At 43.8% G+C, this 72,089-nt stretch overlaps 1 protein-coding gene across 1 annotated transcript; it reads right to left on the reverse strand.

Annotated features, from left to right (window-relative positions):
- Positions 1–30,026: 30,026 nt before the first annotated feature.
- On the reverse strand, positions 30,027–31,085 carry LOC147698744 (syncytin-1-like). The gene has a single exon (XM_086936270.1). The coding sequence runs from the start codon at positions 31,083–31,085 to the stop codon at positions 30,027–30,029; it is 1,059 nt and encodes a 352-aa protein (XP_086792396.1).
- Between the last annotated feature and the right edge of the window lie 41,004 nt (positions 31,086–72,089).

Here is a 72,089-nt window from a genome sequence, read left to right on the forward strand (position 1 = left end):
ACCTAGCGCCAGGATGCTCCTTTCGGAGTGGCAGTTAGCGCTTTACAAAAACCTTCATTATATTACATTATAAGGTCTCACCAAGTTACTAATTTATTCCTGAAAAAGTTCTCTGAGGAGAACGAAACGCATTGGTTGAGCTGAAACTTGTCATGTCTTTCTGAATTTATTTGAAATAAATTCTTTGCATAATACAAGACTGCCTTGGACTTCTTTTGCCTGGTGCTCGCCCACTCGTTATCACATTTTCAGGATCTGGGACACATAGACACCACGTAACGGCTGGTGCATGGCTCTTAGGGCACCGGACTTCTAAACTGATGAAACAGGCATGAGGTGCAGAACCTACAGTCCGCCGTTAAAAACTTGTCTCTTGCCTATACATTTTTTTAAACTAGACACACAGGGGAATACAGGATTGGGTGACTTGTGTGGCTCTCATCAGGTTCTCTTACCCAGAATCCCATGTAAACCTCAAATTTTGTAAAAGAAAACTCATTTTTATCACATTTCTGTGATGGAAAGTTCTGGCATCTGCGTGGATCCACAACATTCCACCGACCCCCGCATTCCCTGAAGTCTTCCAATAAAAATGATACCTTTTGACTTTCGATGCATTTCTGCCTTCCAAATGTAAGACAATGTGTAAAAAAGAAATCACTGTGAAAAATGTCTTATAATTCACACGCCAGTATGTGTATCCACAATTTTAGAGATGTGCAAATAGCTACTCTTTCTAAACTCTAACGGCCACATGCATCAACGTGTTTAGGAAGTGCAAACGGTGCGAATCAGTAAATTCGGCCGTTTGCACTTCCTAAATATGTTTTTGGGATGCAGCAAGCATTTTTGAGTAATTCGGTATTTTTACCGAATTCCAAAAATGCGATTGCTTTTAAGGAATTGCAAATTTGCGATTCCTTAAAAGCAATGCATCATTTTTAAAAAAAATTGCGATATTTGAAACTGGAAGTGCAAATTACCACGAGGTTGAACCTCGTGGTAATTTGCGAAATGGTTTAAATATGCTTAAAATTGCTTTTTTTAAACTGTTCAATTACAGACACACATGTCCTAAGGACATGTGTGTATGTAACTTGAACTGAAAAGTACATTTCATGGGTGCAGGGGGGGTCATTGGACCCCCCTCTCCACCCTTGAAATGCATTCATGAATTGCGATTTTTCAATTGCAAATTCGCAATTCCCATTGATTCCTATGGGCCTTTTAGCCCATAGGAATGAATGGCAATTGCGAATTCGCAATTGAAAAATCGCAAATTTGATGCGAATCGGTAAAAATTTCGATTTTTACCGAATCGCATAAAATTTGCAAGAAAAATGATGCATAGGCTTTTGCGAATTCTTATTTGCGCTTCGCTATTTTTCGCAAATAAGAATTCGCAAATGCCGATATTGATGCATGTGGGTGTATATGTTGTTCCCATTTCAGAAATACATAGGTGTCTTTCATACCGATTTTTCACTCTTCATATTTTCCCAAATTAATTGCTATATACCCGGTACACAATAAAAAATCATTGCAAGACGCTGCTCAGTTGTTGGCTCTGGGTTTTTCAGGTTCTTAGTGAGCCTACAAGTCCTATATATCCCCACAACCAGAAGGGTCCAGCAGATGTGACGGTATATTTGCTTTAAAAAAATCTGTAATACGTAGAAGAAGTTATAGGTGAAAACGTTGGCACAAATGGCTGTTTTTTTCAACTCTTTTTACATTTTTCCTATATTTATCTGTCAGGTTCTATAAAAAAAACTTTGAAGGATCTTCACAAAAAAACCCTTGCTGAATTCAGAGTGTGTCTACCTTTTTGAAATGTATAACTTTCCAGGATCCATTATTGTTTCCATACCCATTTCTACCATTAACTGGAAGGAGATTGAAAGCACAAAACATAGCAAAAATTAGCTATGTCCCAGTAAAATGCCAAAGCTGTGTAAAAGGTTTTGATTTTCTGAGAAAAAGTCAGTCTGTCCCTGAAAGCTGGTAAAATTGTGATTTCAGCACCGTAAACCCTTTGTTGATACCATTTGCAGGGAAAAAAACAGACACTTTCATCTTCAGCACTTTTTTCCAATTTTCCCCCCCAAAAACAAAATTTGGCTAAATCTTGGCTAATTTCTGCGTCCCCCTCAAAGTGAATAAACAAATCCAGGGTACTTTTTAAATCCCCATGATGTTGGATGAAAAAGACGCAAATTTGACATGGATACCTTTTGTGGTAAAAAAGCTACAGGGGTCTAAACGTGAACTACCCCAAAAAGCAAAAAAAGGCTTAGCATGGGGGAAAGGCCTAGCAGCGAATGGGTTAAAAGCTGAGGCGTGGATTCACAGTAAACCTAAATGAAACTGGGAACAACACACCTGTGAGTGAAAAACCTTTGCTGGGGGATAATATTGTTGTCATCTGATATAAACCCAAAGCTATGCAATAAGTGTGGCATAATGCTCAGGTCCGGGTTTACTCATTCAATTCCGGTACATATACTGCAGCTTTTTTAATGAGATGAACAAGGATAAGGAGGCTGCAGATCAGGGACAAGCGTATAGATATTACCAAGGCTGTGGATAGAAGGGGACACATTTTAAAATAGATTTGGTCATAAGGTAAAAATGCTAAACAGTTTTGATTTTGGAGATTCTTTTGAATGAGTACCAATTAGAAATCCGAGGTTTCTAAACAGTTTGATTTTCACCTAGATTAATGTCTCGGAGGTCACTGGCTCCTGTGAAAAATAAATTGAGAGCCCTGCCTCTGAGCTCGAGGAAGATCTTGCTACTAGTCAGAGTTGCAGTGACAGAGCAGCCTTGGCTCCAGGTGTGGGACCACAGATGTGATGACAAAGTGGTCTCTGAAGGAAAGGAAGATTGTTAGTCCCCTGGGAGATGTGTTCCTAAAGGAAGCAAGATGAAGGCGTAGAGGAAGGATTTACCTCCAGTTGGAGACGTAGCAATAAACAGTTTATGACCTTAGCTTGCAGATGTTTTTGCACTAATCAGAAATGTAGTGGTTGAGTAGTCTGAGCTTCAGGCCTGGTGAAGGTTTTCGCTTCAGTTGGACAGGTGTTCATACAGCCATCGAGTTTGAGGTCGGAGAGGTTGGTCCCCTCAGGGCAGGTATTTTCATACAGCAATCTAGGATCTATATCTGCGGTTATACTTAATAAGCAACTACCTACATCAGTATCATATGAAATCTCTTTATTGATGTCACAACTACACTTTCACACTTTCCTTGTTAACATTCTTGCCTACTCATATTTGCTTGACAATGCACCATTTTCCAAACCTTTCTCAGGGGGAGAACCCCCCCCCCCGCACCAAACTCCCCTTATGACAGTCAGGCTCGCTCCCTAAGCTCTCAGCAGGTCCCTCATCAATAATGTTTATGCCCCCACCACTTTCCAGCCGCCACTGTGTCTGTTGCCATATTGTTTTCCTTTTTACACTTCTTTGTCTCCAGTCTGATCAAATGCTGGGTGCCACAAGCCACTGGAAGTGCTGGGTTTGTCAGCCTGATAGCCAGGGCTGCAGGTTGTGACTGCTTTGCCTCCTCTGATATTCACAACTTCCTGCTTCCTGGTCAGCATCCCTATTTGCTGTGCTGATTGTGCTGATTGTGGGCCTGTGTACATTGTTGCCTGTAAACAAATCCATGTATATCTTCATCTGCTTTATCATTTATTGGTTTTGTCAATGCTTATTTTTCTAATGCTCATCTATCCAGATCCTTCCACTATTAGGACTTGCTACATCAGGGACAAAGACAGAGCTGTGTTTTATGTCTTTCTGACATTGTATAATTAGGAAAACCAACTGATCGTCAAGAATTACATTAAAAAGACAATTAAGGAAAGTGCTACCTAATCATCACAAAAGGAAAGGGGGCTTGATTAGCCCTGAAAACGAGAAGAGTACTTTGAGAAACATATTCTTTTGTCCTGAGCCATTACAGCTCTAACACCATCTTTATGAGAGGGCTTCTAGCCGTGCTAAGAGCCTCTCCTGTGCCTCAGTGAGAAAGCGTGTATTAAATAGTACTTAGACTACAAGATAATCTAATGAGGTCTGCTTTGCTAACATCCCACCCATCAGACCGTGCACATCTGAAAACCTTGTATTTTTAATAAATGTGCTAGTATTTCTTTTAAGACAATCTTTTCATTCCTCAAGCAGTACTTTACAAAAGACCCGACTCTGAGGTGACCATAAATGCTCACATTCACAACATGACCTACTTAGTTAATAATTTAATATACTCCATAATTGAATATTTCTGTTCTCGAACTAGGCTGAGTTAGAAGCCTGGGCAATTCCAGCGTGTCTTTGTGGGCTCTCTTCAGCAATACTTTCCTAAATTAATGGATTACTAGGAGTTAAAATTATTCAGCTTCCATGTACCTAGCCTGCTCCGGTGAAATTGTATGGTTTTAGTAAGGGAATTTATATATATATGTGCCATTATTTTGCATTCTGCCCAAAAAAGGTACCAGTTGTGGGATTCTACTCATGCATGAAGTGCAAGGCTTGTAAGAATTCGCACAAAGTCAAAGACTATCAAATACCAGGAAAAGCAGGCAAAACCGTGATATCAAAATTTCGGTACTGCAATTCGGAGTTCACTGTGTATTGCCTGGTGTGCCCATGTGGGAAAAAATATGTGGGAAGTACCACAAAACAAACTAAACTAAGAATTTTGGAGCACATGAGAGCAATTACCACAAAGGACCAAAGCTACCCCGTTGCGCGACATTTCGAGGAAATGCACAAAAGCAACAGTAATTTACTTACCTTCTTTGTCCTAGATCAGATGGTAAAAACAGAACGAGGGGGTGACTAGGTGAAAAAACTTCGAACTCTGGAATCCAGGTTCATCATAATGCTCCAGACAAAGACTCCAGGAGGTCTTAATAATGAAGAAGAGATGTGGGCACACATAGGATAGAGCCAACTTAATGTGAAGGGTAAAAACAAAAGGATCAACAATACCTCATTACCTATGTCCCCTTTCTGTCATCCCCTAAAGCTGAACTCCCTCACTCGAGTCCGATAAATACAATGCTGCGCTCCACCCAGAATAGCAACCAATATAGGCCCATCCAGGGCAATATTTTTTGGGCAGAACGCAAAATAATGGCACAACAAACTAGGCCAACCAGATATAATGACATACTAAATTAGAATTGTGAAATTGCATTCAAGCGAATAAAACCATGATGTAGTTATGTTATGTTATGTTACATAAATTTGTAATGCGCACTGCTGCCCCAGCTAAGGGGCGTCCAGGCGCACGGCAGGTAAAAATGCAACACCACAAGAAACAGAACAGAAGGGAGAAAAGTGAATTTATTAAAATAAAACGGTTTTCAAGGCTTTACGAAAGACTAGCAGATCATCTAACAGCCGCAACTCTACAGGAAGGGAGTTCCAGAGCTCGGCTGCTCTGACCCGGTAGTGAAATGTAGTCCTACTATAATCAAGGACGTAAATGTGTTGATTAATAATTGAATGTAGATGAATATAGCAACATTTACAAAGTACTTTTTGATCATTGAAAGATGGCCTCCACAATGAATGAAGTGTATAGATTTTGCAGTTTTTCATATCCTTTCTTTTGATGCACGTTTCTTAATGTCACAACAAACTTTATTTAAATGCACACACAATGTGATTGAGGTTTACACTGACGAAGGCGGCATCCACCCGAAACGCGTCAGTCCGCTGCGCTGTTAAACTTGGTTGAATACATTCCTTTTGCCTTATCTTTGGGATTCGTTTTGGTCTCTGTTCGCCGGAGTTGGAAGTTCAGGACTAATTGTTTGAATTTATATATATATATATATATTCACTGAAAAACCATAGGTTATAGAACATATATAGTTAGGAATTAGCATTTACAAAACCTTGAAAATTCACTGAAAAAACCATAGGTTATAGACCATATATAGTTAGGAATTAGCATTTACAAAACCTTATTTTACTCACACAAAACCATTGAAATTCGCATATATAGTTAGTTGCACTAACTATATATCGCGCACCCGCAATCCACTGCTGATCATGTCACATATTACATCATTCATGACATGGCCAGTGACATCACTGATTACATCACTGATGACATCTCAAATGACATCACTGATGACATCACTGATGACAACATCCAGTGACTGTATGTTTCTGTAAAGTTAAAATATGTCTTACATATTGAAGAATGAGTGGATGTATAAGTGTCTGGATGAAGGATTTAGTAGGTGCATGACTGACTGTATGAGTGAGTGATTAAATGTGTCTCACTGAGTGCATGGGTTAGTGACTAAACTGTCTTAATTTGTGCATCATTATGTCTGTTGTTCTGTAAACTGCTGCATGTGTTGATCAGTAGCTATATGAGTAACTATATGGGTATTGATTGGTTGCCCAAGTATTTGTATGGGAGACTGAGTGTGTGTGGGGGTGGCTGGGAGGTGTATGACTCTGTGCATAGATGTGTGAGCAGTTGATTCACTAGATGTATGGGTTCAAAAGTGCATGTGGAAACAGCTGTATGGGCGGTTGACTGTGTGCATTAGTGTATTGGTGAGTGAATGGATATCTCAGTGCTACATGTCAAAGTAAGTACATATGTAAAACACAGTACATGTGAGAGTTGACATATATAAATAACTGTGCATAAGAGCCAGTGAATGTGTGAGTGGCTGTATGGATCATTGTGAACTTGTATCAGGGATTGTATAAGAGAGTAAATATGTGTTAGTATATGTTTGAATAAGTAAGGTGTGTATAACTGTATAGTTGAGGAAATGGAGGTGTGATTGATTCTTTGCATGACTGACTAGGTGTGTAAGTAACTCCATGGATAAGTGACAGTCTGTGAGTGTCTGTTTACACTGAGTGTATCTAAGGTTATATTAGAGTCTGAAGAGGTTCATCGTATTATCACATGAATTATGTCATCAGTGATGTCATCAGTGATGTCATTTGAGATGTCATTTGAGATGTCATCAGTGATGTCATCAGTGATGTCATTTGAGATGTCATCAGTGATGTCATCAGTGATGTCACTGACCATGTCATGAATGATGTAATATGTGACATGATAAGCAGTGGATTGCGGGTGCGCGATATATAGTTAGTGCAACTAACTATATATGCGAATTTCAATGGTTTTGTGTGAGTAAAATAAGGTTTTGTAAATGCTAATTCCTAACTATATATGGTCTATAACCTATGTTTTTTTTCAGTGAATATATATATATATATATATATATATATATAACATTTCTATGGCAAAATAAAACCCCTCATTTTGTTCCTTAGCAAATTAAATGTTTTAAGTGTTAACACTTTATTCCAATCAAGATGACTTCAGGTGTGCCATACTTTTGTCATAAGTAAGACTGTTAGCGCTCTAGTTGTTCTTTAGAACACTCTGGGACATTCTGTCACTGGGCTATAGTTGGGCTACATCTGGCTGATATTTGGGCTACATTTGTTTTTTTTGTCTCTGGTGGCCATCTTTGGGCTACATTGGGCTACATTGGGCTACATTTGGGCTCTAACATATATATAGACCAATGTAGCCCAATATATATTTTTCAAAGTTAATTTTCGTAAAAACCACTGGAGCATATATCTTGAGACATAGCAAAGGCACATCGGGCTACCAGTCCCTACAATTTTGACAGGTTTTGTGGAAATCCATTCAGCCGTTCGAGCTAAAAGTGAGTCCAACCGCCCTATAGAATACTCAATGTTAAAAACACGTTTTGGGACCCCCCTTTTTTCTCGGCCCCCGCTTGATGAAACCCCCCCCCCAAACTTTAAGGGGACGCTCAGAAACAATATGTGCCATTTTCCTGAAAATTTCAGCCAATTCCGTCCATCAACGTCAAAGTTATTCAACATAGAATTTTCAGAAATCCCTATTCAAAAAAATCCTAACTATATATACCTACTGGCGACTGCCAGCAGGTAATATATATATATATATATATATATATATATATATATATATATATGCTCAAACAGTTCCGGTAAACTTGCCTAACAATAAGAAAAACCTGTCCCCGGCACTCAGACAGGCAATAGAAGATTAAAAAAATTATACTGATATTGTAATCTGTAATGCAGACAAAGGGGGAAACATAGTGGTGCTCGCCAAAGAGAAATATCTGCTAGAGGGTAATAGACAATTAGGAGACACCACCTGTTATCAAATCTGTACCCCTGGAGATATAAAATCATAAAAAATTGCTTTTGACAATCTGCTCTACGATTACAGAGAGAAAGGGCTTTTGGAATGGGAGGAATATAAATATCTAAAATGTGATCATTCCAAGACCCCTATCCTTTATCTCTTACCTAAACTCCACAAAAATGCAATAGACCCCCACGGGAGACCCATTGTCTCATCAATGGAATCTCTGCTGGAACATACTTCACAGTATATTGATCACTATTTATGACCTTTTGTGATCGCCCTTCCAGCCTACCTAAAAGATACAACCCACTTCCTAAAAATAATTGAAGGGATTCACTGGGAACTTTCTTACACACTAGCTACTCTGGATGTGAGTAGCTTATACACTTGTATACGACATGACCTAGGAATTACAGCAGTTGAGCACTTTTTGAAAATGAGATCGATCTCCTTTTCAAACCATTCCAAAATGTTGTCAGAATTAATTTTTTTCTGCCTAACCAACAATTTTTTTATTTTTGATGACACAATGTACCGACAGTCACAGGGCACAGCGATGGGCACCTGCTTTGCCCCCAGTTATGCCAACCTATTGATGGGCTGGTGGGAGGAGCAGGTGTCCACGCATTACATAGAATTCAACAACGAAGTGGTCCTGTGGCTTAGGTACATCAATGACATTTTTATGATTTGGAATGGTACCATCGAGACAGCTAAAAAGTTTGTGCAGCTCCTCAATAATAACAAACTGAACATAGTACTAACAGAACACATACAACAGACACGTATTGAGTTTCTGGATGTACTAGTGGAAATCCAAGGAGAGACTATAAATACCAGTCTTTTTCGCAAGAAGACGGCTGGTAATAGCCTCCTAAGTGCAAGGAGTGCCCACCCCCGGAATTTAGTGGACAGTATACCCTATGGAGAACTACTCCGGGCTAAAAGAAACTGTAACACCAATGCTGGATAGGAACTTGAAAGGGAGAGAATGTGCAACCACTTCAAGGAACGTGGTTATAAGAAAAAAACCATTAGGCAGGCATGTGATAGGGCGGACGCCACTGTCAGAAATGAATTGCTTAATCCCAATCGAATTGCCAGCGAGGAAGAGAAAGTAAGATTCATCACGACTTTCTTAGGACAAGCCCATGAAATCAAAAAGATTTTTAACAAACACTGGCATGTCCTCCTTACTGATAATCACCTCAAAGTACATCTGAACACAAATCCCCAGATTACATTTCGTAAATGTAAATCTCTAAAAGATGAAATAAGCCACAACTCTGTTACCAGCAAAAGTCCTACAAAGGGGAAGCCAGGCTTTAGATGCTGCAAGAAATGCAAGGCATGTAGGAATAGTGTGGATTGTGTAAATCTAACGATCCCGACATCAGGCAGAGAATTTGCCATTCGCAAACCGCTCTCATGTAACACTATGTATTGTGTCTATGTACTCATCTGCCCGTGTGACAGGTGGTACGTAGGCAGCACAATACACACAGCTAAAAAGAGAGTAATGGAACACCTCAGGGCGATCAAAAACCACAATGAACAGTACCCAGTGGCACGCCATTTCTATGAACATCATTTTCAGAATGTTAACAAATTGAGAATGGCTGTAATAGTCATTGTGGATATGGGGATTCGTGGAGGTGACAGAAAGCTGGCTCTACGCAAACTGGAGTCGAGATACATAATAGACTTCGAATGCATGACCCCGAATGGGTTAAACTCAAATGAGGAATTAGCAGTTCACCTTGCATAATACAATCTTATGAATGAATTGAAAAGTATCTGTAAAATGTCTTCCAGGTGTCTGATTTTATACTTTTAATGTTTTATAGGCTCTCTGATGGAATGGTTGGACCATTACTGTGAAACACACTCTAGAACCTTACATGGATCATGAATATTGAAAAAACTGTGCAAAGACTTTGTTCTAACAATACTATTTGCCCACTGGGGTGGGACCTCAGAAACATTCATGTCTGTGAATATTGTGTTATGTGCCCACTTGGGCGAGACTTTGCAATGTCGGATGCGTTATGCGTCATGTGAATTGTTGAAGTAAATTGACAACATGATGGTACATGCCCACTAGGGCGGGACCTCTTGTTACAATACAATAACGCAAATTTGGTTAATTGGTAATATAAACATTGACAGTTTGACATTTTCGCCGTAACATTGAGACGCCCTAAAACGTAAACTGAACGATATAATCATTCACGACAGTGATTGGAAATGGGCTTTGCAATATGATCATAAATGCAATAAGGTACACCAATGTTTTATTTGTGCAATAATACAAATGACATGTTTACATCTTTTCGCTATATGTAATGCAAGCCTTGTTGTATCGCCTATAATAGTCAGTAATGGCCGCCATAAATTTGCACTGTTTGATTGTCACAATGGGGATTAGTCCTATTTTCATGTTCAATTGTGAAGTAAAAGGACATACTTGGGTATACACGGCTGAAACGTGATCAAGCCGAAAGGTGAAACGCGTTGTTTCCTGCCATTAAAATTCTACGTGCACCGGCAATCTTGGAGTGTCGAGTACGTTCCTTTCTGTACAATGGGAATTTGGATTGTATATATATAAATTCTGCTCCGTGGGGTTGTCCAAAAAGCGGGTAGCACTCGAGCCTGCGTGCGCCTTCCCCAAGGCGTTAGTTGGTATGGGCAGTTGCGTGCTTGTAATAGGCCCGACGCGTTTCGGAAATTATTTTCCTCATCAGGGGCCAGCAGTAAAGTGCACGACGTCTACCATCTCCCTTTATTAAACCAAGCAAGTGCGGAATGTATTAGCGGCGGTCCTGCCGCTGGGTAGCATCACCCCGAAGAAACGGGGGCCACGAGACCCTCTATCCAAGGAGTCTCACATGTGGAGCTGCGCGATGGATGAGGACAGGAGTGATGTTTGGGGGCTCATGTTAGAGCCTTTGGAACGAGCAGTAATTTGAAAGTGCATCCATCCAGGATAATATGGACTACATCTCCCACAAGCACTTGCTTGGTTTAATAAAGGGAAATGGAAGACGTCGTGCACTTTACTGCTGGCCCCTGATGAGGAAAATACATTTACGAAACGCGTCGGGCCTATTACAAGCACGCAACTGCCCATACCAACTAATGCCTTGGGGAAGGCGCACGCAGGCTCGAGTGCTACCCGCTTTTTGGACAACCCCACGGAGCGGAATATATATATATATATATATATATGACACGAACTCCGTTATGCCCTGAAAACAGCTCCAGAACACCAACGAAACCGGGCCCAAATGGATAGTTTGCAAAAATTATTTATTTCATCCTTTGTGCAGAAAAACACGCCGCCATGACGCGTTTCGGGACCTCAGCCCCTTGATCACATGACATGGTCCGGCATTACACCCATCTTTTTAAAGTGCAAGTACATCATCAGCTGACCCCTCAGCCTGTGGACATAAAAAACAGACTTCAGCCTGGTCCAGGAATGAATACATCACATATCAAATGTAAAATTACAATTGATTATACATGGTCCATGTAAATTTAAAATACAACATGTACACGTAAGAGAAAAACGTTTCAAGGAAATTATTGCTCCTTTTCACAAACGTAAACTCACTGTCCTCCTATCCCTTTCATGTTTGTTTCCATTAATTGAATTGATTAAAGTATACAATCAATTAAAAGAATAAAATGAGTCTGTATATTTCATGTTAAAATCATGACTTGAAAATATACAATTCATATATTCTGTGCAAATTCGCTCTATTGTGTGCAAATTACGCAAATGTAAACAAAACATCCTTGTCCTTCAGAGGAACTCATGTTTGAGGACCACGTTTCAAAATTGAGCCCAAGTGGGCATACCAACTCCTGGAACCACTGCGTCCACACTGCTGTACACTGGTAGAAAGCTAGTACACTTCAAACAGCTTTAACTAAATCATTGTTTAAATAAACAAAAAACCCTTACCTAGTGGTTAAAATAACGCTATACCCATCACCATCAAATTGAGTTAAAAAAGCCATCTTCATGTTCGACTTAGTTTCATTGATTAACAATTCACTTAGGCTCCCCTACAGTATTAAATTTATTAGCTGCTTTGAAAAACCTCCTGATATTATTTAATATCCTCAATACAAACATGAGTGTAAGTCTTCAGTTTGATTCAGACCGTGGGGGTTTTAGAATTGAGCTCTAAGATGTAACGAGTCTCCAATACTCGCAGCCGGGCCTCTCTGTCACCCCCTCTGCGAAGGGGCGGGACCATATCTATAGCGTAATACTGTAGACACCCTGCATCACCCCCATGGCATGAATTCACGTGTCTGGCCACAGGGTAAGTTTCATCCCTGTTGCTTATTGCCCTTAGATGCTGCAAAATGCGCTTGTGAACCTGCAACTTCGTGCTGCCCAAGTATCGCAGGCCACAAGCGCATTCCAACACGTACACCACAAAGTCTGATCTACAGGTGATTTTCTTTTTGATTGCTATCACCTCACTACTAAAGGGCGTTGTGTAGGAAGTACGACTCCTCCCTATCCTACACGCCTTACAGATAGCACATTTGATAAAGCCCTTGCTCTTTCCAAGCCAGTTGTCATCAGCCACTTCAGGACTACTACTCACCAACAGATCGCTCATAGATCTGGCCCGACTGTATGTTATAGCTGGTCTGTCAGCTATGGTCCCCCCAATAACCGGATCTCCCTTGATGACCTGCCAGTTCTTGCGAATTATGTTGTGTATTTGTTTGTGCTGTCGGCTATAAGCTGTTATCAATCTAGGTTGACCAGACTCCTTATCATCTCGTGTTGGTACCGCACCCATTATCAATTCATGCCCAGAGGTTTTATTGGCACGCCTCATGGCACCCTCCACCATTTCTCTAGAATACCCCCTCTCAATGAACCTTTCCCTGCTTATATATGCACATCCACGTACTTTACCAGTACCACGCACTCCGCACAGGAAATGATTAGTACTCTGTCTGTATCGTCATATTAGGTTTTATTCATAAACCATAAGCCAAAAAGAAACCCTACGCGTTTCGGCGGGTAACCGCTTGCTCACGGGTAACTGCCTTGCTCACGGGGAACCGTGAGCAAGGCGGTTACCCGCCGAAATGTGTAGAGTTTCTTTTTGGCTTATGGTTTATGAATAAAACCTAATATGACGATACAGACGGAGTACTAATCATCATTTCCTGTGCGGAGTGCGTGGTACTGGTAAAGTACGTGGATGTGCATGAGTATCGGGAGCCTCCAGCCCGAGTCGCACCGCTGGCGAAGTGTCCCGGTCTTCTTGGAGGAAAGGGGAATTTGCAATATATATATATATATACAAATATTCCCTGAAAGAAACAAAGGTAATAGGGGTGTTATAGTTAGGAATTAGCATTAAAAAAACAGGCGAATCGCAATTTTCGGCCGTTTGCGAATGCAATTGACTAATTTGGAATGTATCATGCATTTCGCAATTTTAGGAATCACAACCATGTTGCGATTTCTAAAATTGCGATTGCATTTAAGAAATCGCAATTTCAGATTTCTTAAATGCAATGCATGATCATTTTGTAATTGCGAATTCGCAATTTGGAAGTGGTAAATTAGCATGAAGTTGAACTTCATGCTAATGTACCAAAAACTTTCAAATATGCACAAATTGCATTTTTGAAACTTTTAATTTACACACACACATGACATTTCATTGCCAGTAGAGTTGTCTCCATGGAGAACTGGCTTGCCATATCACAGTAGCAGGAGCAAAAATAGAGTGCACGAAGTTTGGAAATATTCCTGGGACTGCTTCGAAAGGTGCTAACAGTCCAGAAAATACTGTCTTAAATACATGTACAATACCACTCGTATCAGACATGTTTAAGATACGACTTAACATTTCTGAGAAATGTACAGGGCAGTTTGTAGTTAACAGGGCATGTATCTCGGCAGAAGTCTTTGTAACTTGCAGATCATAGGTTTCTTTGGCCGAGGTCAGGGTCACAGTTTTTTGCAAAAGAATGGCTTTCATTCTGCTTAAAGTATGCATTTGTATAGAAGAGATGTTCAGTGAAGGCCATAACAGCGACTTCCTGTCTGTCTTGGTCTTTGGAAACAATACTTGAATACAGCAAGTGACCCTGGCTGAGACAGTTACTAAATATGGTAAACCTGGCAACATGCCACAGCAGCTGTGATCGTTCAACATGAGGTAACTTCCATTGGAAAGTTGTACAAAAATTGTATCAATCACCGCAGCTGGTGAACCATGCAGGTAAATTAATATCCTGACAAAGGAGAGAACCACTTAGTGCGTTTTCACAATTTTACCACTAAGAAACACTTCTCTTCCCCCACTCCAACATCTGTGTGTGTATGGTAATTCCCAGGATGTCTTGATGTATTCTTTACCCAACCTTTCATATGTGCCTGCTGGTATATGTTTTAGGCAATACTGAAAATGGAAATTTGTAACAGGCAGAGGGATTGTTCCATGTATAGTCCATTCAGTGGCTGGCTTTTCAGTGACTGTAAATGGCAATCTTTCCAGTTTTTCAATGCTCAGCACCGTATAGTCTGCTCCCCTTTGCGCCAATTTGATCTGTTTATCAGTGAGATTAAATTTGACGTAGTAGTGATTAAAGGCCAAGGCATATAGCCTGAACGTAGGTTTTGCAACATCCATCCCAATAGCATGATAGAACGTAATTGGGACTGACCATGTTGCAACATTATCAAGTCCTGTTCCATGATGTCTATGTCAGAAGACACTATGCTATCCAAAGAATATATCCTGGATGACAGAGTTGTTAACCCATTGTCAACCACAGAGAGAGTTTTCTCTAAATTAATACGCTCAATTTCTTGTATTCTTTCTGCAGTCTCTGCTTGCGTAATCTTCCATGCTTCATTATAAGCAGCATAGATACCGGTGTTAGGGTGCCAGCTGCGTTATTAGAGGGTCAGATCCTTAATGCATGTACAGTGTCTTCCTCAGCTTACTGAGGTGGTCCCTAACTCTATTAAAAGACTGTTTTGCTCCGAGTCGCGGCACCGCCATCTTGGGTGGAGTCGGTGAGCGGGCTAGTCGTTCAGGCAGGGGGATAAAAGTGGGGAGGTCATGAGTGGGCTTTCCATAGCCTACAGTCCTCCTGAGGCGTGAGCAGGGAGAGACCACTCGTAAGACTAGAAACTTATACATTTTAACTTTGGATGTTTGAACTTTTAGCAATTTGCTAATTGCACCTACTTGAAGTGTTGCTGGAGGCGACGCCTTGGAGGGGTTCTCCTGTCCCGGGGTCCGCTCCGAGTCGCGGCACCGCCATCTTGGGTGGAGTCAGGTGAGTGGGCTAGTCGTTCAAGCAGGGGGAAAAAGGTGGGGAGGTCATGAGCGGGCTTTCCATAGCCTACAGTCCTCCTGAGGCGTGAGCCGGGAGAGACCACTCGTAAGACCAGAAACTTCTAAATTTGAACTTTGGATGTTTGAAACTTTTTAACAATTTGCCAATTGGACTTACTTGAAGCGAAGCTTGAGGCGACGCCTTGGAGGGGTTCTCCTGTCCCGGGGCCTGCTCCGAGTCGTGGCACCGCCATCTTGGGTGGAGTCGGGTGAGCGGGCCGGTCGTTTAGGCAGGGGGATAAAGGTGGGGAGGTCATGAGCGGGCTTTCAATAGCCTACAGTCCTCCTGAAGCGTGAGCCGTAAGACTAGAAACTTATACATTTTAACTTTGGATGTTTGAAACTTTTAGCAATTTGCCAATTGCACTTACTTGAAGCGAAGCTTGAGGCGACGCCTTGGAGGGGTTCTCCTGTCCCGGGGTCCGCTAAGAGTCACGGCACCGCCATCTTGGGTGGAGTTGGGTGAGCAGGCTAATCGTTCAGGCAGGGGGATAAAAGTGGGGAGGTCATGAGCGGGCATTCCATAGCCTACAGTCTTCCTGAGACGTGAGCCGGGAGAGACCACTCGTAAGACTAGAAACTTATCAATTTTAACTTTGGATGTTTGAAACGTTTTAACAATTTGCCAATTGAACTTACTTGAAGCGAAGCTTGAGGCGACGCTTTGGAGGGGTTCTCCTGTCCCGTGGTCCGCTCCGAGTCGCGGCACCGCCATCTTGGGTGGAGTCAGGTGAGCGGGCTAGTTGTTCAGGCAGGGAGATAAAGGTGAGAAGGTCATGAGCGGGCATTCCATAGCCTACAGTTCTCCTGAGGCGTGAGCCGGGAGAGATCACTCGTAAGACGCCATCTTGGGTGGAGTCAGGTGAGTGGGCTAGTCGTTCAGGCAAAGGGCTAAAAATGGGGATAGCGCCGCGGGCACGCTGAAGGCGCGCCTAAGGCAGGCCCGTCTGCGCCTGTCTGTGCCGGATCCGCGCCTAGCGCCCAAACCCCATGTCATTTTTAACAACTGCCCAGAACGCGATAACCTATACACGAGAGGAATTGCTTACGTTGAAGCAAAAGTCGAAAATTTGCTGCCATGCAGGTCCTGATTTAAGGAAAGAACCTAAGACTTGTGAAAAATGCAACACACTTTTTAGATATGAGATACCGAGGAATCTAAGTTCTCATGTTAAAAACACTAAGATGGCTACTAACATTGACACCGGGGTCAAAGCAGTACTAATCAACGCACGTTAGTTAGTGAAGCATGCTGTTGAATTAGCGGAGTTGATAGAGAGTCATCAGATAGATATCGCCTTCATAACGGAGACCTGGGCAGATACAGCATCGAACCCGGATCTGTATTTTGCACTTCCTACCCACTACAGCATGATAAGAGCTGTTAGAAAGAACAAGCGGGGAAGGGGGCTTGCAATTATCGCCAGAGAAGGCTTGAGAATAACAGGAGGTATGAGCAATGGCTCACCTGACTGTGAAACTCTGCCTTTCCAGATAAAAATCAATAATAACTATACTTTTAAAGGGCTTCTTTTATATCGCCCACTAATAGCCCATCTGTGTTGATGGAAAATATTTGTCCATTTTTGGAAGACAGCATAAATAGCTCAGACTACACAGTCTTAGGAGATTTTAACTATCACCTGGAAAAGGGAGATGACAACAACATTACTACATTCATAGATGGAATGGCTAGCTTCACCCTGAGACAGATGGTTAAACAAGGGACACATAAGGCAGGACATACATTGGATGGAATATTCACTTCTAATAATAGGATAGAAGTGTCGGAAGTCATCCAGGTGACTTGGTCAGATCACCAAGCCATTATATTTATAATACGGGACACCCTGCAACTAATGACATCATCAACAACTCCGGGCACAGTTGTATATCAGGATTGGAGTAAAATCAATTCTTCAAACTTTCAGACTCAACTAATAACAACAAAACCAATTCTTGAATTAGGTGTCAACAATATGGTCAATAAAGTACATTCCTGGATCAAGACAGCAGTAGACTCAGCTGTCCCCAAAAAGAGGCTATGATCGAAAAGGAAAAGGCCATCTGAGCCTTGGTTCACCGATAAACTTAGAGACCAGAAAAAAGTATGTAGGAGATTTGAAAGGGTATGGAGAATTGACTACACTGAGGCAAGGAAAAGAGAATATGCAACTACTTTATCAGACTACAAAAAAATGATTGTCGAGGAGAAAAGTAAATATTTTACTCAAAAAATCCTGGAATCTAAAAACTCCAGGAAGGAACTATTCAATACAGTGAAAAAATTAGCTGAGCTCCCGGGGAACCTACAGAAGATAGAGAACCCAGATTTCTGTGACATTCTTGGAGAATTTTTCAATAACAAAGTGGAGGCAGTGTATAACACCTTTAGAGATAGCATAAATAGACCTGTGGAGATAAAAACACCAGGGACTTATTTTCCAACCACTGATACAACTTTCTCTATTCTCCCACCAACGGAGGATCAGATCGTCCAAGTTGTAAAGATAACAAAGGCGGGAGCTCCGTCAGACCCTTGCTCTCCAAAAATCTTTCATCTGTGTCCAGAGCTGATTAGTGAGCGACTTAGATTAATTTTCCTAGAAATAATTCAGTCAGGCATCTTTCAGGATCATGGAAAATGGCGTCGGTTCGGCCTTTGTTAAAGAAAGCCAATATGGACCCGACAGAACCTAAAAGCTATAGGCCAACATCTAGGATTCCCTTCCACGTCAATGTGTTGGAAAAGCTGATTAATAGGCAGATCATGTCCTTTATTGCAGAAGGAGAACTACTAGATCATTCTCAGTAGGGTTTTAGAGAAGGCCATGGAACCGAGACCGCCTTAGTGATGGCAGCAGAAGAATTTAGAAAAACTCTGGATGAAGGAAAGAAGGCTGCCTTGATTTTGTTAGATCTATCGGCGGCCTTCGACACGGTCAACCACGAAATCTTGATTGGTAGACTTGAGGAACTGGGTTTTCAAGACAGTGACACCAAATTACTGACATCATTTTTAACAAATAGAATATTTTGGGTAGAAATGGATGGTAGGGTTTCCAAACCATTCGAGCTGCCATGTGGGGTGCCTCAGGGCTCATCCTTGAGCCCCACCCTTTTTAACATTTATGTGGCCCCGCTGGCAGCAATCATTAGACAATGCGGTTTCTCTGTCATATCATATGCCGATGATACACAGGTGGTGATCTCAGTATCAAATAATATTGAGGAAACGGCTGATCGTTTTAATATCTGCATGCTACAGATCAACACATGGATGCAGAAGAATGGCCTCAAATTGAACGGCGATAAGACAGATGTCTTGCTACTAGGCCCCAACACCTCCTTCAGGTCCCCAAAGTGGTGGCCTGCTGATTTGGGTGATTGCCCTGTACCAGTCTCAAAGGTTAGAAACCTGGGGGTAATATTTGACCAAAGACTGACATTTGAAGGTCAAATTAACAAACTTACCTCCACCTTCTACGCATCCTAAAAACTATTAGGAAGATCCATCCGTTTATCCCTATAGATACTTTAAAAATGGTGGTCACTGCATTGGCTATATCGCGTTTGGACTACGAAAATGCTTTATACGCAGGACTTCAGGCACAGCTCCTACTCAGACTCCAACGGATGCAGAATGAAGCGGCAAGATTAATCTTAGATATCCCTAAACATGAACCAGTAACTAATCAATTGAAGGATCTCCACTGGCTGCCCGTGGGGAAGAGAATTATTTTCAAGGCTCAGTGTCTTGCACTTAAGGCATTACAGGGTAAAGGGCCTCTTTATCTGAGAACACATCTCAGGAAAAACTCCCCTTCCAGAAACCTAAGATCAGCACAGGCACACTTATTGGTAGTCCCAAGGTACAAGCAATTATGCTGGGGGGGGGGGGAGTTTTATCGTCGGCACGGCTAAGGTATGGAACTCCCTTCCTTTAGAGATTAAAAATAGTAACTCCCTTATGTTGTTCAGAAGTCGGCTGAAAACCTGGCTGTTCAAAGACTAATAAGTTCATATAAAATAAAATGAGTTGGTATTCTAGATCCTAGGCTGTTTTAGCGCCATGACGCCCTTGGGCATACGCTGCGCTTTATAAAATGTATCATCAAATCAAATCATTCTTTGTCCCCTAGAGTCGGCTAGCGCCCACGCTATTCCTTGCACCTTCCCTTTGTTTTCAGGCGCGCATCACTACTCCGCTCCTGTTCGCAATAGGAGCCGGCCAGTGCGCCACGCCACTTCTCCTCTCCTTGCTCTGGCGTAGGCAATGCTGCTCCGCTCCCTTCCCATATTAGGAGCCGGACAGCTTGCTTCGTCTTGTCGTGAGAGTCGCAGCTCTGCTCTTTGGTTTGCCACAGAGCCGGTCTGCATCCACTATATATTTTTTTATTTTTATGAGTGTTGGCCGCTACTCCGCGTTTGTGATTGTCGGAGTCAGTCTGCGGAATACATGGCATTCTGTTACCCTTTCCTGTAATTTAGAATCACCCGGTGGCTTTGCCTCTTTCCCCTTCGAAGTCAGCCAGCACCACCTCTTTCTTTCATGTGCAAAACACTGTTCTCTTTATTAGTTATTGAGAGACACATCTTTTCGTATCCCTGAGTAACCAGAGTCTGTGTGGATAAATCTATAGTCCTTAACCCCTTCGCTGCTGATGACGAGCTCAACTTGTCATCAGCCACAGTGGTCGTGTGCGGATGACGAGCTGAGCTCGTCATGTAACGCGGCTTTTAGAAAAAAGCCGCACAGCGCAAAAATAACTGCCGCACGCATGTGGTTAAGGTATCCTTGCACTCCATAAGTCACCTTTTTGACATTTCTCTTACTTGGGATATTCCAGACTTTACTGGGACAAGATAGCTGGTAAGTGAACTATATTGTTAGCCCTGACATGCATTATTGCTCTGAACCAGTTTGTTGTTCTTGCTTTGCCCAACCAGTGTATATCTTTATGTTTTAGCACTACCTCCACCCAGTTCCACAGTGCCAGTGTTGCCTGCTGTACCATCTGGGGAAGAGTGGCGGTCACTTTATGATTTATTCCCCTCACTTTTTGACTACTATTTCTTGCGAGTGAGTTCTAGATCTTCTCCTAGAGTAGTTTTTGAATAGTGTTGGGACTAGCTTCTTTGCTCCTGTGAAATCACGCTTGGATCCAGACCTTGACCTGACAGAAAGCCAAGCCCAAGAATTATTTCCACCGGAGCAAAGATGAATCAGGAAGGGGCTAGCGCCCTTCTAGATCCCTCCCTACACCATACCTTACAGAGTCCCTTGGTAGAGGAACTTGCAGTAGCCTTAGTAGATTTGCAGTCAGAGGTAGGGATGTTAAGGTCCGAAAATCAGAGACTAAATGCAAAATTAATGCAACAAAAGACAGAAGACCCCAGTACCATTCCGAAGAGCCGAAAGAGTTATATTCTGCCCGCTCACTTTACCGTTCACGAGAAGAAAGTAACTTGCCTCCTGTTCATTTAACTGTACATACTCCCAGTCCAGTCCCTTTGGCCATGCCAGAGAGATTCAAAGGAGATAGTTAGAAATTTAGCGTCTTCATGAATCAATGTCACTGACTGTTCCTATGTAAGGCAGCAGCATTTCCTGACGACGCAGCTAAAGTGGCTTTTGTTATATCTTATTTAGCAGGCAATGCAGCTGATTGGGCGGTCCCGCTGGTTGAAAACAATGATCCATTATTGTATGATTTCACATTGTTTCAGGAAAAGATGAAGAGTCTTTTTTCCAAACATACATTTATGCAGGCCAGTAATAATGCTCTTCTCAATCTTAGGCAAGGATCTAAAGACTTACTTACTTATATTACATGTTTTAATAGGCTTGTAACAGAGACACATTGGCCTGAAGAAAAAAGAACCTCTTTGTTTTATCGGGGGTTATGTGATGAACTCAAGGATTTATTATCACAAATAGTGACCCCACACGAAGATTGTCCTTCCTTCATTGATTTAACGGTTAAGGTGGATTAAAGACTACATGAAAGGAAGGGAGAAAAGACCTGTTCTAATCCTTCCAGGTATTTAATGTTACGAACAGAAAAGAAAGATTCAAAAGATGTCAACGATACGTCAGAGTCTATGCAGATAGGAGGGGTCAGAAGTCCTTAATCGGCAGAAGAAAAAGACAAGAGGAGAAAGAACAATCTTTGTTTATATTGTGGGAAAGGAGGGCATTATGCTCAAGAATGTCCAGTAAGACCTCGCTCCCCTGCAAAGAATATAGCAAGTAGTCAGCTCTCCACCCATGAGGAGGAAAACTAGAGAGCTTGAAGAAAGAAGAACTAATTCTTCAAGTGTTATTCTCTCTAACGTCTCAACTACCAAGAAAAGTGTTCCCTTGGTACCAAAGCATTTTTCCTTGCCCGTTACCTTGATTATAACACCTCAATGCCGGAAGAACATGTCTATTGTATTGGATTCAGGAGCTACAGGGAATTTTCTTGACATCAGAGTGGCCCGAGAAGCAGGAATTCTTTTTTTATTGAAACTACATCCAGAACTGGTGAGAGCGGTGGATTAATCGGAACTATCTTCTGGACTTATCAAACTCCATAGATTGTGATGGTGTGTGATAATGGGTATTCTGAATCCATCGCATTTGATCTCATTAACACCCCTAATTTTGGTGCTATACTAGGGGTCCCTAGGTTGCAAGTGTACAATCCCCGGATCGTTTGGGTGGCTTGAACTGTAACTTTAAATTCTCATTACTGTCTATTACAATGTTATCAAGAAGCCAGTGACTGGAACAGTTCTCTTTGTTGTGCAGTACATATGACAGCAGCGACTTCTTGTCTTCCGGCAATCTATGAAAAGTATCAGTCTGTTTTGATGAAGTTAAAGCCACTGCACTACCCCCACACCGAAGCTACGATTGCCGTATTGACTTGATTCCTGGAGCCGAATTACCAGTTAGTCACATTTATGCGCTAACCACCCCTGAAACAGAATATTTACAGAAATACATCGAAGAGATGTTGGAAACGGGTTTTATCAGGCACTCTACTTCGCCAGTATCATCACCCCTTTTTTTCATTCCAAAGCGAGAAGGAGGTCTCTGTGCCTGTTTGGATTACCGCGCACTCAACAAAGTCACCATAAAGAATAAATATCCCCTTCCGCTTATTTCTGTTCTTTTGGATCAGATACGCGTAGCTAAAGATCTTTACCGAGATAGATCTTAGAGGAGCTTATCACCACATTCGCATAAAACGGAGATGAATGGAAGACTGCGTTTCGTACCAAGTTTGGACTATTTGAGTATTGTGAAATGCCTTTTGGCCTCTGTAATGCCCCTGCTGCATTCCTGTTCTTTGTCAATGACATTTTGAGGGAATATCTTGATATTTTTGTGATTGTCTACATCGTCGATATCTTGATTTACTCGCAAACAGAACAGGAACACATCATCCATGTAAAGAAAATTTTAGAGAAACTTCAGGATAATCAATTGTTCGCTAAACTAGACAAGAGCACATTCCAAACCAACAAAGTGGAATTCCTTGGATTTGTGATATCTGCAGAAGGAGTACACATAGATCGAAAGAAGATTGAGGCTTTGATTAAATGACCCAGCCCCTGCTCAGTAAAAGAAGTACAATCCTTTGTAGGGTCCTCTAATTTTTATCGAAGGTTCATTGATCATTTTTCTGAACTGCTGATTCCCATAACTCGACTTTTACGAAAAGGTGTTCCATTTGAATGGTCTAAAGGAAAGATTTACCACTGCTCCAGTCATTAAGCATGCAGATAATACACAGCCCTATTATGTAAAGGCAGATGCATCCCAATATGCAGTTGAAGGAGTTCTCTCTCAGCGTGATAAAAACACAGGTCGGTTGCATCCTGTTGCATATTTTTCTAAAACCTTGTTGCCTGCTGAGCAGAATTACACAATTGGGGAGAGAGAGTTACTAGCTATCAAACTCGCCTTCCAAGAGTGGAGACACTATCTGCTGGGATCTCCTCATGTGGTGACCATCTATTCAGACCATAGAAATTTACAATTCTTCAGATCAGCCAGAGCACTCACCCCTCGACAGATGAGGTGGGTTTTTTTTTTAGTGAATACGATTTCGTCATCACTTAAGGTCCTGGGCCTCAACATGGCAAGGCTGATGCATTATCCCGGATAGGTCAGGAGAAATTTGTTTCACAAGATATTTATCCCCCTATCATTCCTGACAACAAAATTAAAGGGGTAGAAAGTCATGGAGATACCCCTTCTCTGGAATTTATAGATCAATTGAAAGAAATTTATTCCACCATTTCCAGAGAGGACTAGAACAAAGACCCTGATTCTTTAGTTGGATTTTATGGTGAGGAGAGTCCTCATCCCATCCTACATGATTTTTATATAATGCATGAGCTTGGGCTACTGCCGATTTCCTGACATAAGTATATTTTAAAAGAATTGGAATGTGATTGGAGAAGGCTGTAATAATGATGTCTTCGCCATGTGGTTACTCCCTGACAAATGTAGGTGGCCAGTCTTGTTCAGCTAGAAGAATGTCATAACCCTTAGAGAGTCGCTCCCAAAAGAGTGTTCTTATCTTTCTTGGTACGTCTCCCTCCATCCGGAGTATTCTTTCATATAACTTATGTGGAGAACTAACCCTGGTATCTGCAGTTTCAACTTGAATGAATTCATTCAAGTCCACTGTCTCCAGATAATCCTTCAAGTTCTTGCGAGCTGTGGTGACTTCTGTTGTGCTGTCCAACATTGTCTGACCCCCTTCTCCATTCTTGAGTTGTGTCCTCAAGATCCTCGGCATGTCTGATTTTTAGACCTGCTACCTTCTTTTTGGTGAATTGAGTTTTCTTGTTTTTCTGAATGTGTTCGTTGTCTTTGGACTTCACGCGTTCTTCCTTGTGTTCTGACCGTCCTCTTCTTTCGGATTTCTGTGACGAAGTCTGGAAGGTACAGTATCTTGATATCTATCAGGTTTTCTCAAATTGTCCCTATACCTGAGGTTATACCTCCTTTCAGAGGGCTCCTTTTGAGGAGACCTACCTCTGGAATGAGAACGCTTCTCTTTAGAAGTTTGTTTAGTGTTTTCCCACTTCTTTTTAGAAGGAATAGGAGTGTTTTTAGTAAAGACCTTTTTAGGACTGTCAGACAGTTGGGGTATAACAGGTTTCCCACCCAGACTGTCTCTACCTAGGACCTTTCAATAATTTTTGCTGGTTCATTTTGGTTGCTCAGTTACATCGCCTTAAACCGTATTGTGTCTTACCTGTTGTGCCAGTAATTTGTATGTTTTGCCCGCATTGTTTGTTGTGCCAGTAAATTGTATTCTTGTGTTCTCGCCAACTGTTGTGCCCCTCCACCCCGCTCCCCGCTCCCTGCCGCTGCTCCCCCGCGGCCCCACCCCCGTTCCCTCCAGCATCACCGATCAGCTCCCCTCCAGACTCGCCACCCCGATCCCGCCTCCCAGCTGCTCCTCCCTCCCACTGGAAACATAGGGTTGTGTCCACGAGGCAGGGAGCTGTGACCTGACCTGGTCAGAGCCGGTCGCTCCACCCGCCGCGTGGCCCATCCTTGGTGTGCCCGGTCTCCGCTTGCCGCCGCCGCTGCCCGTTGTGCCTCTGTTGTGCCCCTGATCTCGCCTTAAACCGTATTGTATCTGCCCTTTGTGCCAGTAATTTGTATGTTTTGCCCGCATTGTATGTTGTGCCAGTAAATTGTATTCTTGTGTTCTCGCCAACTGTTGTGCCCCTCCACCTCGCTCCCCGCTCCCTGCTGCTGCTCCCCCAAGGCCGCACCCCCATTGCCACCCCGCTCCCGCCTCCCAGCTGCTCCTCCCTCGCTCCGCCACCCCACTCTCCATTCATTGCAGAGTTTGCACGTACGCGCATCATCCACGCGCAGCGGGCGCACCGATTGTGCGCCGAAGGCGCGCCAAAGGCAAGCCCGGCTGCGCCCGTCCGCGCCTGGCCCGTGCCCAGCGCCAGACCGTCTGTCCCCCGCAGATGCCATCCCACCCGCCAGACGTACGACGCCGCCATCCTCAACGCACTCAACACCGGCCGGATCCCCGGCTGCCACCGAGCCACCCCAGGACGCACCCACGGACCCTTCACCTGCCAATCCTGCAAGTTCTCCTGCAACCGGACCGGCACCGCACCCGCACCCGCCAAGCCGAGCACCAACAGCAACCACCTGAAGTGCATCCTGCTCAACACCCGCTCCGTCCACAGACACGCCGTGGAACTATGGAACCTGCTCGACACCACATCTCCAGACGTCGCCTTCCTCACGAAAACCTGGATGAACGCCTCCTCAGCGCCCGACATCGCCATCCCGGACGGATACAAGATCACCCGGAGGGACCGCGTCAACCAGACAGTAGGAGGCATCGCCATCGTCCACAAGAACACCATTCACATCCCAAACAACTCAGACGACACCCTCACAGCCGCCGAACATCTTCACTTCCAGATACACACCGACCCCAAGACCACACTCAGAGGCACCCTCATCTCCAGACCCCCAGGACCCCGCACACAATTCAGCGAAGACATAGCAGACTTCATCAGCCCACACACCCTCCCCTCCGCTGACTAGATCCTCCTAGGGGACCTCACTTTCACCTGGAGAACAACAACGACAACAACACCACCCCCCTGCTGGACAACCTCACCAACCTCGGACTCAAGCAACTGGTGAACACACCCACCCACTACGCCGGACACACGCTTGACCCAGTCTTCTCCTCCAGCAAGTACATCTCCTTCAGCCACTCCACCGGACTCCACTGGACAGACCACAGCTGCATCCACTTCAGCTTCAGAAAGACCACGACTCACCTCCTCCCGCACCAGGTTCCCCGCAGGAGCTGGAATAAGATCACCACCGACCAGCTCACCACATCACTGAACCAGAACCCTCCAGCCAGATCAACGAGCCAACAACCTCACACAGTGGATCACCAACTGCGCTGACGACCTCACACCCCTGAAAAACCATCCCAGCAGGCCCGGAAGCAAGAAAACTTCCTGGTTCAATGACGACGACCTCAAGAACTCCAAGAAGAACTGCCGTACCCTCGAGAAAGCCTGGCGAAAAAACTATTTTCTCATGCTTCTCCCATAGAGGTTTGGAAGGTGCTCCAGAAGCTGAAATGAGAGCATATTTCTGTAAATTCACATTATCTTTCTCAGTCATGTGAGAATGAAGTCAGACATTCTCAGTAAAACATATACATCCAACAAGGGCAGAGACTGTCAGTTGATTCCTTGGTGTTCTACTGCAGCTTCCCAGAGTGTTCTAAAGAACAAATAGTGCGCTAACAGTCTTATTATGACAAAAGTATGGCACATCTGAAGCCATCTTGATTAGAATAAACTGGTAACACTTAAAACATTTAATTTAAAAAGGAACAACATGAGGGGGTACATTGTGCCACAGAAATAATGATTAGTGCTGCAGAAAGAAAAATTAGTGCACATTTTGAGTGACTTCTCAAATCCTCTTCTATTTCATTAAAAAGTTCTGACGTGAAGACTGAAACATGCAGCAGACTTCCAGTTAACTCCATGGTGAGCAGTAGCTTTACTACAGTGTTCTAATGGGCAACAAGATTGCTAACATTCTGAATTAATGGCAAGTGCTTTTCATATCTGAATGCCTTCTTGCTGGAGTCGAAGTAAAAAGTTGAAAGCAGTTCCTACTGAGGAGACTGCAGTAAATGAGAACCTTAGGAAACGTCATAACAAAAATGTGTCCCAGGATGGCCACCAGAGAAAAAAGAGTGCAAATGTGACACAAATATTAACCAGATGTAGCCCACGTATATCTCAGTGACAGAAGTGTGCAAAACACTTTTTATTTTATGTTTTTTGCAGTTTGCCTATCAAGCACAGAATATTCTTTAAATCTCTCTGTATTGTCTATAAGGCACTACAAAAAAGGACCAATACCCCTCCAAAACACATTAAAAAAATACACTCCTGGCAGAAACTTACGATCCACTACAGGCAATTATGTCCAAGAACTGAGATTTAAAAAACTCAGACAAGGAGGACGTACCTTTACTGTCAACGCAGCCCACATATGGAACAAACTACTAGCTCCCTTACAATTTCATTCTTATTCAGGAAAGCACTGAAAACCTGGGTATTTCCTCACTAGCGATTCCCTTCTCAGACTTTCGATTTGCTGTCTCAGTGCACTTTATAAATAATTTTTACATTACATTACACAGACACAGACACGCTGTAGCACTCGTATAACACACACATTGTATGTACTCAAACTAACCATGTTCTAAACCAGGGGTCTCCAAACCGGTCCTGGAGGGCCGGATCCATGCCAGATTTTCAAAATAACTACATGTATCTCAATGGGGATATCCAAAAAATCTTGCATGGATCCGGCCCTCTAGGACTGGTTTGGAAACCCCTGTTCTAAACCTTTAGTGGTACTTAACATAAGTGTTAGTAATGCATGGCAGTGTGAGAAGGCCTTGGGTATGCAGAAAGATGGTTGAGTTGGAAATGTCAACCTACACAAATATCGAGTTGAAAATATTGTGACGGAGCACTATTGACGGCAAGAATATCGTGGTCAAGAATATCAACTTTAAGGTAAGAAATATTGTTAAAAAAAATATTGAAGTCATTAATATCGTTTGCAAAAATATAGTTGTTTAAAATATCGATTTTTTAATTAGTGATAAATTTTAGTATGTATTTTCAAATGTATGTGATTTTTTTGTATAAGTATCGTTTTTGTTTTCTTATAATCTGTAAAATTTTGAGTAGTTATCAGTTTTATTTTAATTAAATCTAGCATTTTTTAGTTCAGTAGCGTTTTGTGGGTTTTTTAGGGGAATAGGGTGGGAAGTAATTAATAATTAATTAATGATTATTTTTTATTTAGTAATGTTGATTTAATTTCGATTTTATAGCGTTAATTGTAGGAGTAATTTATTATTAATACATTTTTAATTGGTGGTTAATTAATATTAATTAATTAATTGGTAATTAATTATGGTAATCATGCAATTTTTTTAGGTTTTAGGGTGGGTTGTGAGGTTTATAGGTGTAAAGGCTGGGAAGTAATTTAATTATCATAAATTGATTTTTTAAAATTTATAAATATTTATTTAATTTATATTTTATAGTGCTAATTGTAGTAATTTATTTATTATTAAGTAATTATTACTTTTTTGTTTATTATCAATTCATTGATAATTAATTATGTTAATAGTATCATTTTTTAAGGAGTGGGTTGTGGGATTTATAGGGGTAAAGGGTGGGAAGTAATTCATTTTTAATTATTAATAAATGTTTGTTAATTAATGCTAATTAATTATTTAAAATTTAAATATGACAATTGTGTAATTCATTTTAGATGTGAGTTGTGGGGTTTATAGTGGTAAAGGGTGGGAAGTCATTTATTTTTAATTCGTTATTAAGTAGTTGTTAATTGATAATTTATTATTTTAAAATGAATTATGGAAATTGTGTAATGATTTTTAGGTGTGGGTTGTAATGTGGGGTTTATAGAGGGAGAGGGTTGTGGATTTGAGGGTCTTTTGGGGGACCACACAAAGGTGCAGGGTCACCCTATTGTCCATGGGTCCGGAATACAAACTGAGACCAACACTGGAGCCGGAGAGAAAGGATATTTATTACAATCTCATGAGAGGGAAAGCATCAACAACAGACACCCATAGCTGTCTGAGGAGACAGTCTGCTGAGTGCTTTGGTTCTGCACCTTATATACCCTTCATCCCCACCCTGTGTGTTCTAGGTGAACAATAACAAACACCAGTAATTTACAGACAATCAATGGTCAGTTTTGATAAAATCAACAGGTGGTGGCTGTTTGGCCCCTGAAGGGCATAGGTAAAAAAGGCATGATTATATGTCAAACAACGGGTAATCTGATAAGTCCACAGATGGTAGAGGTGAGGCCTCTGCCGGGGGTAGGCGAAAAGCATGTTTATATGACAAGAAGAGTTCAATCTGATAAGTCCGCAGATGGTAGTTGTTGGACCCCTGCAAGGCGCAAGCAAGAGGAATGATTACACAGCAGGCAGAGGTCAATCTTATAGGCCTGCAGATGGTAGCTGTTGGACGCCTGCAGGGCATAGTGTGAGGACGATAAACATCTGGGAAACTCCCTGTCAGACTGGTTGAGCATGGGCTGGTCAGTTTGTGGCAGGCCAAAGCACGAACAGGGTGTGAGCGTCCGTGCATTAATGTGGCAGGTCAAAGTGGAGCTCGAGAGTGTTCGTGCTACAGAGAGAAGGTCAGTCATGAAGGGTGAATGGCAAGATAACAGACCTACTTTTCCACAGTCCCTCCTTTTGCCATTGTGAAACCATTTTGTTAAAGTCAATTACAATGTTCATCAATAGCTGTCTCTATCATACAGTCCTTACTTTATCGTTCTTGACCTGTGCATTTACGGGGACTGACTTGATAGCATTTGCGCAGAGGCCACAGAGTGGGGGACCACATTGAAGGCAAAGACAACAAAAGAAAACCAGGGCAAGAGGTATCAGGATGATCATAGGAACCTTCCATCCCCATGTCAACAGAAGTTGCCATATCCAAGAACCAAGGGACCATGAGTCTGTATCTTGAAGGAGGTCAGAGGCTATTTGATGGAGTGCGGAAATAGCCTCGTAGACAGACGATGAATGATCCGGCACATTCATACAACAGCTGGTGCCGATGATGCGGCATGCTCTTCCAAGGTCAGCCAGGATGACATCAAGGACCATGCGATTTTGTAGAGTGACGAGGCGTACCTCTTGGAGCTCTGCAGTGTTGTTGGCCAAAATACCAGCTGTGATGTTGACAGTGGCTTCCATGACTCTGGTGATGTGGCGAATGGCTCCACTGTTTGGCATTGGTCCCCAGAAGGGAAGGATGCCATTCATGACATCCAGGAGTTGTTGAGAGGTTGTGTCTGTTTGTTCACCCACATCGTTGCTGCGCTCGGGCGCGATGATGAAGAGGACAAGCAATGTAGAAAGGGGAAGGAGGAAAGCTATGTAACATGTGCCTCCCCAGTTCTCGTGAAGCCAAGTGTATGCCTTTGTTCCATACATGAAGTAGGTGTTTGGGGAAGCAATAAGGGGCGGTGGAGATGTCGTATTCAGAGTTGTTGTCACGGCACAAGAGCTGTCCATAACGTACTCAATACGCAAGCCTCTGATACACATTAGTCCAGAAATGTGAACAACAGCTAGCGGTGGGATCCTCTTGGCGGGTGTCCTTGCTTTGACGCTGGAGAAGCGTATTCTACTGGTAGAGTTGAATACCAGCATTTCCTCCTTCTCATCCTCAGACATGCGTGTAAAATAGTTCTTTGGACAAACAGCATTTCCCATTTTGTTCTGCCAGAACTCATCTTGCAATTGTTGGAGAGTGATGTTGGCAATGCCGCTGGACCAATGGGCGCCCATGATGAGCGACATCCAGGCCGCGCAAGAGGCGTGTATAGAGTAGGAGTAAACTAGGAAGGGTATGTTATTCTCCGTGGAGTGAGGAAGGAGACCACAGAGCCAACAGTTCATTTTATTCAATACCTCATCATGTTGATTCAACATTTGGATGAAGGTGTTGTTCCAAAACGCTTGTCGTCTATTTTGGAGATAAGGGGACAAGGAGACATGGGAGTGCTCAGGAGGCGTGGCATCAGTGGGCAATATGGTATCCTTGGCTGGTGCCCCTTCTATAATCCACAAGAGGATGGCGAAGATAATAGTGAGGCTATTGACATGTTATTATGCAGTTTGTTACATAGTGCTATCTTCTTGTTGGAAAGTTCCATTGTTTTTCCGTTGGTCATGATCAGTCTTCTTTTGGACTCTACAGCTGTTGGAAAGAAAAGGTGAGCCCTACGCGTCGCCGGTAGCTGGTGGTTGCTTCTCCTGGCTAGGCATCTCAATACCCCGCTACCTGGAGTACCAATCCACCCTTCCAGATAATACTACCACCCTGCAACTTTTGGCTAACCTCCCCTGTCCGGTCGCAGGAGCTCCAGAGGCTGTGCGTGGGCAAAGGTTGTATTTTTCTTTAGTTGGCACGGTGTTATCTTTGAACAATTCCAGCTTGGGTTCTTGGAGGCCATACACAGGGGGATCGCACGTTAATATTTCTTTGTAGGTCGACAAGGTGGGGTCAGTTTGAGTGATGCTGGGGACCCTCCGGCAATGTACGGCATGTATCTAGGATTTCTTGTCCTCCACTCGTAAAGCCGTTCTAGTGGTGGGAAGGACTAGCAGGGGCCCTCTCCACCGGGGTTTCAACATCTTCTTGCAGGCAAAGTTTTTGATTAGAACATAATCCCTGGGTAGGATGGTGTGTCCCGGCCCGGTGGATCGATCAGGCAATGCTTCCTGGACCTGCTGATGAATGGAAGACAAGGTATGTGTAAGTACAGACAAATAATCACTCAACAATTCACAAGGGGAATCAAACAATCTGGTAGCGGGGGTGTGACCCAAATGTTCATTGGGCATCCAAAGACCACCTCGTATGGAGTCAATGAGGTGTGGGAATGCGGGACATATCTTATTGATAGAAGGGCCAGTGGTAGCGCATCTGGCCATTTTAGCCCCGTAGTTCCTACTATTTTGGCAAGTTTGGATTTGATTGTGGCATTGTATATTTCCACTAGGCCTGCTGATTGGGGTGGAAGATGGCATAAAATTTGTGTTGAATCCCTAATCCTGATAATATATGCTTGCCTATTTCCCCAATGAAGTGACTCCCAGTGTCACTTCATAGGACTCGGCAAGGGCCGTAGCAGGGAAAGAATTCCTTAAGCAATATCTTGGCGGTGGTTAGGGCAGTGTTGTCTATGACCGGGTAAACCTCCACCCTTCTGCTGAATGCACAAACAACCACCAAAACACATTTAAGGTTGTTGCATCGTTCCATTTGGATATAATCCATTTGCAGGACTTCGAAGGGTGATGTAGGGATGGCATATCCTGCTCGTGGTACCCGGGTCCCTTCACCTACATTGTAGTGGAGACAAGCCAAACACTGTTGGACCAGCCTGGAGGTAGTAGACCGGAGTTGGTTGTTATCCCACACTTCCTGTAATATTTTAGACATGGTGGCAGCATTGGTGTGTGCTGGCAAATGAGTCATATTCAACAATGGGAGGAGATAAGCATTTGGTAATTTCCAAAGTTTTGCATCTTTGGATCTCTAACAATTTTCTTCATCAAGCATTCCACCCTTCTCCCAATTTTGAAGTTCTTCAGAGGTGGCAGCGCACTGGATGTCCAGATCTGTTGTCTAACGTCATGCCACTTCTCTGCCTGAGATTTTGCTACGTACATTGGGGTGTGTGTTCTCTCCTGTGCGGTAGCCCGGGCTGTTTCGTCAGCGAAAGGATTTCCTAGTCCTATTTCGTCTGTGACTTTCTTATCTGCGTTGCATTTAACAATGTTTGGGGCAGTGTCAAGGCTTGTAGTAATACAGTGACTAGGTCACCATGCTGAATTGGCTTACAATGTGATGTCAAGAATTCTCTCTCCTTCCATAGGATACCGAAACTATGGGCTACTCCAAATGCGTACTGGCTATCGATATAGATGGTGACAGCCTGGCTAAGGATACAAGAGCTGGGGGAGAGCTATAAGTTCTGCGGCCTGGGCCGATTTCTGAGGTACGTGTGCAGTCTCAACAATGGTATTGGTAGTGGTGACGGCATAGGCAGCAGATGTGGTACAGTTTGATAGTTTAATACAAGACCCGTCCACCCACAATTGCCCATCCTGTTCTGTGAGAGTGTGTCTTTTAAGTCTACCCGTCCCTTAGTCTGTTCTTCAGTTCGAAAGAGGCAGTCATGTGGAAGGTCTGGGATGTTAGGATCTGGTGTGGGCAGGAGTGTGGCAGTATTCAAGGTCGCACATCTCTTAAGGGTGATATGGGGTGCTAACAGCATAAGTTTGTATCCTGTTAGTCGTGCACTATTGAGGTGTTGTGTCTTTGTCTGATTCAGTAATATGTCGACTGCGTGGGGAACTAATACTGTCAATCCAGATCCCAACACAATCCCTTCACTCTGTTGGATAGAGATGGCCGCTGCTGCAACCGCTCTAAGGCAAGAGGGCAGACCTCGGGCCACAGGACTTAGGGTGGCCGAAAAGTAAGTGCATGGGCGTTGTTTGGTGCCATGAATTCGGGTCAGGATCGAGAGAGCACATCCTGAGCACTCATGGGTGTAGAGGCAGAAGGGTTTAGAGTAATCAGTTGTTCCCAACACTGGTGCACAGCAAAGAGCGTGGCATAAGTTTTGAAAGGCTTGGTCGTGTTCATGTGTCCAAGGAAGAGGTGTGGGTGTGTCTTTTGTAAGCTAAGCACGGAGTGGCTTAACTATGAGGGGAAAATTCGGTATCCATTGGCGACAAAAGGAAGTGAGACCAATTAGTGCACAAACATCTCTTTGGGTGGTGGGAAAGGAAAGGTGTAGTATTGTTTGGATGCGGTCAGGTGTGAGAGTACATCCCTCCTTAAACAGTAGATGGCCGATGTAGGTCACCTGCTGTCTACAATACTGTAGCTTATTCTTGGACACCTTATGGCCCTGTGATCCCAAAAAGAGTAGTGTAGTAATAGAGGCAGTGCGAGTCAGGGCCGGAGTGTCTTCAGCCAACAGAATTTCATTGATATTTTGGATTTGAACAGCACTGGGTGGTAACTGTATCTGGTCGAGCTATTGTTTAAGGACCTGGCTGTAGATGCTAGGACTATCGGTATACCCTTGAGGAGCCCGGCAGAATCTGTACAATCTATTTTTTATGGTGAAACCAAAAAGATAGCGTGAATCAGGATGTATTGGTATGGAGAAAAAGGCATTTTTGAGATCTATTACTGTGAAGGTGGTAGCAGTTGAGGGGATCATAGTCAATATAGTTGTTATATCAGAGACCACTGGATATTGTGGGACCACTATTTTGTTAATTGCGCTGAGGTCAATGACAAAACTGTATTTTTTCTCAGAAGTGGACGTACGCTTCAAAACTGGAAGGATGGGGCTTTTGCAAATGTTAGACTGAACTTCCTCAACCACTCCAGCTGCAATCATATCCTGTACTATAGTCATGAGAGCCTTTTCACAGTCTGCAGGAATTTAATACTGAGGGAGGCGAGGAAGAGGTGCATTTTGTTTTACTGTTATGTGGACAGTATCCATCACAATCTTCCCCACGTTGGCGTCCGTGTTAGCCTACAGGGTTTCCGGTAACAGGGACAAATCCTGCTGTTCGGAATCAGTGAGACAATAAAGGAGGGATTCAAAACCAAGGGAGCAATCATTATCAAACTCTATTACTCGGACATTCTGAGGAGTACAGCGAATGGTGGCTCTGAAATGCTTTCAGAGATCAATGCCTATCAAATTGTCTGGGCAGTTTGGGGAAAGCAGAAAAGAGACCATCACTACATTCCCCTGTATGTCCAGGGGCACCTCAGTATAAAGGGGGTTGGTGGAGGCCGTGCCCTCAAATCTTACAGATGTGACCGATAAGCCAGACAGGGGCGCCCTAGGAATCAGCTTATGTGAGAGGGTACTTCTAGAGGCCCCTGTGTCGACCAAGAATTTGCCCTGAGTTCCAACCACTGAAGCTGTGAAATAGGGGCCTGACTGATCAACTGGAAGTTCCACTGGTTCCTTTCCCTGTCCCTGGCTGTCTCATGCAAATTCATTGTCGGGGAAGCGGTCAACTGAAATATTGTGTGCAAAAGCCTGTCTATTGTTATCGAAGACATCGGGGTGTTGTCTGTTGGAGGGTGGGACTCTTCCTCTACCTCTACTCAGTCCCCTTCCCCGGTCCATTGTATTTCGCTGTAAAAGAGGATAATCTGCGCGCCAGTGGCCAGTTTCCTTATAATACGCACATTGGTCCTGGGATAGTTGACGTGGGGGTGTTCCAGCAGTCACAGGCGTAAAATTATACTGTGGACCTCTACCGTTTCCTCCTTATCTAATGCTTATTTGAGAAAGCATTACTTTTTCTTTGAGTTCTTTTCTTATCTTTTTCTTCCTCTATCTTATTCTGCAGATGTTCATAATATTGGGCCATAGTCAAGATCTGTGTTGGTGTTGCAGCAGGCCATGTGCTTTCGCTACTCTTTAACTTTGTGGAGATGGGTGGCAACAATCCTTTAACAAAAGTCTGAACTAGTAAGTGTCGACCTGTCTCAGTCGTCGAGTCCTGTCCACTATAGTCAATAAACACCTGGCTGAGGCGGGAGAAGTAGTCAGATGTAGTTTCCTCAGATTTTTGTTTACAAGCAGTGATGGCTGTCCAATCTACTTTTCTAGCTGGCATTGTGGCCTTCAATTATTTTACTATGTTATCTGGCAGTTCCAAAATAGCTTCTGCAGGCCTTTCACCTGGTTTTCTGTCCCTATCAATTGTCGTCAAATCCTCCCACTTATGTTTGAACAAGGCCTCATCGTCAACTTTCCTTATGGGCCTCCAAATATCTGGGGGCAAAATTAACCCAAAGAACTGAGCTATGTCAGTCAGTGTCATTGTATAAGTGGTAATAACCGTGTTCAGCCCTTCGTAGAATCCCGTAGGATTCTTCAGGGGGTCAGGCAATTCCGTTTTGAAACCTAAGATGTCAGCTCGAAGCCATGGAGTGTACAACCCAATTATATAACGTCTTACTTTGTCCACCCGCCATCCCCTCGTACAGAGGGACCGCCCGCCATAAGGCCGGGGGTCCCGTGCCTGCCATTAGGGTGCGCCTGCCACAGTGGCGGGTGCATCCTGCATTCCTAACATTGTGGCGGGCGATGCACCGCCCACCACAATGTTAGGGAGGCATGTTGTGCACTTCCATGCACAACATGGCAAGCACTGCGCGGTGCCCGCCATGTTGTGCATGGAACTGCAGGGGGTACTAAGGTACCCCCCATGTGCACCCCCCACCCCCCGGAGTCCGTGGGGGCCCGCAACGGGCCCCCTAGCAGACTTCGCATGCCTTTCCGTGGCGGCATTACCGCCACAGAAAGGCATTTCTGAAAGCACATTGTAATATGGCTGTAGGTGTCAGAAAGACACCACCATCATATTGCAGCCTTTTCCACCCACGTCGCAAGTCGACCGGGGCGGGAATGCGGCGGACGGTCTTTCCATCCGCTGCAGACCCCCCAGCCATTCTAATATGGCGGGGGGTCATTTGTGCACGGATGGCGGGCGGTTCGGCCCCACCGGCCCGGCCAGGGCAATCCGCCCGCCATCCTAATGGGGCCCAAAATATTAACAGCAAAAATATTTAAAAACAAAACAAATAAAAACATTTATAAATATATAAAAATTTTAAATACAAATATATTTAACACCACACATTTTAAAAAATACCCTACTATAATGTTAAATGCATATGTCAAATACCTACAAGTATTTTATCAAAGAAAATACAATATAATTTTTAAATATGATACATATTTGTAATTAGAAATTATTTAGAGTCAAAAACATTAATTATTACATAAATAAACTTCTTTTATTTCCTAATCTATAACACCACACAATTCACACCCCACATCTCAATTTTTTTTTAAAAAGTACTTAAACATTTAACATAATTAATTACCAATTAAAAAATATTATTACATTTAAAAAAAATACTCATAAAAATTAATAAACTTCTCACACTTTACCTCTATAATACCCACGAACCACTGGTAAATTTAAACTAACAAAATAAATTACAAAAAGAAAACGTATTTTCAATTAGAAAACTAATAACATAGAAAAACTAATTATAAAGTAAGTAAAATTAATTTCCTCCCCACCCTTTACCCCTAAAAAAGTAAAGCACACACAATTAATTAACATTAATGATCAACCAATTATTAATTAATTAAAAATAAATCACTTACCACCCTTTACCCCATAAAACTCACAACCTACACCTAAAAGTAATCACACAATTACCATAATTAATTATCAATTAAATACTTAATATGAATTAACAACAAATTATTAAACATAAATCACTTCCCACCTTTTACCCCACAAACCCCACAAACCACCCCTAAAAAAATCACACAATTCCCATAATTAATTATCGATTAATTAGTTAATATAAATTAACAACGAATTAATAATTAATTAAACATAAATTACTTACCATCATTTACCCCTAAAACTTCACAACCCACACCTAAAATTATTTACAGAATTGGTGGTGCCTGCTAAATGGTGCATGAAAATGTAGACTACCAGGAGAAAGTGCCCGGGCCAAAGGGGGGCCAGCTACGGGACCCCAAGTTCCCTTTCCGCCAACTTGTTCATGGCGGGTTAACCGCCATGAAAATGCTGGTGGAAAGGGATATCATTAGACTAGATTAGACTTTTCTCCTGAGGCGGAAACCGGGAGTGTTTTAGGCAATCATTATTTTTAAAAATAGATATTTTTAAGACCGCACTAATAATTTTGAAGTTTACTGTATGTACCTGCTGTACTATCTAGCGCTTTGCACGCTGGCGCGACGATTCTCCTGCCGATGGTGAAGGCGGAGGGGTTCTCACGCGCTGCGTGGTGGCCATCTTGGGGGTGACAGCGCGGTTAGAGTTTGAGTGGCTGACACAGGTAGCAGGTAAAAAATGAATGTACACACGGAAGTGCAGCGGACGAGCGCAGCGGGCACACCGATGGCGCACCGAAGGCGCGCCAAAGGCAAGCCCGTCTGCGCCCGTCCGTGCCATTACGCGCCCAGTGGCCAGGAATGATGCCTCGGGCACGACGGCTCCCCGACCTTTACATCCTTTAAGCTACTCGGCAGGCACTCTTCTGGGAATTCAAGCACTTGTAATGAAGGAGCGGCAGGGAAGCTGTAGGCAGAAGTTTGCATATGCGCTGGAGGGACCAGTAAGCTGCAGGTTCTGTCAGCGTCAAATGACTGCTCCACCTGAGAGTACAACAAGACAGGAGGAATTACTTGAATTGCCTACTAGGAAACAGAACCTTCAGAGGTTTCTGATGTGCAACGTCAGATCCCTCGTGAAACATCCCTATGAGATATGGGACATGCTTTACACATGGGACCCAGACTTGTGCTTCTTCATGGAGACATGGCTAAATCCGGCAAATCAACCAGCAACAACTCTGGCCATACCTGAGAAGTACAAGTTTATTCATCTTGACAGAGAAACAAAAATAGGAGGGAGATTGCCATAGCTTTCAAAAAGCATTTGGGTGTGAATTCTATATCCACAATTAGCAATGACTGTCTGGAACTGGGGATTTTTAAGGTTATTGAGTCAGCATCGGATTGTTGGTATGGCGCCTTAATCTACTGGCCTCCGGGCCCAAAAGCTTAATTTACCGACCTTCTGACGGAACGCATTGCTATGTATGTGCTGGCAACACACAGATTTATCCTGTTGGGAGATTTTAATTTTCATGGGGAAAATCAGACAGATCCGGAGGTGAATAAACTCCTATCCTCTCTAGAACAGATGGGATTAACGTTAAAAACAGAAGGTGCTAACTAAAACTGACGGATAACCCTACTTGTTGGAATTGTAATTTACACACAGGGGATCTAGCTCATATGCTATTCCATTGTACCTCACTGGGAAGCTATTGGGGAAAAGTATTTGACTGTACAGACCATATTCTTGGGATCAAGGCACCAAGGGAGTTTGTTTATATTATCCTGGGTGCTCTGGACCCAAAATTAAAAAATGACAACGATCGTCAATTATTGGACTTGTTACTAACTTTGGCATGTAAGGTAGTATTATGTAAATGGAAGAATGCCTCTGAAGTGTCCGTCACTATATGGAAGGATTGGGTATCATGCATTAGAGGAGCGGTTAATCCTGCCTTACATTCCTCCCCTTGGAGGTCCTCGAACAAAAGATTATGGAAATCCCTGGATGCCTCTTCCTTCTCATTCGATCCTCCGTAAGGCCTATAAAGGGCACTAAAAGGTAATCAATGGTAACATGTTACCTGCATGATACGATGACAATGCTATATCCATAGTACTTTCTCTAAGGCAATAACAGAAATATGACCATTAATTTTATCACAGGATGGGCACTAATTTTGTACCATGTATTTTGTATTTGGTATTTTGTATTTGTATTATGTGTTTTGTTTTGGGTCTGCACACTGTGTTAAGGAGCATGCATCTCGCATTACATATGTAAATTGTACACATTTTGTTGCAGGGGACCAGCTATGCGTCCATACGATTTAATATATGTGTCCATCCCTGCGATTAATATTCCTCTAGTGACCATCTTTTTGACAACATTATCAGACAATGCATCTTGTATTTTTGTATTTTTGTATTTGTGTATTTTCTATTTGCATTCTTTATTATTTTCCCTTTGTTTTCCTAATAAAAACGATTTGAAATCAAAAAAACTGAAGGTGCTACTCATATTGCTGGTCACCAATTAGACCTGGTCTTCTCTAACATGGACCAGCTTATGTGCAAGACTCCTGAACCTCACCCTTGGTCGGATCACTCTCTGATTGAGATTAGTGTGCAACGCCCAGACCCATACACAGTTAACCGCTCTGTCTTAACATGTTCTAAGCAGGGTAGGAAATGGCATAAACTTACAGCAGCATCCTTCGATGAGGTCTTTGCCCCGGGTCCCATTACACATGTCTATGAGGCTGGTGCTAAATTGGAAGCTGTTAAGGGCACCTTGGAAAAAGCATTTGACACGACTATTCCCATGCAGAAACAGAGTGGTATGACTAGACGGGCATCGGCCCCTTGGTACACGAGCAAATAAAAAAAAGAAAGAGCTTTTTGCAGAGGCCTTGAAAGAAGCTGGCGCGTAAATAAGACAAATGAAAATAAAGTGCCTTATTGACAGGCATTAGCTAAATACCACCTGAACCTAAAGGGGGCCAGACGGCAGTACATAACAACCCAGATTGAGAGTGCCAGCAACTCCGCTAAAGCACTGTTTGGGATAGTAAAAGAGTTTGTGTCTCCTAAAGTATGTAGTCAAGCCCCGATGGTGTCACAGGAACTATGAGACTCTTTAGCACACTTTTTTCATAATAAAATCGCTAAAATCTATGAGAACTTTCCCCTATTAACCCTGCATAATGAGGGGGTACGTAGTATGCTAGAGGAACAGGATGGAATTGCAGCATGCTCCCCGAGCAGCTTTACATTAATTTCGACAGAGGAGGTTCTGAAAGGCCTGACTACTGCCAAGTCTGTGTCTCTACTGGATATCTGCCCTCCTAGGATTTCGACACTCCTAGCAACTAGCTGCATTCAGTCGATCACAGACATCTTCAATCAGTCAATACTTACCAGCTCGATTCCATCATCATGGAAGGAAGCTTTTGTTCGCCCTTTTTTTGAAAAAGCCTGTGGCGGACCCTTCTATACTGGGAAATTATAGACCTATTTCCCTCTTACCACTCTTGAGTAAAATCTTGGAAGGGATTATTAACCGCCAACTCAGGACTTACCTTGAAGAAGACCAACTCCTGGATCCCTCGCAATCAGGTTTCAGGCCGGGGTTTAGTACTGAGACAGCAATTCTGGAAGTAACAGCCACCCTTAGACTAACCGTTGATGCAGGGGGCTCAGCAATCCTAATCTTAATCGATCTCTCTGCCGTCTTTGACACCATTTCACACTCTAGGCTGGCGGAGTGACTCGTGGCCGCAGGAATAAAAGGGGTGGCACTTAAATGGCTGATCGACTTCATGTCAGAGCGATTTCAAACAGTTATTTTAGTGCCTTATACATAAAAAAAGGCTCCTGGGCAGAGGCGTCCCGCAGGGCTTCTGCTTGAGCCCTTCTCTTTTTAACATTTATATGGCCCCATTGGCCAGGGTTGTAGAGCAATTGGGCTTTGTTATTGTCTCTTACGCAGACGATACACAGCTGATCTTTAACATCGGATCGAACCACACCCTCGATAAAGCTCGCTTTGCCGAAGGCATGACCATCATTGCGAACTGGATGACAGCAAATTGTCTCCAGTTGAATCCGAACAAGACGGAGCTGATGTTGTTCGGAAAAGCAACAGACGTCTGGTCAGAGGACTGGTGGCCACAGGAGCTAGGCGCATCCCCTTCCCCTAAAGGATCAGTAAAGAGACTAGGCTTAAAGCTGGATCAAGCTCTAAATATGAAAGCTCAAATCTCCTCTATGAAAAACTCATGCTACTACGTACTCCAACTAGTGAGGAAAATATTTCCCTACATTCCCGTCTCCTATCGGAGATCCCTGGTACAAGCAATGGTCACCTCCCGCTTGGACTATGGAAACGCCATGTTGGCTGAAGTCGGAGAGACTTTCCTGGCCAAACTACAGGTGGTGCAGAACACCGCCGTAGAATGATTCTTAACCAACTGGCAGGTTCACCCTCAGCTCCGCTCCTGAAGAAGCTACATTGGCTAACAGTAAAAAAAAGGTCATGCTTTAAGATCTGTTGCTTAACGTATAAGACAGTTAACGATACTGGCCTAGTGTACCTACGGAATAAATTATGTAAATATATTTCAAGCAGGAACCTTAGATCGAGGGCTCAGGACCTGCTCCAGACCCCCCGTATTTGGTTGGTCCGGGCGGGAGTTAAATCATTCTCGTTCTTGGCACCCAAGTACTGGAACCAACTCCTGCTGGAATTACGGAAAATAACAAGCTACAATGCTTTTAGGAGAGAGTTGAAGGCACACCTGTTTTTATCCGGGCCAGTCCTATCTGCTCTCCTATCTACCTCTAGGCTATATGTCTTTCTGGATAGCGCTGCGGTGCCCCAGGGTGATGTGAGCGCTCTATAAACCTTTAACATAACATAACATAACATAATACCAATGGCTGTGCCAGGCAGGCACCACCGCAATGCTGCCAAATGTTGCTGCTCTGACAAGCAGTCGGAAAAGGACCGCTTGTCGGAACCATGGCGGTTGATCTTTCTGACCGCCACCCTTCACCAATGCTTCCCCCACCATCATCATTCGGCGGGCGGAAAAGCGATGTGCGATGACTGAGGGCCGCCATTGTAATCAGGCCCTAAGTAACCGAGTCCCATAATGGCTGCCTGCAACGTTTTTCCTCAGTATTGCTCTTGTTGCAGCAAGATGGCCCAAGGGTAAAAAAAAACCCTGAACCAATCAGAAGGCTCTCTATTTTTTAATTGGGTTCGAGGGACTCTTGTGTGTACAGATTTACAAATACGTTTGTGCTGTAATATCTCATCCCTACTGAAGAGATTTACGCCAAGTCACAAAAAGCATGCTTTCTGGACCAAAATCTCACTTCCTTCTGAATTTGGTGTAATTCCGTTTAGCATGTGCTGTGCTATCACTTTCCCAAAAAGTCCATGGAAAATGCATGGGGATACTGTGTCTTGGAAACCCCTGTTATTTCTGGGCCCCGCTTGACAGATTACCCTGAAACTTTCCATACACAAACACAGTAATAAAGAACACTTTTTAAAAAAGGTTTGCGAAGATTTGTCAAATAACGCCAAAGTTACTAGCAAAACAACAAAGGCATTTCCAAAGAGAATTCTCAACTAACTATAACTACCTTGTTGCATAGATGTTTATATATAGATGAAAGTCCACAGGGATTAGCAATTATTTAGATTATAAATGTATCCATTATTCACTGTGAATTAAAATCTGCCTCTAGTAAGAAGAGTCTGGATTGACTCTCTCAAGAGACTCCTAGCTGAGATCTCAAAGGTACTTGCACACCTATACGGGTCTCAGGTGCGCATGTATCTCCATGTGGAAGTGCAAATCCATTCTCCTTATTCCTAGAATGGTAACTTGCATTTGTAAATGGATTTTTTCTTACACAGAATGGATGCAATTCTTACAAGAATTGCAGATCTAATACAAATTAAACATATATCTAATGGAAATCCTGTAACGGAATTTGCTGTGAAATTAGATTAGAGATTGTCATGATGATATAACTTTAACTGTTTTTCTAAATGGTGTGACGTGTAATTGTCTCAAGGGCCGGCTCTTGCACCGACAGCGCCCTGGGTGGATAGAAATGTGCCGCCCTATCCACTGCTGGGAAATAATCTAGGCATGGTCAAGATTGATTTACAAATAGCTAGATCCAAATTGAGGTGACATGGTGTGCAAAATAACAATGAATTGGGATGCGGGCCGAGTAATTACCAGTGGCTGAGATTAAGGGCCAATTAAGGACTTTGGTGGTTTTACAGACATAGGAAGTCGGCCAAACCCCTGCTAGCCTCCCTTCATTGGCTCCCCATAGCCCAACGGATCACCTTTAAGGTAGGCTGCATAATCTTCAAAGCTCTTCACGGCAAAAGTCCAAGGTTCGTCAATCAACTTATAAATAAACACGAACCGACCCGTGATCTTCGCTCTGCCCACTTGTCCCTTCTCTCGGTGCCCACGTTCAAAAAGAAACGACTAGGTGGATCTCGTTTCGCCTACCTTGCCCCAAAAATTTGGAACTCCTTTCCCCTGTCTATTCGGAACTGTACTAAGCTAGCAGAATTCAGGAGAGCTCATAAGACCTGGTTATTCAAACAAGCGCACTGTTAGAGCATTGTTACCATCTGTCTCTTCAGTTACCATCTGTCTCACTTAGCGCCATGAAACCCCTGGGTGACCGTGCGCTTGACAAATTCCGAATAAGATAAGATAAGTTAAGTCCCTGTCCATTATGTGTACATCTTTCTGAACAGCAAGATGTAGCAATAACAGGATGCATCTGTCATCTAGAAGAACAAAATGGGCTAAGAGTAGGAGTGGGGGCAAACTGGGACTTTCCACAGCTTTGGAAACTAAAATAGCGACTGGACTTAAAATAAATAATAGCTTTATAAGGAGCTTCCACATTAAAGCTTATGAGAGGTCAAGCAAAGTGTTTTTGATTAAAAGTTTGAACTTTTGTTATGTTCTGCTGTCAAGCACCTGCCAAAGTTTGATCTTGTGGTCAACGATTCCTCATTTCTAATGTATAAAATGACTACTAATCTGCCCATTCGCTGACCACCTTGTGCAGAGTATTTTTCTCAGAATGATGGTGATCTCGGTTAACTGTTTTATTTAGCATTTTGATTGAGGTTCTAATGCTTCATTGTACTACAATATTAATTTTCTCTCTCTCTCTCTTTTTCTTTGCATTGTCGTGATTTTAAACTTACTTAGATTGCATGTTTCTGCTCATGATCTGCAATGTTACTTGCTAGATTGTATGATGTTATTTTTAATGATGTGTCTTTGCCATTTATTGTCTAAATTGTTTGAATAAATAGTGTCACTCCAGACTCAATTCCTGCATTTTGAGTCGTGTGTATTGTTATTTCAGATAGCACACTTCTGTGCTACATTTTGTGGTAAAAAAACACACTTCAACACTGGGCTCACCGCAACACCTCCCACCCCAGCTGCAACACCTTAGCCAACCTCATTCCCCCTAATTTGTGTATCTAGCAGAGTTACAGATATCATGCGCCCCCAGTCCTGGACCCTGAGGTGACAATCACCAGCCCAATTAGAGAGGAGCCCAAACCCAGTAGAATAGGGCACTTTGGGCCAAGGGCACATGCTTGTGGGAGTAGGGGGTCAGTGGAGGGATAATGTGGGCCAGCTGAGTGAGGCTACTGGGGCCACTCCCGCCCAGGCCACCATCGACCAAGTCTTGGGAGCCTATCAGGACTCACAAGGGGTGATGGGCCAGGCACTAACTGAAAACAGGGAGATGAAGCAGCTACAGAGAGACATACACCATGAGATACACCAACATGGGCTCCCTCACAGGGCTGCTGCAGGACATTCACACATACCTATGGAGGGTTTTTCCTGCACCATTTATCTACCTCTTCCTGTGGTCCAACAAAATCGGGCCCATAAACATCTGAGGCAGCCACAGGAATTGAGGTTCTGCCAGAAGAAGACACCTGCAGAAACCTCTGTCCCCGCAGCTATGGATGCCCCCACACTGCCAAGCGGGGACGTGCATGCAAATTCCCAGGAGGTGCAGCTGGCAAGACCTCCACCACCACCAGCAAGAAACCTAGCCCTTAATTTCCTCCAGTGCCTTTAACACATTCACTCTGTGGACTATTTCTGGATACATTTACCTTTCGGATTGGAGCAGTATTTTAGACACTGGACTACAAACTATTTGGCATCTACAACTATGACTTCACTCACCATGACTGACTTCTTCACTTTTGTTTTTTCCTATTTGATTTTTTACAATGTCTATTTTTTCCTTGTTTACTGCAAAAAAATCCACTAGTCAGAAACGTATTCCCTTCTGTAGTATATCTCACATCTAGCATGATATATGCTCTCCCATTTCAACTTTACAAGGCCAAAAATATCAACTTGTTTAAACATGGATATGTTGCATGTACACAATGTTTAGCTCAGAATCACAACCATGTCTCACCAACATATACATAGAAGTGTATTCTCATATGCCATCTTTATTCCATTGTTCCAACAGTAGGCTGGCATTATGTCAGACACATAGAAATACACATGACTCAAATATTCTGTGCCAATGATCACATTTTCGGTTGCATGCCTTAACATGAGACAAGTTCCTATTTAAAAGGCATTATAAAAGTTGTCAATGTCATCAGGTGGAATCATATCAGCTAGTTCACAAAAGGAATCCTACATCAATAACATAAATAGACAAACACATGGCAGTACTACATTTTCTGATCACAGGATAATTCCAATCCATTGTTGCTGCATCTGATGGAATGTCACAACCAAAATGTCATTGGTGTGCCACACGCACTTTTACATACAATGAAAAGACACGTCAACAGCTGCATACACTTTACACACAATGAGGATTTTGGCAATGTGAAGGGAGACTACAATGATTTGGCCATGCAACAACAGTTTGGTGGAACCCATGATGACCAACATATTGCATTAAGACCGCTGCACAACAAGGGACACTTTCAATGTATTCCTCATAACTTTCATCCTATCAATGTGCAAGCTGTCTTGGTACAGGATTTGTGCAACCAAAGTCTGTGATAGTCATTCACACCCCATATCCCCTTTGTTCTTCCAAACGGCATCAAATACCCAAAAATGTCACAACTCTGAAATGTCAAATGAAGATGCCATGGTGAATGCTCCTCAAACAGACCAAAAGAAAAGACATTAGCTATCAAACCATATAAATAAGACAATTCACATAGTCAACTTCTAGAGAACACAGTCCATGGCAAATGACCATGTGTTCAAAACCTTCCTCAGCAAACAACTTTCAGTTGAATTTCCCAGAGCTTGACCTTCCTAATATTTTACCTTAACATACTCTTCTCATCATCACAACTAGAGTTGCTGGAACAGTCAAAGTCATGGCATTGCAGTAAATCATTACACTCTTGAGAAGTTGTCAATGTCAGCTCCTTCCTCTTCACCACTATCATCATCATTTGTCATTTCAGGATCCTCACACTGTGGCACTCCATGATCTTCATCCACTGGCCGGTGTGTCCATCCATGGGTCTCACTGAAGCAGAATTCCCCTGGCGTTGTACGATTCTTCAGTGGTGCCAACAACCATGGACGGTTGGGATACTCTCCTAGATGAAAGACAGCCATAAGTGCAACAATAAGTTACACACTTTCTGATTCTACTACCTGACATTACCCACACACATTCTTGACAGATTATACTTACCAACAAGCCAAGCCCTAGTCTCCGGTAATAGTTGTGACATCAGCTGGGGTATAGTGCTGTTCCACAGTAGGAATGAATAAAGGGTTGATCCTGGGAACCAGGCACAGACGCTTGAGATACTCAAATCCAGTAAGCAGACAATTTGATCGTTGATAGAATGGAAGTGTTACCTGTTATAGTAAACGTGTTTCCTGGCTTGCGGTGGTACTAAGTCAATATAGATGTCATCAATTGCTCCAACCCCATGGGGAGGTGACCAAACCCATAGAAGTCATCCTTCACAGTGGCTAAATCCTCATGTCTAGGGGAACTGTATGTAGCTGCAAATGTGTCTCATCATTGCTGAAAGCACGTCTTGTTGTACACCACTAAACATTGGTTGTGACATACCACCAGATGTAGACAAAGGAGGGTGTTTACAAGACCCTTGCGCCGCAGGTACCTCACTTCTCCCGATGTTAAAAATGACGTAAAAGTGGCCCAAGGTGGTTGGAAATAAGTTTCAAAGTGTATTGAAAAGAACCTGTGGCCAGATGACATAAATCCTGCATGGGTTGCCTATTCAAATGAAACTTCTTGATGATGTCCCTTTCTTCTATGGCCTGAAGGTCTGGAAATGGGTGGTACACTGGAGGCTGCCATCTCCTCCCTCTCCAGGGTACCTATGTGTAGATTGAAAACAATTTAGAACATTGGTCACAGTGTCCAAAGTAACATATATGACAGTCAGCCAATGTTTATGTAACAAAACATAACTGTCTCCGAAAGCATTACAAATTATTCACATAATATTTGTCTACTGTCCAACATCCACTTACAGTCCTCATTGTGGTCTTCACATTTGTTTGTAACACAAATGTGCACACTATACATCCAAAAATGTATTGTGCGCACCTTAATATGGCAATTCCTTTAATTATCTGTCAAAATACTGCCACCGGCGGTGTACAGTGCCCTGTGCTATTATAGGGTTTATGCACAGTAACGCACTACACAGATGTTTGTGTAATGGAAATTACATGGCATATGTACATATGTAAACATGTAACACCTCATTTGGGAGTGGTGGTGACGTGCTTAATTCCATTCCATTCCAAAGTAGCTTTATTCGAGGTATACTCATAAAAGCACAAGACAATCAACAATTAAATAGAGACATTTAAAAATTCATACATTACATTGTTTAAAAAATATTAGGCCATACAGCAATCTCACCACAAGTGGAAGTAATAAAAATAGCATTAATACAGTTACTTTTGGATTGTAAAACTCATTTACAGTAAAAAAATAAAATAAATGAACAGAGCATTAAATGGGCATATCGAGAAGATTACAATTAAAACTACCCAGATTTACATTTCAGACTTATGGCCCACGCCCATCCTAGATATTTAGCTACCGCTATTGAGGTATAGAACTGGTTCGCATGATCCTTTCTGCTTCAGTGCTCCTAGATGTGCCCAGTATTTTACACATTGGGGTCTAGGCAACACATAGGCAGGGCAGGCAAAAAGCAGGTGGCCTGTTGTTTCACTACTACTCCCACAGACAGGACATACGTCATCACCAATGCTGGTCCACCTGCCCATAAAGGACTGCAGCGGTAAAGAACCTGCCCTAAATTGGAAATAAAGCTTCCTGTCTCCAGGCCAAGTAATGCTATCCCAATAAGGTTCTAGTCTAGGTATAAGTTTTGCTTCAAGGATGAGTCAGTCCTACTCCACGCGTTAGCAGCAGTCCACTCCCAATACTTCATTTTCATAATGTTTTTGGAGGGAAAAGAAGCCTCTACAGGGTTCTCCCATAACGTTCGCATTCCCAAGCCAATCAAAATATTCCTAACACACTTTAGCCAACAAATAGTCTTAAAGCATTGGATTTTATTACATCTAAGAAACCCTGAGCATATGATGAGAGTTCAGGTGTCGTCCACAGCCTGCTCTAATATAAGATCGGGCTCAGCTTGGCGACATCAGTAATAGCTTTTCTACCCAAATCATATCTAAGTGGCTTAAGTGGGGTGCTCTGTGGAAGATTGGCTATGGTACGGAAGAACTTATTTTCAGATAACGTTAAAGAGGCTGCTTTTTCAAACCCCCATAATTCAACACCGTAAACCGCGGAGCTAACTTAATAGTCTCAAATACTGTAGTTCCACCGCCAAAATAGGGGATGCCCTACCTACCATATTGGACCTTCAGAACCTGCCATTACCGGCAGAAGTCAACCATGCTGTGGGTGTTTTCATCCATGACGGACACAGTCATAGACTAACATTGGTGACTGTGCCCGTCTACGCTGAGGAGCATGTACGTGGCATACATGTACATCTCTGTATGAAATAAACTCACTTGCCTCTTGACACTAATGCTATCAACACCTCCTCCCCTTTGGCTGTTGGTTACCTCAGAAGAGATTGTGATATGTAAATCACCAGCTTTGTAGCATTCAACCAATCAAACAAGAAAGACAATGATATGTTGATGCCATCCCTATAACCATGCCACATACGGCAAAATGTGTGTCCTGTGATGGCAGTGCATACAACACAAACTCAGTCAGACGTAGTATAATATCCTATTAAGTAGTCCAAATGTCCACACAGCCCCAGAAAGGAAGCTCTCAGTGACACACATGGCAGCCCTTTCACAGTGACCTAAGTCTTAGGATGTAGTCTATATTATGGTACCAGGCTATATGAACCATATACATCAAGTCGATGGGCCTGGCTTTAAAAGTAGTGTATAATAATGCACAAGTTGTTTACCCTTCAGAAGGTCACAATGGTCTGTTGTGTTTCATAGTAGCTCTCATCACAGTACATGTAGGATGGCCGTGGGATACATGATATTCGCGGGCTTGCTTAGTCAGTGTAGGACATGACCAGGGATGAGGCTAGTCAGCAGATGACTACAAAAGTATTTATTCATGCCTTTGTAGTGCTCAGAATGTGAGAGCCACACTTTGTGTGTTAACTATTGATTTATGCTTGTGACAGATGTATGTAACTTCTGTCTAAAAAAAAGAGATATCCATTAATCTGCAGTGATAATCTGTTTATTTACCTCTTGTATCCATACAGGTCAACGTCAATCAGAAGCGGGCCATTTGGAAAGCCATCCTCCCAAAGGTGCAGCTCCTGGGGGTCTATGACCAGTGCAACATCCATTGCAGGAAAGGGTGGGAGGACCTGAGGTGCTGGACCTGGAAAATCTCAGAAGTCCAGCTGGGGCAAAGTAGATGGGGCCAGTGGCGTAATGAAACATGAGTGCCCCCCCTGCAAAGTAAATGGAGGGGCCCCCTTCGGACTCACTCTGGAGCTCTCAGGCCAGCATAATGTGCTGAGGGGCCCCACTCAAGCTTGGCCCCCCCACACTGCGGGGGCTGCAGTGGCCTTGGTTACACCAATGGGCAGTGCACTCGGCACTCCTTGACCCACCTAATGGCCCACATACTGGTGCTCACCTATCTGAAGCTTGATGGGCCTGACAGAAGATACAAGGGGGTGAGTCCTGGCCAGAGTTGTACATGTTACATTGCCAACCATTTGGGTTACAGGCATGCATTTCCCCATCAACATATCCCAGCAGAGTTCTTGTTTTTGTAGGTCTGGTAGTAGGTGCATTATTATGTGCTTTGCCTAATGTCTTTATGACCAGGAACACAGAAGAGTTCAGTCCACTGCCAGTTTACTGTCTTAAGCAGGCATATGACTGATTAAAGTAATAAACGACCTCATATTCTTTGATGTTCTTGTGACAATTGTACCAAACAGGCCACTTGTGTAAGGAGTTATGTTCCCTCACACTACTGTCTCTCATGTGATGGTAGCCCTACTACGTGTGACTTGGCATACAGAGCACTTTTCATGCATTGACTGGACAACACTTTCAATTGGTAATTTGTGATTCTACAGTGACATGATTATGAAAACATCAGTGGTGCCATGCATCAGGGAATGAGATGTAGAAATGAAGTGATCATATGTGTCTACATGGATATGTAATGTGCCATCCTATTGGGAATATAGTGATCCCACCTCTTCATGTCATAGATATTCACTGGCACACAACAATCTCAAAGGTATATTGGCTTGTAGAAATGCAATCTAAGAATGGTGATGTTACCAGTACTAAGAAGGATTGGGGACGTTCACAGGGCTAAAATATGTCTAATCCTGTGTGCATTTGGAGTCTCTAGCATCCAACCATTTGGCCCTCAATTGCCAGGCTACTTTTCTATGCTACTTGTGATACATAGCTAAACTACTTGAGCACAGTTTTCTTTAGACTTTTTTGTAAGTGGACATATGATGAAGTTTCAAGTTAAAAGTGTCATCAGTGTGCAATGGGCATTTGCATGTGACAAGATTTCTGCTACAACACATTTTGCTGCTACATTGCTCTTTAACTTGAGATTGATTACATTATGATGCGGTTTCAGGTAAATGAACATTTGGTGTATTCTTGGCCTTGTGTGAACAGTGTGGAAATGTATATTTAGTAGTCATCCTATTTGGTGAGATCAATTTACTATAGTATACTACAAGGGCCAAAGTATACAAGGAGATCAACTATCCTAATATGGACAAGAGGATGGAGTGTAGACAAGTCCTCTCCATCACTGAACCCACCTCCTGCCTGTATAACTCCTTTGAATGCCTTTCGGTTAACTTCAATTCGTCTAAATACAATTCTCTTCAATGCCTTCTCCTTTACCATCCTCCAGGCAACTCTATCGATTTGGGGCTCAGTTGTCGGATCTGATCACTCAAGCCGCACTCAGCGACTACAGAATAATTCTGGGCGACCTCAACCTAAGATGGAATGAAACTAAAAACCCGCTCATCCAATCTCTCAACACCCTTTTGCAAGCCAACGATATGATCCAGCACTGTTCAGAGGAAACACACCATAGAGGAGCAATCCTGGATGCAATCATTGCAGACAAAAATGCAACCACGATTGATCACATCATCCCAGTGGACTGGTCAGATCATCACATCATTCTCTTTCATATCAACCATTCGGCCCTATCCCTCCCACCTACACAAGCCTCCCCTAAGTGGGTCAGAAACACATCGAGAGTCCCCCCAGACAAGCTTGAAGAAGGACTTGGCCCACTCCTCCAGAACTCGACGAAGCTCCTCTCAACCACGGAACTCACCTCACTCTACCATTTCAACCTGGAGCTCATCCTGGATCTGCTGGCACCTCTGAAACTAAAAAAACCCAGAAGCATCCCCTCTAGGTCTTGGTTCTCCACTGACATCAACGAGGAAAGAAGACACCTTAGATCGCTAGAAAGAACCTGGAGGAACAACCCCACCTCTCTCCACCGGGATCAACTCAAGGCAGCACGCAAAATCTACTATAATCATATCAAGAACAAAAAGTCATCCTTCTTCTGTTCTGCTTTAGACAATGCTAAAAACTGCCCCAAAGACCTCTTCAACATCATCAGGAACCAAACCTCCCTTCCAGTGATAGCCAGCATGGCGGCGTCCAAATCACACTGTGACGACTTTGCAAGCTTTTTCAACGAAAAAGTTGCCAAAATTGATCAATCATTCAGCGCCTCCCACACAGAGTCCCGCCCCCCCCCCTGCAACTATCCACATCAGGCCAGCAACCGCGGCTATTCGCTGGTCATCCTTACGACCTATCCAGGATGAAGTGATAAGCAATCTCATAGCCACCGCTAAACCTTCGTCACACGCCCTAGATCAGCTACCCTCGAGACTGACCAAAAACCTGAAGCTTACTCTAGCCCCAATCTGGGGCAAGATCATCAACAGTTCTTTGAGCGAGGGCTCCATTCCTGACTGCCTCAAACTAGGTCAAGTCATGCCACTCCTAAAAAAAACTGGCCTCGACCCCAAGGACATGAACAACTTCAGACCTTCTTCGAACCTTCTGCTCTTATCCAAAATTCTTGAAAGATGTGTGCTGTCACAGCTAACCCAACACCTAGAGAACACTAATCTACTCGACCCACACCAATCAGGGTTCAGAAAGGGCTGCAGCACGGAAACGGCAATCCTAAATGTCTTAGATGATATACACTTGTCTCTCGACTCCAACCAATGTAGCCTTCTCAACCTCTTAGACCTCTCGGCTGCAGTTGACACTGTTGATCATACCCTGCTACTCAATGTCCTCCAGGATAGAGCGGGCATTGAAAAGACGGTCCTAAAATGGTTCTCCTCCTTTCTCAACAACCGCACACAAAGAACAAAAATCAACAGCTTCGAATCGGACCCCCTCCCCATTAGTAGAGGAGTCTCACAGGGGTCAGTACTCTCCCCGCAACTTTTCAACATCTACGTGGAGCCCCTCACATCACTACTAAGGAACTCCAACATTCCCTTCCACCTCTACGCAGACGACACACAACTCTATCTGGAAACCACATCAATCGCAGACATCCACAGACTGAATGGTACACTCACGGAGGTTCAACATTGGCTCTCATCCAACCACCTCAAACTCAATGAAGAAAAAACAGAAGTGCTCCTCATCTCGAATAAAAATGAAAACCCCCAAATAGTAGAATGGCTCAAAGCCTTAAACGCCCTGAACGTTCCTCTTGTGCCAACAGACTCTGTAAAATCCCTAGGCATTACTCTTGACCCTAAACTGGACATGAAAAAACACATCTCAAAAACTGCCAAAAGTGCATTCCTTAAACTGAAACTTCTCTACAAACTAAAACTCTTCCTCCCCTCGAAAGATCTGAGACGGGCCACTCAGGCACTGGTGCTCTCCGGAATTGACTATGGCATCGCAGCTCTGACTGGAACAGCCAAATCGCACCTGGGACCTCTGACCACTACCCTCAATGCCGCAGCAAGAATGGTCACGGGAACAAAGAAATACGAGCACATCTCCCCCGCACTCAAGGAGCTGAAGTGGCTCCCTATTGACCAATGAGCCAGCTTCCGTTCAGCTTGCCTCACACACAAAGCCCTGCATACAGGCAAACCAGAATATCTGGCCACCAAACTCAAAAGGGCCGGTCAGTCTAGGAACCTCAGAAGCTCCAACACGCTCCTATTCATCCCTCTGAAATCAGAGAAACACAAAACCTCAAATAAATCCTTTGCTGGTAATGCTCCCAAGCAATGTTCCCTCTAATTTTTTTTCTCTATGTGCGGCAGTGGAGGGTCTCTGTGCGCTGCAACCATGGCTATGTGCGCCAGGAACAAAACCGCGCGTGTCTGCGGTGCCAAATGTCACTCGTTTTTGGTGCCCTTCTGCCCTCTGTCCCACTCGTTTTTGGTGCCCTTTTGCCCTCTGTCCCACTAGTTTTTTTGCCTTTCTGCCCTCTGTCCCACTCGTTTTGGTGCCCTTCTGCCCTCTGTCCCACTTCGCTTTTCCATGTTTTCGTGCCCCTTTTGCCTCCTGTTCCGCTCGGTTCCCCAGCCACTCTAGCCTTTTGTTTAAGTATTGATGTTAATCAGAGCCCCTTCACAGGCTCCGATTAACAGTAATACTTAACCCCTTTCATGCTCATGACGAGCTCAGCTCGTCATGAGGTAGCCTGGAGATGTGCTCATGACGAGCTGAGCTCGTCATGACACCAGCAAAATGGCAATTTCCAGCACAGGAGGGGAATTGCCTTAGCAGCCATAGTGTTAAACAAAAGGCCAGAGTCTGCAAGTTGGGGTCATTTTGGGAACTGGGCCAAGAAATGTAGAAGAGATCAATGTATTGTTCTACTAAAGACCTCAGAAGTCATCTTACTGGATTTCCCAATTACGGATCAATTCCAGCTGTGTTCGGAAGCAAGTCCTGCAGCAGCTTCTGAAGGCCAAACAATGGTTGTATCCCACTGGGGAAAAGATAGACTGCAAACACCAGAGGCCTAACTACACAGAGAACTCCACTGAGCCGGTTACGTGAATTATCTTATTGGCGCTAATTGGGAACGAGGAGTTATTTGCCAGCACCTGCGGATTATAATGGTGTCCAATATATTATTCAAATGGTCAGTGCTTTTCTACAGCAGCTAAAATCAATATTCATATTTTTTTCAATATGGGCTTTCTGGAAAACAGCACTGGCCCAAATGGAGTAAAATAGCACCCCTTAAATAATGAAATAATGTATTGCTGCAAAGTAGCGCCACGCGGACAGGTACTTGCATAAAAAAACTATATAGCATTGGCCAAAAAGAAGCTATCAACCTTCAAGGGTCTGTGTGCGAGGCAAAAACAAACTGAACAAAAAGTTCAATGGGTTCAGCACATGCTGCACTGATTTCTCCATAACTTACAGGCCAAAGACTTTTGCAACAGAAACATGTGCGATGTGCAGCTCTCATGATTCACTCCAAGTGAGACAGCTCAGTGGGTTTGTGTCCCTACGGCAGAGATGGGGATGAAAAGTGCAGGTCTGATAGCCCGGACAGTTAATGCCACTGCTACCGAGATGTTCCAAAAGCACGGACTTGCTAAATGTCTTCTCTTAAGGGAGCGCGGTTGGGGGCTGATTGTGAACCATTGTGAAAATGTTTGTTAATTGCAGCGCATGACGGGGCTGCAATTAACAAATGTTTTCACAAAGGGCCACAAACAGCCCGCAGCCACAGCCGGAACTACCGTTTTCGTGCTGCTGCTCGCGTTTTAAAAGCAGCGGCGCGAAAGCACTCGCAGGATGTGTGCGCGCTTCCCTCGGGACTCTGCGCGCTCGGGGTAACCAACGTGCGCGCGCGAGCGCGCGCGCGTTACAGGGAACACTGCTCCCAAGATATGGAACTCCATCCCCCCTGTATCAGAATGACCGCTTCCTTCCCGAAATTCAAGATGCTACTCAAAGCCCTCTTCCTTGAACGCTCTGGATAGTAACGAGAACCCCATGTCTGACTGTGAAAGACTACTATCTCTATGATCCCAGAGCCGGTTGATTCGCTCCCAATCTCCACCCTGTAGTGCGCTCATGTCGTTACTGTGCAGACTTTTACTTCCCGACTGTGCTCCCTGTTCTTGTTTACCGTCCACTCTGTCTTTTTGGTGCTTATTTGTATCTGCTGTGAAACACTGTGATACCCTCAGGTCCGGCTAGCGCTATACAAAACTTCAATAAATAAATAAATACAAAATTTGGAGCTGTCTCGGGTTATGACATCACTGTGACCAACTGTTTCCAGATAATGTAGCATGCGTGCATGTGCTCCTGCTAATGTTGAAGCCTATACAGATAACCATGAAGCTTGTGTGATCTGTGCACTTTACAAATGTTTTGTGTTGATATGTGGAGAAGTGTGGCTCAATGGTTAGAGCGGCAGACCCTGATGCAGAGGTCTGGCCCGGGACCAGGGTTTAATTCCCGCCTCGGCGGCTCTTGGATTCAGTCTCCCCGGACCTGATAATTCTCACCTCGATGCCTAGTCTAATCTTGGGTCCCACTCTGTGACTCTGGGCAATAGCTTGCTTAATCTCCACAATGGCCCCAGCAGCGCTTGGATGCCTCGCTTCACCTTGGGGGTGCCCAGGAGTGGACATCTCACAGGAAAGCCAGGAAGGGTTCCACAGCGGTATGAATACAGCGCTACGAGACCTCTGGGTAGAAGGCGCTATATAAATACAAACACATTTACATATCAGATGGTCAGGTGTGGTAACGCAGTTGCAATAAACCAATTTTTTATTGTAATTTCAGATTCATCCCAGGCAAGTGAAGGAGAAGAGGCCACCATCATTAGGGACACAGCTGGTCACAATTGTTCCAGTTGCGACAGTACAGACACATAGGGACCCGTTGACTAAGAGGGCGGGGAGTGCCACAGAGGATGCCTGTTTGACTTCGTCATCTATGAGTCATCCTCCATTGGACACTCCTGAGTGGTGGCGGACCACACAGGATTTGTTCGACTTTCATTCTTGTCTGCCACAACCAGTTCCTCAGTGTTGCTCCATGACCAGTTGGCCGGGCCCACTCCCCTAAGAGGGGAGCCATCTCCTTCACACCAGACACCTGAGCCCCTCCTCATGTCCCCCCACTGCACAGAGTAAGGATGCTATTGACCTTATGAGAAACAACTCTGTAGATCTGACTGCACTACTGAATGACATCTGGGGGCAAGGCTATCATCTGCAACAGATGGCGACCTACCTGTAAGGCATTCACAGTGTAATGTCTAGCCTATGGAGATATTTTCAGGCTCTGGCCTCCTCCATCAGCACAGCCTCCCATCCCCCAAACCTTGTGTCCCTCCCCTGCCCCTTACCCATACCAATACTAATACCATAATCCCAAACCTTTCCAAAGCAAACATTTGCACACACACATGTATACAGACCAAAGCAGCACATCTACACATAAGCAAAACCTCACAAAAAAGCAGGAACGCATCCAGACAGATCCTGCACACACCATCACAATTACAGGCACCCCACCACTACTGACATCACCACACCAACATACTCAGACCCATCCCAATCACATCCCCACATAGCACAGATGACAGCTCACACAGCACAGATGACAGCTCACACACAACACCTCCACCACCACAACAACAGCCAGCACAGACAACACCGCACCCACCCCAACTACAGTCAATTCCATAAACACAAACACACCCACTGTCACCACCACATCAGCATTCACAACACTCACACCCAGCACTTCCACTGCTGCTACATCCACAGATACATCAGTCACATTTTACACACCTAAGAAATACAGATGCACACAAGCACCTAACAGACACCACTGAAACAAGATACACCACTACTTGCAGCAGATACACCTTTCATACATGCACCTGCACCCATAACAGACCCAAGAACATCATACAAAGTCACTCTCTCTACCTCGAAGACCCCACTCTTTACCATTCCCACTACCAAATACCCTACCGAAGATCCCTCATGTTCTCTTGCTAGCTCCCCTCCCAAACCGCCTACCAACAGTTCCAAGGACCTTACTACCCCTCCCACACACAGGACCACCCCTTCCACCTCCAAATACACCCGCCTTACCAGCCCATCCAACCCTTCCACTTCCCAAGGCACTCCTGCAAATCCTTCCACAACTTCCCATTCCCAAAGCCCCCCTCCTAAACGTAAGTCCATCCATTCCTCTTCCAAAACCACCACTTCCCAACCCGAAGGACACCCTTCCCAAAACCAAACGTCCCCATCCCAAATAACATCTTGAGGTATCTGCCCTGTCCAATGAATGCCCCTTTGTGAGTGGGTTACCCTAGAGGTGTCAGTCGGGCAAGTTTTGTGGCACTGCGATGTGCTTTACCACCCCATTTTACTATGGACTGCCCATTGGCCTTTGGTTATGTTTGTCCCCTGTGTTTATTTGGGCTCAATAAAATCTGCTTAGTTTGTGAACACTTTAGTCATGGCTTTACTTTTCCATGGCTATTTCTGGGAACCTAGCGTTAGTGCACAGGTTAAATTGTGACGCAATGTTATTGTATTTACACATTAACATTATGGCAGGTTAGACTACAAATATTTTTAGAATGTACTTAGTTACGTACATTCACAATTTGATATGGAATGTGATGGTGATTACTTTTTATGGGCCGGCATTCATTATAGTGTTGACCACCTGCACCACCTAATCGATGATATTCGATACACTGGAATGTTTGCTTACAGGTGTGTTTGTTTCACCCTTATTGGTGACCAATATGAACAGATATGTATCTTTAGAGCTTGGAGTCCAGGAGACACACAGGACAAGGGAAAATGTTTCATGGATGGACGTCTGGGATGTTTCTATATTGGGCTAGACATTGATTGGGATGTTATTTCACATAGAAAGGTTTCACCTTCTCTTAAGCAATGTCTTCATCATTTTGCTTGCACTTCTCCCTATGGTGTATGTTGGATATGTGTTTGAAGTGTGCATGTTGGATATGTGGTTATCCACATCTGGAGGAGCTGCTGTGCTGTTGTGTTGCAATATTAAAAATATACATCACTAATCATGAATATTAAATGTAAACACATTTGGAAGTGTGTGCCGGTGCAGTGGCAGTGACCTGACCAAAGAGGGCATCAAAGAGGTGCATTTACATCATACATTTAAAGCTGTTCTAAACAGAGACCCACAAAATCGATTTGGGTCAGGGGCACCCAAACACCTCAAGATGCCCCTGTCTATGCATTTGTTAACTGGGAAGTCAGTGGAAAAAGAGTCGGTTGCATCCATGACGGTGTTGGTATTTGATCTAAACAGGCAGCAGCAGCAGGGCATGTACAATCTGCTCCATAGCGGCAAAAGACATGTGTAGCTGAGTACAAGTGAGTTTCAGCCTTATATCAGTCATTTCCACCTCAGCTCAGCGGTGGCAGTTTGACCGCCACAGTCACGCTGGCGGGAAGGCACATCATGGTTGGGTTGGAGGTAACACAGGCGGTCAACCCTCCTACAGACGCTTTGGCCTATCCCGCAGCAGGTCAGATTTCCTGGCAGTCTTTTGTCTATAAAACCAAAGGCATCATAATGGGGATGCAGGTGGGTAGCGGATTGCCAACTGGGCGACAGTGAATCTGACGCCAATTGAACTGCAGTACCATAACTGCCAAACTCGTAATCAATCCATTATTTAAGTATTCTATTTATCACTTTAATACTTTAGTGTGTCACCCCAAGGGAGATGGGTACGCGCAGACGCGGGTCCCGTGCACACTGTGTCACTGGAACCGGCAGATGAGCACATACCTAGAGCAATACCAGTCCTGGGTTGCTTATGTCCTGTTCTGGGATGACATTTCGGGCTGGACTGCTCCGAATAGGGCAGGGTGAAGACTGATTTGCATATAGCTGGCCAGGCCTTGCTCCTCCAATAGCAACCTGGGAGGAAAGGAATGGGTCGCTCTCGCTACTAATGGGGAATAAAATGAGCAGAGTCAAGACGGATTTGCATATACGTCGTCCAATCTGAGGTGGCGTGCAGAATTACGACGGATTGAAATGCGGCCTGAGTAATTACCGATGGCTGAGATTAATTCAAGCATTCCATCCATCACTTTTTTAATATACTTTGGGGAATAAAATGAGACAGGAGCCTCCTTCACAGGTCAGTCCCTGGTTGGCTACATCAAAGCAGTGAGCTGCCCCTGAACGCGCATCTCCGTATCTTACCCAGGCTCAATTTAATCACCCACAGCTTAGCTCCCTCAGTCTGCTTCTAAGATGTTTGTTGGGGAGGGGAGGGGGTGTTGATGTGTGGCGGCAGGGGGTGAGAGGTGGATGGGAGGTGACGGAAGGTGGTTGGTAGGGTGCTAAAAACGGCCACTGCAGCATTCTAAAAACGATCAAAAGCACTTCGAACAGAATCCCTGGAGCCAAGGTAGACGGAGTTGCTCTTTGCAGGACCTTATGTCAGACAGTTGTTTTCGCCCCTCTGATGATTGGTGCCCTCTCCTGGGCCTGGGTCCGGCACACCCCTGCCAAAAACGAGCTCGGACGGTTTCACATGTTCATTCTGCCACACACTGAACATACATTTTAGTTTTTCAAGAAAATGTTTACCTTCATTTTTTATTTTTTTTTATTTTTTGAAAACCTTTATTGTGCATGAAAAAGGGGAACAAATACGGGCCTACAACCGTCAGGCCGGCCACGATACTTTGAGCACAGGTGCTAGCAATGCGGTCCCCCAGCGGCATCAGGTGGTATAGCAACAATTAATGACAGTTACACTGGAAGAAATCATGTCGCCAAGGAGAAGGAGCATTGAAGGTTAAATTTTACAGTTTTCCGATCAAATATAAATCAATGAAGAATAGGTGCAAGGAGAACTGAGTCCGTACAGTAATTCCTCAACATGAGTAGGCAGCATAAATACGAGCAGCAGTAGCGATGAGCACCCCGTCAATGTGGCAGTACAGTGTAAAACAAACGGAACAACAGGAATCATTCTCGTACCACCCCCAGCGCCACCCACTCCCTACTAACCCCTGTCACAGACCCAGAACAGAAAATAGGACAAGAAAGCGCAGAAAGGTAGAATAAAGGCCCATAGAAACTAAATAAGGAAAACTAAATCTATCCCCCCACCCTACACCAATGCGGAGGCTACGGCCTACCCCCCCCGACAATGTGCCTGTCGCCCATTAAAGAACCCGAAATGTAGTGCAAGAGAAGAAAGAGAAGAAAAGGAAAAGATAAGGAAATAAAAATGTTTAACTCTTGAATATAGAGAGTGAGAAAAGGCCATCCTAATCTACAACTCTCACAAAATACAAGTGAAGCGGGAGGAGGAGCAATTCCAAACGTTCCCAGCCCCCCGGCCAAAAGCACTACCCCCACACAGTTCGCGACAGCTCAGAGATAAGTAATATTGCAGAGACAGTTGGGGAAAGACAATACGCCGTGCATGACTTAAACAGATGTATAACAGTCCTAATCCCGTTCCAACCAGCCAAGCAACCGATAACATAAAAAGAGGAACCTAGCCCTGGCCCGACCTCGGATACGTCCCCAAATGAGGTTCATGAAGAAAGCCCGCCCCCACTGAGACAAAGAGACAATATGGCAGCATAAAGAAGGAGAGTAAAACAGTTGCACAAAATGGCTGTCGAATATCACCATACATTCCTTTGTCCTTCCTAAACAGTTCCCCCAAGCCATCGGGAAAGTATAGGCTCTCCAACGCAGTGGGCGAAGGCCACAAGGGGAAATCCATCGAAGGGGCCGGCTGCTGCATATCCCGGTCTCGAGGCAGAAACATTGTTGCAGGCAACAGTATGGCAAGCCCCGGAGATAGGGGAAACAAAGTATCGCAGGCAAGTCCACTGGACGGCCGGTGGCGGGCGTCAGTAGAGGCAGAAGCAATCACGTCTTCTCCACGAGTAAAAAGAAACACTGCATCCCCAGTAGGTTCCGATGGAGACAGTCTCAAAGTTTTACCTTCATTTTTAACTGCTTAACAGACAAAATATATGAATGGCACAAGCCAGCCATCAAAGGAAACTCTGAAAAGTGTTTTGAAATTCTATATTGGTAGAATCAAATAAATACATTATCCAGTTTATGAATACAGTGATAGAGGCTTCAAACAGATATGAAATATAGGGATGAAACTGGAGATTCTTATGATTATATTCAGCTACAGAGAAAGGGGAAAATAGGGCTGGGATGATACACCAAGATGCTCAAGCATCATAAATTCCTTGCCATGGACACAAGAATGATGCAGGAATAATAACTTAATCCTGAAAGGTAGGGGATCTCATTACTTTAATATCCAGAATGATACAGCCACAATCATTTTCAAAAGCGTTGAAAATCAAATTGACTTGCCTTTTTCCTTAGCATATAAACCCATTTTTTCCAACTTCAAGATTTATTTTTTGCCGTAAAAAAATGTGATTTGCTGCAGTATTTGGATTAACGAAGGGCCTGGATCAGAAGAAGGAAGTCGTGGGAAATCGTTAGAAACGGCAAATTTAGCCTGTGTTTCTGGGTATTTTTGTTTTTTTTAGTTTCCCTCTTCATGGAAAACCCGCTGCTGAGACTTTTCGCGCTACACCGTTGGCTCCATCAAGATGCAGCGGTAACTCTGCCTGAAACGGTGGCAGGTCCAATGCCTCACAGAGTACATCACCCGCCAATATATCAGGTGAGTGACCTCATTGACAGACGGCCACGGAAAGACTGGCAGGTTTCATGTTTAGGTAAGTAGCATGTCCCTAACATGCCCCCATATTTAGCGGCAGATATTTCATCATCTGACATCTGGGTTTGGAGAGTTTCTGCCAGAGTCTCTGCAGCAAGTGGATTCCCCTAAGACCATGCTTAGAGAGTTTGATTATGAAAAACAAATGCAATTTGAAAAGCTTGATAGATGACCAGCAAAAACGACATTGGTTAGCCATCAAACATTTTGTACATTGAAAGGAACTGCTGTGGAGGCAGTCACTTTGAATGCACAGAGATGACTGTTTTGGCAGGCTATCATCTCTCAAGTTGATGGGCAATATTCGGCCTGGATGGTAAAGGTAATGTCCTCTGCCTCCCTGACGGATGGAGTACCATCCATCTAGCCTACAACCAGTACTTTAAGTTTCACAAATTTCACTCTGGAAATGTTTAAATAGGGTCCATACTCAAAGCAATCACCATCAGTTTATATCTTCTTTAAAATAGTTACATGCAGCACAGTCACTGCACCACTCTCCAAGACTCAAACCCAAAGCCCTTGTCAAACACTTAATCATTGTGCAGAAAGGCTTACATTCAAGGGCAAAGCACAATAATATCTACACCTCAGTACAGTGAACATGTCTGTGGCGCAATGGAAGGAGGGCAAATACTAGGGAGAATGGTTCTATGTATATGCTCTCTCATACGAAGGAGGGGAGAGGGTCAAAACACTACTGTGCCACCTCGAATCCCCTAAAGTCAATAGAATATACACATAGAGGGGTGGAGAGGAAAGAATCCCATATAATGAAGCGTGCAAGCAGTGACACAGTTGTATACTTGGAAAAACTGCCCTCACTCACACACAAATGTGTGTGACATGCTTCATCATCAGGTTTGCTGCGACGCCCAGGCGTAGCCACGCACAGGGTGGAGCATAGGGAGGGGGAACATAAAACACAAAGACAAAACACAAAATTGGAAGTGACAACAGTGTTCACAACAGAATTCAGTGTTCAGGACGTCTGAAGAAGACCGATGTGACCGACTATTTGAGGGCACGCTTAGGTCGAAACATGTTGACTTTAGCAGTTTAGGAGGGGTGTTAGAGGTTCCTAATATACTTCTTTAACACCACCATCCATAATTTATTTGAATCCTGGCCTTGGAACCTACTAATAAAGGCAGATTAGGTATCCACGAGCCAGTTTTAATCTCACCATTCAGACTGCACTTTTCTGTTCTATCACTGTATCCAGCCTTGGACTGACACATTCTGTTGTGACACTGTTGTCACTTCCAATTTTGTGTTTTGTCTTTGTGTTTTATGTTCCCCCTCCCTATGCTCCGCCCTGTGCGTGGCTACGCCTGGGCGTCGCAGCAGACCCGATGATGAAGCATGTCACACACATTTGTGTGTGAGTGAGTGCAGTTTTTCCAAGTATACAACGATGTCACTGCTTGCACGCTTCGTTATATGTGATTCTTTCCTCTCCACCCCTCTATGTGTATATTCTATGTATGTGCTCCCAATAGTATTATTTGTCAGGTGTGTGCAATTTGCCTTTTTTTTAAATAAATATTTCAAAATAACATAAGAGGAGATTTCTTCCAAATCCATGTAGAACTCCATTTGGCAGATATCTTAACATAACATGTGTATTTGTAAAGCTCTCATTCACCCATAGGTATCTTGGCGCTGAATAACAGATGTTTATTGTTACTCAACTCCATGGTACAAATTTTATCTACCTCAGATGGATGAAAGGCTGAGGGGACCCGCCAGGATTTGAATCTGTGGCCATGAAGTTGAACACAGGCCCTTGAGGTGGATGCATTTGTCCACTAAGCCACCAGAGCCGGCTTTACTAATGTTGGATCACCAAACCATATAGTGTAACAAGATGTTGTTTAAAGCCAACAGTACTGCAGGAAGCCACATCACTGGAGTTTGTATGTAGTGCTTGAAGACAAATATATTAGAGCAATAATATTTGATTTAATCTGGGAGGCATTGGTGGTATCAAAAGTGTTAAACAAGTCTGGTGTGTACCTTTATACGTTAACTGCAGAGCTACTTGTGCGCCAAGCATACCTATACGTTGTAACTAAAATATGTTATACTTTTGCATTGCAAACTCTTTTAGAAGTTACACTTATAAGAAAAATAAGAACACCTTTACAATGTGTGTTGTTAGCACTGTATGATGCATTAAAGCACCCTGAAGTAACTGTGAAGTGATTAATGGCTTTAGTTTGGCTGAACAGTCATGGGCCCACAGAAAGTCTAGACATTATATGAGCTATATCAGGGTAGTACACATCAAATTGCACCATCGAAGTACCCACCTAATATGAAACTACAAGCTAAGAACGTCTTTGACCTCACATATCTAAAAGGATGTGCAATTCTTGGTCTGTCAGGTCTCGGGTAAGACACCACATAAGAGAGTTAGAAAACATATTATATGGAGGAAATGGAGAACAAGGCAATTAAGACTACAGTCTTCCAGTGTAGGGTCTAAAACATTCTGCCCCAGCCACCAGAGGACTAGTAGCTGACTTTCAGGCCAGAGAGTGAGGAAACCTAGAAAGAGTTAGTAGATGCATAGGACCAAGAATGGTAACACCAACTGTTTTGACACCCTCAATTTATGTTACAGTTTGCATCCAAAATTTCGTTGCTACACCTCTGTTTTTCCCCCTGTATTGGTTCCATCAGTCTACCTTCTCCTAGTTCCTTTTACTGACCCCTGTTGTTATACGGTTCCTATGAATTAAGTAGGACTGTGAATCTGGACAACATAAACTTCAGACCATGGGAAATCAGTTCAAACATATTATCAGGAAATGTTGGACCAATTCCTAGCTATCTTACAGTGCCCCATCAGAACGCCTAAACTTACCAGGGTACCAGATAGTATCAGCAACCTCAAACATGACCACTATTTATTCCCCAAGGAAATTGTGGAAACAGATCAACCCTTTCGTTGTTACTTTTGCATGCCCAAGGTAGACACAAGAAAGATACAAATATGGCTTTTGATACATTTATTGAAACAATCGCATTCTTGTATAGAAAGAATGAGCTGCAGTTATTAGGCAGCAGAAACAAAGCATTGTAACCCGCATTACAAGAATGGTGAAAAAGATAAACAGTTCAACCAGTATAACATTGCTTTGTTATTACACTCCAATCTAATACTACCTATACCATGGAGAGCATGGTGGGAGTGCCCTCTGCCAGATCCATTGGGATAGCCTAACCCCTCCCATACCAGAGTATGTTGAGTCAGGAATAGGATATCGTCCTTTGCAGGCTAAGGGTTAGAATCAGCAGGACCTCATCTTACTCACAGTGCACTGCGCTCCAGTACAATCCCAGCAGAAGTGCTCCTCTGCCAAATGTAATGAAGGGGCTGTTTATATAATAACAGCACTGTTCCAATAACAATGTGTCAAAGGTGAAGAGCTGATGCGATGGTTCACCGTAGCCTCAGAGTTGTCTACAGCCGGACATCTAAATACAAGGGCATCGTGTTCTTTGTGCCCAGCCTTCGACAGAGTGTACGAACAACATGATAATAATGCTTACTAAGAAATGAACAACATGATAATAATGCTTACTAAGAAATTAACTGCATGTAGAATAGCTCAGTAGATTATTGTGTACGTTTAAAACATGTAAAAAGGTCACCAGTAGAAAAAGATGTCAAGCTAAAACATGTAACTAAAATGGAGCCTCAGAGTGGGCCCTGTTCTACTTTACAACACTGCGTTTGGTTTTTAGACAGACCTTGGTATTTTGACTAAGTTACTGTTTTTTTAGCTTGGATTGGTGGGTTTGATTAAACTTTTTGGTGGAGTGGACTGATACTTGCTTTTGGTTCTTTGAAAGTTCCTGAATTTGCCTGCGGCTAGTCACAGCGATGCTTCACCTCATGCTGCGTAAGCCACTTCAAATATTTTTTATAGCTCATGCCTGTTATAAGAACAGTTATTCCACTATCTGGTACTCACTGTCTACTGTTTTCCCTCTTGACAGTAAGCCATATTGTGCCTCTGGGACTGTGTGCTAGCCTGTATCTCAGAGAGCCCAGTCCATGTCATCTACCAACCCTCTTCCTGAAAGCAAGTGTTATCGCTCTCTCTAATGCCACACCTCATTTTTCCATTTTTAGAGTCAGGAGTTCCCTAGATTCCTGAAATGTGATACAGGAAGTAGGGTCACCTAGAAGGGGAGAAAGAAGGATTAACTTCATTGTCCTTCTGCCTGAGTTGCAAGGATGTTGACACAGTCTCTGTATTGGATGTTAAATTGCATGTTGAATCTTTAAAGTGCTTTAAATATATGGATAATTATAACTTACCTACTGAATTATGTGTCATGCGCTTACATCCTTTTTTTTAGTATTTGAAAAGTAGGGGGCGGCAGTTAGGTGAATCACCATTATTAATAAAACAAACTTTAGTAACTACACAGGATCACACCGAGTTCTTTAAAGAACAGTTGAAAGATGATATGCTGGTTGCCTCTTTTGAGGCCGTATCAGTGGCTTCTGTTTGAAATGCACAATATTTGGTGGAAAGTTAATGCTGCTATAATTTCTATTAGAATGTCCCTAGCCATCAACCTTGCTTGCTCTTCTGTAATGCTCTTCTGGAAGAGATAACAAAACAGTTGCTATTATGATTCCATTATTATTAAGATATCCATTAAAATGATAGTGGCAGATGCCGAGAGCTGACAGAAATGTGCACTTTCACTGTATAATACTGTATAAGAATATCTGCCTTCCTTTGGTAAAATTTGAAGCAGGCATTTTTACTAGGATGGCAATGCCACATATACATCTGGGGATCTAATAAACTATTTCTTGGTCTATTTTATTCCTCCAATATTTTTTTTTGGGGGGGGGGTATTGCCAGTAAAGGATTGTCCCATTTTGTCATTTTTTGTCTTTAATTTTAACCTTGAAGAGGGGTGCTGTGGTTTAATGCTAAAATAGTAGAGATATTTGTGTAGATGTTGTAGGAATATGGCTCTGCATTTATTATACTAAAGTAAGGCATAGTGTGCACAGAGTGCAGTGGATACCCAAAAGCTTACAGAGGTAAACGTACATAATACCTTGCTCTCTATTTGTGGTAGTGTGGGCGAGCAGTAAGGCTTTATCAGAGGGTAGTGTTAAGCATTTGTTGTACACACTCTGGCAAGAAATTATGTCACACACTCAAAGACTGAACTCAGACTTGTTTGTATCAAACTATTTCTTTGTTGTATTTTATTTTTAGCACCTAGTAAGACTTGGTACAGTTGAGTGGAATTGCACTTTTCAAGACAGATTGATCAGCAAGCAAGCCGGATGAATAGTGACTTCTGTTACAGGTTTGTAACATATTCAAATTCAGTCGAGATTACATTTGATTCACTTTTGATTACTTTTTGGAGTACTTTTTAGATAGCTTTTTCTACTCACTGTGATTTGCCTACATATCACACTGGGACATTTCCTAGATAAAAGCTAAGTAAAACAGTTTTCATAAAACCACTGTTTCTTATGTTACCATACAAACACCTTCAGCACAGTTGTTTTTCAGAGGAAAACAGTCAATGCAATCCTATGAAGAAAAATGAGGTTAAAGGTTTGCAGATAAGTAAACGGTCTTTAGGGTTGAGTTTCTAGGGTTAGAACAAGGTTTCTCCCAGGGTCAAGTAAGCAATCAAAAACCACCCTCAGCAGCACTAGGGCAGCCTGGTGCAGAATGCCTAGGCCCAATGTTAGTCCCTTGCTTACTTTGCCACTGGATTCAAGCAAGCCTGGCTGAAGATGGCTGTAATGCCAGAAACCGGTCCTAGGAAGCTTGAATCCGGTCCAGGAAAGGCATGGCTTGGCAGTTCCGGCTGGACTGTTCCCATGAGGCAAAGGGTCAGACTGATTTGCATATGGCCAGGTCTGAACTGGGGTGGCAGAGTGGGCTAAAGAACGGTGATGGATTAAACCCAGATCTGTTGACTGGGTGTGAGTGTTTGATTGGTTCAGATGCTCCGTCCATCACCACCCCCTTTTGTACCACTTTGTTCGTCATAAGTTGGCAGGGCATGCATATCGCCATGTCTGAACTGGGGTGGCAGAGTGGGCTAAAGAACGGTGATGGATTAAACCCAGATCTGGTGACTGGGTGTGAGTGTTTGATTGGTTCAGATGCTCCGTCCATCACCACCCCCTTTTGTACCGCTTTGTTCGCCATAAGTTGGCAGGGTATGCTCAGACGTGAGTCCCTTGCTCACTTTGCCACTGAATTCAAGCAAGCCTGGCTGAAGACGGCTCTAATGCCAGAAACCGGTCCTAGGAAGCTTGAATCCAGTCCAGGCAAGGCATGGGTTGGCAGTTCCGGCTGGACTGTTCCCATGAGGCATAGGGTCAGACTGGTTTGCATATGGCCATGTCTGAACTGGGGTGGCAGAGTAGGCTAAAGAACGGTGATGGATTAACCCCAGATCTGTTGACTGGGTTTGAGTGTTTGATTGGTTCAGATGCTCCGTCCATCACCACCCCCTTTTGTACCACTTTGTTTGCCATAAGTTGGCAGGTTATGCTCAGACATGAGTCCCTTGCTCACTTTGCCACTGGATTCAAGCAAGCCTGGCTGAAGACGGCTGTAATGCCAGAAAGCGGTCCTAGAAAGCTTGAATCCGGTCCAGGAAAGGCATGGCTTGGCAGTTCCGGCTGGACTGTTCCCATGAGGCAAAGGGTCAGACTGATTTGCATATGGCCAGGTCTGAACTGGGGTGGCAGAGTGGGCTAAAGAACGGTGATGGATTAAACCCAGATCTGTTGACTGGGTGTGAGTGTTTGATTGGTTCAGATGCTCCGTCCATCACCACCCCCTTTTGTACCACTTTGTTCACCATAAGTTGGCAGGGCATGCATATCGCCATGTCTAAACTGGGGTGGCAGAGTGGGCTAAAGAACGGTGATGGATTAAACCCAGATCTGGTGACTGGGTGTGAGTGTTTGATTGGTTCAGATGCTCCGTCCATCACCAACCCCTTTTGGACCGCTTTGCTCGCCATATGTTGGCAGGGTATGCTCAGACGTGAGTCCCTTGCTCCCTTTGCCACTGGATTCAAGCAAGCCTGGCCACCCCAGTTCAGACATGGCCATATGCAAATCAGTCTGACCCTGTGCCTCATGGGAACAGTCCAGCCCAAACTGCCAAGCCATGCCTTCCGTCTCAGCATACCCTGCCAACTTTTGTACTGATTTGTTCGCCATAAGTTGGCAGGGTATGCTCAGACCTGAGTCCCTTGCTCACTTTGCCACTGGATTCAAGCAAGCCTGACTGAAGACGGCTGTAATTCCAGAAACCAGTCCTAGGAACCGGTCCTAGGAAGCTTGAATCTGGTCCAGGGAAGGCATGGCTTGGCAGTTCGGGCTGGACTGTTCCCATGAGGCACAGGGTCAGACTGATTTGCATATGGCCATGTCTGAACTGGGGTGGCAGAGTGGGCTAAAGAACAGTGATGGATTAAACACAGATCTGTTGACTGGGTGTGAGTGTTTGATTGGTTCATTTGCTCCGTCCATCACCACGCCCTTTTGTACCACTTTGTTCGCCATAAGTTGGCAGGGCATGCATATGGCCATGTCTGAACTGGGGTGGAGAGCGGGCTAAAGAACGGTGATGGATTAAACCCAGATCTGTTGACTGGGTGTGAGTGTTTGATTGGTTCAGATGCTCCGTCCATCACCACCCCCTTTTGTACCGCTTTGTTCGCCATAAGTTGGCCGGGTATGCTTAGACGTGAGTCCCTTGCTTACTTTGCCACTGGATTCAAGCAAGCCTGGCTGAAGATGGCTATAATGCCAGAAACCGGTCCTAGGAAGCTTGAATCCGGTCCAGGGAAGGCATGGCTTGGCAGTTCGGGCTGGACTGTTCCCATGAAACACAGTGTCAGACTGATTTGCATATGGCCAGGTCTGAACTGGGGTGGCAGAGTGGGCTAAAGAACGGTGATGGATTAAACCCAGATCTGTTGACTGGGTGTGAGTGTTTGATTGGTTCAGATGCTCCGTCCATCACCACCCCCTTTTGTACCGCTTTGTTTGCCATAAGTTGGCAGGGTATGCTCAGACGTGAGTCCCTTGCTACTTTGCCACTGAATTCAAGCAAGCCTGGCTGAAGACGGCTCTAATGCCAGAAACCGGTCCTAGGAAGCTTGAATCCAGTCCAGGCAAGGCATGGGTTGGCAGTTCCGGCTGGACTGTTCCCATGAGGCATAGGGTCAGACTGGTTTGCATATGGCCATGTCTGAACTGGGGTGGCAGAGTAGGCTAAAGAACGTGATGGATTAACCCCAGATTTGTTGACTGGGTTTGAGTGTTTGATTGGTTCAGATGCTCCGTCCATCACCACCCCCTTTTGTACCACTTTGTTTGCCATAAGTTGGCAGGTTATGCTCAGACATGAGTCCCTTGCTCACTTTGCCACTGGATTCAAACAAGCCTGGCTGAAGACGGCTGTAATGCCAGAAACCGGTCCTAGAAAGCTTGAATCCGATCCAGGAAGGCATGGCTTGGCAGTTCGGGCTGGACTGTTCCCATGAGGCACAGGGTCAGACTCATTTGCATATGGCCAAGTCTGAACTGGGGTGGCAGAGTGGGTAAAGAACCGTGATGGATTAAACCCAGATCTGTTGACTGGGTGTGAGTGTTTGATTGGTTCAGATGCTCCGTCCATCACCACCCCCTTTTGTATCGCTTTGCTCGCCATAAGTTGGCAGGGTATGCTCAGATGTGAGTCCCTTGCTCACTTTGCCACTGGATTCAAGCAATCCTGGCTGAAGACGGCTGTAATGCCAGAAACTGGTCCTAGGAAGCTTGAATCCGGTCCAGGGAAGGCATGGCTTGGCAGTTCGGGCTGGATTGTTCCCATGAGGCACAGGGTCAGACTGATGTGCATATGGCCATGTCTGAACTGGGGTGGCAGAGTTGGCTAAAGAACAGTGATGAATTAAACCCAGATCTGTTGACTGGATGTGAGTGTTTGATTGGTTCTGAAGCTCCGTCCATCACCACCGCCTTTTGTACCGCACTGTTATATGTGGAAGTTTTTTTTAAATTTTGGGGTGCGTGTTATAGCCACACTAGCCAGTAGGCCCA

Source organism: Lissotriton vulgaris, chromosome 8 (assembly GCF_964263255.1).
Source record: "Lissotriton vulgaris chromosome 8, aLisVul1.2, whole genome shotgun sequence".
Taxonomy (NCBI): Eukaryota; Metazoa; Chordata; class Amphibia; order Caudata; family Salamandridae; genus Lissotriton; species Lissotriton vulgaris.

Bases quoted from the DNA above. Each gene is read 5' to 3' on its own strand.
- LOC147698744 (XM_086936270.1), bottom strand. From the start codon at position 31,085: ATGTCGCTCATCATGGGCGCCCATTGGTCCAGCGGCATTGCCAACATC.